Source organism: Gastrolobium bilobum, unplaced genomic scaffold, assembly GCF_033153095.1.
Source record: "Gastrolobium bilobum isolate Gb01-03AN ecotype WA unplaced genomic scaffold, APGP_CSIRO_Gbil_v1 utg3818, whole genome shotgun sequence".
NCBI lineage: Eukaryota > Viridiplantae > Streptophyta > Magnoliopsida > Fabales > Fabaceae > Gastrolobium > Gastrolobium bilobum.
This window is the reverse complement of record NW_026898236.1, coordinates 50,480-122,568: the sequence shown is the minus strand read 5'-3', so window position 1 is coordinate 122,568 and position 72,089 is coordinate 50,480. Positions and strand designations below refer to the sequence as shown.

The window sequence follows — 72,089 nt, the reverse complement described above, 5'->3', positions numbered from 1 at the left end:
TGTATATATCTTAAAATTAGTGCAATATATTGTCTAAGAGTGTGTGCTAAAGTGTATAAATGAAACTAGAAAATATAGAAATATATTTTAAATATAATTAAGTTGGTTTCTCATTGTTTATTATTAATCTAAAAATATAATACTATTACTTTAATTTTATGTTTCTTAACATATATAGTCTCATGTTGAATATGTAAAAAAAATAAAATATTTCAATATAAATTATAGTCAAACAAGCGGCGAAGCAGGACAAAATTTTTTGTCGTGCCAAATAATTTTTGAAAAAAATCAACCAGTGTGAAAGGAAGCTATTATTTGTATGATTATAATTTTTCACATAATTATATTATATATTTTTTAATATGAAAATATCCAGATCCACGGTACATAGCCAATTATAGCTTGACACGTTTTCTATAGCTACTTATTTATCCACTTCCCTTCAAAGACTATCCTATCCCCAAATTAATAGATATTTTTATCCTCCATAACAGTTAAGTAACATCACATTGGGCAAGCATAACGTCGATTTTGGTGTTGATTACTACAACTTCAAGTCTTACGCTAATTAAACACGCCATACCATAGAGATTATGGAGACTTATCAATCAAGGATTTACTTATGGCTAATTAGGAAAATGCAAACGAATACAAAAAAATTTAAAAAAAAAATTTGATTGTTAAAAACTACTTCATGAACTAAGCTGGTTTATGAATAGAAATGGTTAAAAAAAACCATGAATCGAATTGATTTTTTTTCTTCTTTTGTTATTTTTTTATTTATCTTTTATTCTCTCTATTTTTCTTCTTTAATTATTTTGTTCCTTCTTTTATATTTTTTTTTTATTTCTTTAGTTTTTTATTTTTTTCTCTTATTTTTTTCTCTCTCTTATTTTTACTTTATTTTTTTTATTGCTTTTTTTAATTTGCAGTATCATAAATTAATTTTATTTTTCCTCAATATTTTTATACTTTTTATTTGAATTCAGAACTGATTCAAAAATTAATTTTAAGAATATGCAAAAGAACCAAAAAATAATAATACACTTAAAAAAAACTTTTAAAACTAGCTCTTGAACTTATACATTTTTTTTCTCTTCTTTTCATTTTTTTTTTTCCTTTTTTCCTCTCCACTCCTCTTCTCTTATTTATTTACTGTCTTCTAGTTTAGAATAGGTTCGACCTGAATTTGTTCTGAACCGATCGAATCTTTTTCAAATGAATCGAATCTTTTTCAAACCAAACTAAACCGGTTTGTAGTAAAAAAATGGTTCTTTAAACTGAATTAATTTAAATCAATTTAGTTTAATTCTTAAAAAAAGTTCAATTCAATAAATTATACGGATGATAAAGGTGAGTGCATCATGTGCTTAAGTGGTATGTTGGAAAAAACACTAAATTTCAAAGGAATGAATTATACGAAAAATGCTACTTAATTTATTCTAATGAGGAAGTATGAAGGTGAGTTGTAGAAAAAGAAAAAGAAAAGACAATGACTGCAACTATACAAAATAATATTGAATTGCAAGTATACAAAATAATGACCTGCAAAACGCCATTTTGCAAGTAAATCTCGCATTAATTGTATGGACACTGGCACTGCCAACCTAGAATGACCGTATTATATGTCTTGCAAGATTAAAAAAAAAAACTAATAGTAAAAAATAAATAATAACAATCTATATGTGGACCTCATACATGGGTCTTTGACTCTTTGTCTTGGCATTTGGGCATTTAATTGGATATAAAAATATTTTTTGTTAAATTAAAAATGAAAAAAAAAAAACAATTCAAACCAGTTTGCAACTTATTTTAACCGGTCCCCATCAACTGGTTTTTTTTTTTTTTTTGAATTGACCAGTCACGTGATTGGTTCATCAAAATCAAAATCAAAATCAAAATCCTCTACTTTTTTTACCTTAGTAATCTCTTTCTTACAAAATTTGACTGGAATAATTTCTTAATCAAATGTATTACTAAAATAATGCATGACGACGCGGTACTGAAGTGAACGCGTTAAGACGCGGTACCGGTAGTATCGATTTATGCGTAAATCAACCCACTCATTCACATTTAAATCAGTGTCAGACAAAACCAAAAAAAGTTAAAAATTGAATACACTAAGACGCGATTCTGCTCTAAGCACGTTTGACCACGGACGTGACATTAGCAGTACCGCGTCTATCTTAAATCCTTTTACTCTCTAAATTGAATTCTTATAAAATCCCACCCATGTTGCTATCCAGTCCCAACTCCCAAAGCTGATCCGTGTGAGAGGGAGCTTATTTTTCAATTTTTTTTTTTTTTTCATTTTGTCCGGAATCCTTGTGTGTGAGATTGTTTCCAACCTTTTTTCCATTGTATCTGAGGATAAAACTCCATACTCACCTGTGCTTTCTTTTTCATGGTGTTTTTGACCTCATCTTGCAACTAACTATTATTTAAAATTTTTGTTATATAATTTGATCAAATTATAGGTTAACCCAAAAATTATCATGTTACATATTTAACTTCTTATAGGATTTATTAAAACCTTAGATTATTAGCCTTAAATTTTATTAATCATATTTTACAAAAAAAATAATGTGCTATATTTATTTTGTTAAAATTTTGGATTAGTGGATTTAAATTTTAGTAATGCTATATTTATATTATTAGTGTAGGGTTTAGGGAGTAAAATTTTATTATAAATCTTAGTTTAGTGACCAATGTTAATTCGCACAGTATTTTTACGTATTTGGTTACTTTTTTGGATTTTTAAAATGTTGCAGTAAATAAAATTGATGTTGAGAAAAGTAAATCTTTTTTAACTATTTACTAAGAATAACGGGTTTTAAAAATTTTAAATTCATACTTATATTCATATTATTGTTAAATTCATACTCTTTACTTAAATTCACTCTCAGACAACTTGCTAAATATTGGGAGAATTTTGAGTTGACAGCAGCATGGATGAAGTTTTATAAGAATTCACTTTGACTGGATTTAAGACAGACACGGTACTGTCAATGTCACGTCTGTGTGAGTTGACTATTTGCCAAACGCTGTTGGAGCAGGGCCGCGTCTCAGTGTATTCAATTATGGGTGATTTACGCATAAATCGATACTACAGATATCACGTCTTAACGCTGTCACGTCGTCATGCATTATTTTGATAATACATTTGATTAAGAAATTATTCCGGTCAAATTTTATAAGGAAGAGATTACTAGAGTCAAAAGTCCCAAAATCCTAGAGTCTGTTCGATTGTGTTGTGGTTTTTTAAAATTATTTTATAGAATAGTTAATAAAATATATATATTTTTTAAAATAAAATAAAAAGTTATAAATCAATACAAAAACAAAAACAAAAACAACTCGATATATTTTTTAAGTTCGGTTTTAAAAACTAAACTATTTTTACAAAACAACTCTTATCAAATATAGTTGCAAGAAAATGACAATAAGATATGACACTTCTCTATTTTTTTAAGTTTGGTTTGTATATATATGTGATATATAAAGGTGGGTACCATTAATAATTATATTATAAATATTTTAAAGGTTTGTACTATAAAGATATTATTAATATAGTTATTACTTATTAGGTGTTATCAATTCAGTATTAACTCTACTTGAGTATTTAGCTGCATATATTTATTGTGATTATATTAACTTTTATTGGTTCATAGAGAGTTAATAAATTTTCTCTTTTTTTCTGAAACCTGCAACTTTGAGTTGCTCTATCTATGTCTCAGATCACCAATTAGCATTGAATTCTTGATGTTTCTACTTTAAAATATGGATTAGACTACAAGTGTACGTTATACCGCGACCAATTTCCTTTGTTTATTTCCTTCGGGTGATAAAATGTTTAAATACTAGCATTTTGTTGTTAAAATTTTTACAAACGAACTTAAAAAAAAAAATACCAACATTCAAAGGAAACAATATTGGTAAGAAATTGTTCCAGTTCAGCGAGTGATTTCAAGTTCAAGTTCCTGAAAATATTATTGTGTTAAAATTTGGTAAAATATTGAGTTCAAGACTCTGAAAATACAGTTGTGTTAAATTTCGGTAAGGATAACTGGACTAATCGAGTAATCGATGGATGCATAATATAAAAAAAAAATTAATCAAAGTTTCTTAATCTATGTCATGTGTATTTACGTGACCTGTTAACGTGATTGACATCAATTTCTTTGCTCCAACTAACTGACCAAACACTTTTTTTTCCAAATATGTTGAAGCACATACAAATAATTATAATATTCATAAAAAAAAGCAATTTTTTTCCATAGAGGAGTTGATGTTAATAAAATGCATGATATTTCAACGAATTACTAAGCTCTTTGATGTAAAAATTTAAAGAGATATTGATTTATACACATATTTTTAAAGGTTACTAATTATTCCCAAATTTAACATACTTTTTATTGAAGTTGTTCTTAGAAGACAAGTGATGAAGGAAACTGTGTGGCAAGCATAGTAAGAAAAACAAAAAGCTGTCAAAATGAGGAGGTTGAAAGCAAGCAAGAGAAAAAAAATTGTAAATATTATAATCGCATTCAGTTGTAGAATAATAAGATGGAAAAAATGTGTATCATTTTAAAGGATTTAAAGTTGTGTCATTTTTTGTACTAAAAAAAATTGTGTCATTTTAAGTGAGAGAATAAGATAGATAAAGGAGTAGAGAGAGTGGATAAAAAATATAAAGGTGTGGATCTCACCTCTTTGTGAGAGTGAAATGACACAAGTTGTGTCATTTAAAAGGACAAACACTTTTTCCTACTAAAATATTTAGCCTCGTATTTACGAGAATATTTGTAGTAGTCCTGACACACCTACTCCTTCCGTTGAGGAGCTGCCACTTGTAAAAAAATTTTTTTATCTCTCCTCCACATAAGCAAGTCAGAAAATATTTAATTTTCATTAAATTAAACAACTGAATCATATATGGGTCTGGAGCATATTAAATATTTCCTGTGTTTACCTAATAATCAAAACAAACCACGTGCTTTGTCACACGCTAGGTAGAAATTTCTTGTACCAAAATGTTCGAGCATCATGTACCAAAAAAAAATAAAAATGTTCGAGCATCTAAACGGAATATTCTTTAAGAGTAACGTGTGGCACCTAGAGACAATATAAATTATGTCGACTTTTTGACTCTTATAACCCTTTATTAATAATTAATTACCAAATTGACCTTCATTATAAACTATTTCAAAAATTTAACCTCCTCAAAAAATATAACACCAATCTGCTCATGTTTGACCGTTGACCACCAAGCCTACCCGGGTACACCCCTCCCTACCCGGGTATTTTTTGAAAATTTATGCCTACCCGGGTAGGTAGGGGTGTACCCGGGTATAGTTCTTGACATCTGAGAAATTGCTTGAATTATTTACCGGGTAGGAAGGGGTGTACCCGGGTAAATCTCGACCAGAAACCCCAAAATCGTTCAAATATTATCTCAACTATTTCAAATATTTAAGGCATCTCAATGTGTTGTTATGCACCACAATAATTGATACCCATTGATTGCGCCCCAATAAATACGCTTCATCATTGCTTGATTTCTGGAAATTATTCTGAAGTTATTTATTTTTGAATTAATATTTATTTTCTTCCTAATCTGTTACAATTTTGTTTCTCTTTTTTAATGCAGATTTCTTTCCTAATTAGTGTGTAGCTGATTTATAGGAATTGTACCCTTCATCTTTGCAAAAAGGCTGATATGATGTAAAGCCTTTATTCTTTATATATTGTACTAATCCCTTTGATGAAAAGCAAGAAAGAAATCTGAATTATTCAGAAAAATTATTGTTCCCTTTTTACCAAACTTCATGTGCGCATATCCTTCAACAAAACGAGGTTGAGCGCAAAAATCATCTTATTGAAATCACTCAGATTCTCTTACTCCATTGCAATATTCCTTCCGGTTTTGGGACGATGCCATTTTCACGACTTGCTACCTATTTAATTGGATGTCTTTCTCTCCGGTTTTGGGGTTTCTGGTTGAGATTTACCCGGGTACACCCCTCCCTATCCGGGTAAATAATTCAATCAATTTTTCAGATGTCAAAAACTATACCCGGGTACACCCCTCCCTACCCAGATGGGCATAAATTTTCAAAAAAATACCCGGGGTAAGGAAGGGTGTACCCAGGTAGGTTTGGTGGTCAAATAAGGGCATATTGGTGTTATATTTTTTTAGGAGGTTAAATTTTCGAAATAATTTATAATGAAGGTCAATTTAATAATTAATTATTAATAAAGGATTATAAGTGTCAAAAACCAAATTATGTGAGCTACTTCTCATAATAATTCAAATGGACTATCATTTCCAAATCGGATGCATGAATTCGGATGCGATTTACAAACACCTCAAACCCGCGTTTATAAATAAAGACACGTGATTTTGTAAAATAAATTATGTTGGGTTATATTAAACCGTTAAATACAAATAAATGAATTAGAACTGATGTAGTGCTTCTTATTTTAATACTAGTATAAAAATAACATGTTCGGGTCGAGATCATTTTACATATATATATAAGTTATATTCTCGCGATTAATTTTATTTATGTCCAAAGATAATTTTTTTTTGACTCTATGGTACTCCCAAGTCCTTGCTGATTGTCTTCTTCAGATTATAATATATAGCTACAACGGGGACTAATGTACATCATTTTGGTATCTTCTTCAAAATTAAGGGGGAGTTTGGTTGAGGAGAAATTTTATGAATAATAGAAAAATGTTATACATAGGAAAATAGTTGGAAGGTGAGATAGATAGGAAAATGTAAAAAAAGTTGTTTGGTTGAAAAAAAATTTACCGCGGAAATTAAGTAACTTTTATGAAATCTATGTTTGGTTGTAGGTAAAATATAGATGAGAAAACAAGTTAGTTTTACGAAAAAAACCCTGTATTTAAATTTTTTTGACGGTGGCAAACAGGGTTGCAAACCAAGAAAACTTTTTTTTTTTTTTTGTTCTTTGCTTAATCCTTGCACTGAACAGATAAAAGAATGCACAATCTTCGCATGCAAAATAGTGCTCTCAAGAATACAATGCCATTTTAGTTTTGTTTTGTGTTTTCAATATCTTTTCTGATCACTGTGCAATTGTTCATATAGCATATTGTTCCCCCGTCACTTATATTACAGAACAATCAAAACACATCATGTTCTATTACGTCATGGGTCATTGATCTTTTCACTTCACACAAAGCATCTGGAATAAATACCAACTTCACACCCTCCTTCCATGCTCAGTTATCACTGTTTTTGGACCCAACAGTACGAATTGGAGGGTACGCTCGTCATTAGCGCTCTTGCCCAATGTCACCATTTAGCTAGCTAACATGCAATACCATATATCAAGATGGATTATTTGGCCTGCTTTCTCATTCAGAAAGACATCCAAACTGTTTCGGTGGCAATCTGATTTAGGTAGCAATATATTCAGAATGTTTAAACCAAACAAAGGCACCCAATTATCTCACTTCTCACTTACCCATCTATCTCAACATTTCCCCCCAACCAAACACACCCAAGAGTATTAGTAGGGATGCCAAAACATGTCATGACACACAGATCAACCTGCTAGACGACACAAAAATTTGTGCGGTGTTCGTGTTGGAAAAACATGACAGGTAAAATATTCGTTTCATGTCGTGTCAATGGTAATTCAAACCATTTATTGTTTTAAATCTTTTTTTTTAGCAATTATCATTTTATCCATAGTTTGAATGTCATTTATATTGTGTTATTTGACACGAATACAAATTTTATGTTATGTTTGTGTCGTGTCATGTCGACTCATTTTCATACTCTAAGTCCATCAGAACCATAATATTTTCTGGTCATTAATGAATCACTACTAGAGCTCATCTTTAGAATATGTGAGTAAAATAGGTGGATACAACATTGAGTAGAGAGGTGTGTGTATGGAATTGAGAAAGATATAATACGAAGGAAAGCTGTGATACATGGAATGAGGAATGTGAAAGCCAAATGGTATTTTTATCAATGTTAATAAAATTGGACCGGTTTGGCTGGTAGACCCGGGAATCGATAAATCGTTTATATAACCAATTCTGGTAAAGCAACGGACCGGCCATGCATCAACATCAGTGCGACCAGGCCGATTTTCGTGAAAATCAGTGATTCGACCCGATCTCAAAAAAAAATTTCAAAAAAAAAATATGATGGACATATTTGAATATTTTTTGCTTATTAAATTACATAGGTTACGTACCTACAACACTAATATTATCTCAATTGTGTACTATGCAGAAAAGTTTGATTTGATTTATAGTTAGAGATATCATTTACTGAACATGATTGATCCTTTATTGGATAATAATGTGCGATTTATTATTTTTATATTAAAATATTTGAAATTTTTATCATTTTTTTTAAATATTTGAGTTTATTTATATTTTTTAATATAAATTATAGAATTGCATAAATTATCAGGTCATGCAGTTCAACCAATAAATCACTAGTTGAACCAGTACATTGACCGGGTCAATGGCCGAGCCGATTTTAATAACATTAATTTTTATTGACAAGGACTCGCTAATGGTCATGACAGGTCCAAGCAAAGAGAGCCACATGTCAAACATGCAAGGGACACACTATGAAGGCTAACGGGACTAGGAGTGGCAAAAAAGAGCCAACTCATCAGGTTGGCTCGTAATTCGCAAAAAATGAGCCGGGTTGAATTAACAAAAATGAGCTGTAAGCTTGAGTCAGCCCGATCTGATCGTGCTAAAAATAAAAAGAGCCAACCGGAGCCAGCTCGCCGGTTACTCTTGTTTTTTTAATAAAAAAATAAAATATAACAAATACCCACGCAGTACTCACAGACTCACCCACCCACACCATCACTTATCTAATCCTAAGAAAACAACTAAGTCGCATTTCACTCACTCACCCACCTACACCGTCACTTTAAGGTATAGGTATAGGTTGCAAGGCCAAACATATGTTGCCATTTTGTTAAATTGTTCATTGAAGAAGACCTTTGAAAGTGAGATACACACACGGAGAAAAATATGAGGCCTCCAACGTCTGGGCATGTAAATTTTTTATTTTATGTCTAAATATCATTTGGTTGAGTTCTCATTTGTAGAAGTCAAACTGATATTTTTTACAATGATCAAGGTACATGAATATCTTGTTTATGGGTCACAGACTCACAATCCTTTTAATTTTTGTTAAAATCTTTACCATGAGTGTTCCAAGGACAATAATTTTCATTTTTCATTAGCTACTCTCTTTACCATTATCATTGGTGAATCTTATACAGAGTTTTTTTTTTTTTTTTATAACATATACAGAGTTTTGTTAAAGAACAAATGAGACTAGCTCTACAGCAACTTATTTTTTTGATCCAACCTGCGAGTCAACTCTTAATCAATATTTTAAGCTAATTTGCGAACAATTTTTTAAGCCAACTAGCTAGTTTTTTTTAACTAATCCTAACCTCACTTGTTTTTTTTTGAGATTGAATGTGGGTTGGTCCGTTTTGCAATTGTCAGTGACAGACACGTTCAACGCACGACATGCGCGTTAACACGTGGCAAACATGATATTTCAATGCTCACAGGGGTCCTAAAATGTAGCATCTAGATACATAAGTTCTGAAGCGTGGCATAACTTTTTGCAAAAAAAAATATAGCAGTACGAATTTTGTCCCATGTATATGATGGGAAAGTTTATCATGGTATTCTGAGATGGACCCATGCAGTAAAAAAAAAAAAAAAAAAAAAGAATTGGAGATATATATAGATTAATTTCCTCATTTTCTTTTCGCTTCATTTTTGAATTTTTTTAAATAATTTGATCAATTAATTGTTTCTCTTCCTCCTCTTTAATTTTTATTTTCTGTAAAAATTATTGTTACTTTGGGTTTAGTGTTACCCCAATTATAAGAGATGAAGTTAGTTTCTTCAATTCCAAAACAATGTTATTTTTGAATTTGTATGAAAAATTGCAAGGCATTTATGGAAATTTCAAGTTATAATAGAGAAACAAATTAAAATTCTCAAAAAGCCTTGAATTTTTTTTTCATATCCCAAAGTGATGTTATTTTTGTTGGAAATAGTACGGGGAGCCCAAAACCCTTTGCAAGGGATACATCCATGGGCCAAGCGATAAATCACAATAAGTGGGCCGACACCACATCTCAACCCAAAATCTTAAGACTGTAGGTTTATGGGTCTTTTACACTTATATGGTCCTCAATTGGTCTAAATCTAGCCTATGAGGGACTTACTTCACCACTACTCACTCACACTTGATTATTTTCAACATCCTCCCTCAAGTGTGAGGCCCAATATCATTCTTATCCTAAGGGGGAAATTCTGCGGAAGTTTTTTTGTTTTTCTTCTCTTCAAATATTAGGGTCACACTAGCCTTCTGCCGAGGCCACCAAATACTTATAGCCCAGCCAAATCGTTGGCTCTGATACCACTGTTGGGAATGGTACGGGGAGCTCAAAACCTTTTGCAAGGGATACATCCATGGGCCAAGCGATAAACCACAATAAGTGGGCCGACACCACATCTCAACCCAAAACCTTAAGGCTGTAGATTTATGGGTCTTTTACACTTATATGATCCTCAGTTGGTCTAAATCTAGCCTATGTGGAACTTACTTCACCACTACTCACTGACACTTGATTATTTCCAACAATTTTGAGGGAGAAATATTTTTCCTAATATAATATATAATATATGGTGCAGGATATTCTTACGTCGGTGTAAGAATAAAAAATCTTACACAATCTGAATCATTAATTTACTTGTATTTAACGACTCAAATATCTAATAAATCAGAACTATTAGCTATAAATAAAATCAACATTCAAGATTGAGAGTGTAAGTTATACCGGTATAAAATAATCTTAACCCATAATATAAAAGTCTTTATATTACATAGCAAGTTGAATGTTTTTCTTATGGCCAAAAATAACTCATCTCCAACAATACAACACCTAGATTAAGAGAATTTTATTATTCTGGTTTATTTTAAAGATACAGTAGTCTTTTACTTTACAGTCCCCTCTCCCTCTCCTCAATTGTATGGTTTTATAAAGTTTTTGTTTTCTTCTATGCAAAAAAAAAAGTTTTTGTTTTCATGATTCAAATTAAAGAAGTAAATTATTTCAAAGGTGCACGAAATTAAGTAGAAAGAGAACAACAATAAAACAAACACTTTGACCAGCAATTTGCAGAAAACAAACTGCATGGCCAAGCAGCTACTTTCATTCCATTTTTATTTAGGATATTACATCATACATGAAAACAAAAGCCTAAGTGACTCTGTCTCACATCATAGTTCATTCTTAGTGAGCTTCAGATTCAGCTTCAGAGGAGTAACATGGTTCATAGCAGAAGTCGGTTTTATCAAGGCAACGACACTGTGGAGGAATCGAAAATGTACACCTGCAAAATTTACAAGCTGCGTGACAGGTTTCACCAATATCTGCACATTGGCATATAGGAGGGATTGATTTTGTGCAAAAGCATTTATTACAGCATGCTTTGGTTGTTGATTTTATATAGTAACTGCCATCACCATTAGGGAGCACTTCATTGAGGAAGGAGGCTGGATCAAAGCGAGCATCAACAGTTGCAGTGAAGCCCAACAAGAAAACAAACAAAGCTACCTTCACCAATACCTTATTGTTCAACTCCATCTTTCTCAGTCTCTCTCTATGTAATATCTCTTTTTTTCCGAGTTGTGTGTGCAGAGAGCAAGCAATAACAAGGTCTATTTATACATAGATTTGGATGAGTACCGCAAGAGATAAGGTATTTCTTTCTTTCTATTTTATTTTTTCATTTATATATTTAGTTTTTCAAAGACATGTGCCATCAAAGAGTAAAATATACTTTTGGGGAGTACCGATTGGTTTGTCTTGTACATAATCCAATTAACTGTTAAGTTTGAGAGTATAATTTATAATTTATAAATGGGGTAAATATTTTTGGAGCATAAGGTTATCTACAGCTGCCCTTTTGTAACTAAGTGTGATCGGTCACATTTTAAAATTGCTTTTTCTCTGCGCCACTTCAGCAGCCAATAGTGTCTGTGAACAGAGAAAAAAAGAACAGCTTTATTGTTATAACTAAGTGTGACCGGTCACACTTAGTTGAAAAAAGATAGTTGTAGATAATCTTATCTAAAGTGGTTGTAGAAATATTTTTTCCTTTATATATATATATATATATATATATATATATATATATAAAAGTTTAGAAAAAATATTTATGATTTTAACTTGGTTCATATATACTATTTTTTATTTTATTTTCCTTTACTTTTAATTATATAGAGAATGAGAATATAAAAAATCAATAAATGATCATCTTATTTAAAATGAAACAATTATATCATTTATAATCACAAACGTTTTATACATATAATTTTTAAATGCATACGTGTCGTCATACAGTAAAATATACTTTGGAGGAGTACCGATCTGTCTGTCATAAAGCTTGGTGGGACCAGGCCCATAGAATTTGTACACGCTCTTGAGGGGTATAAACAGATTAGGTTGGCTTAGAAGGACCTACGGCCTAATTTATATTATGTCAGATTTAGCCTATTATAAATAATAAAATAAAACAGAGTTTGTTTTTAAAAAAACTTATTAAGAAAACATGCTATAGATTTTTTCTGAATATGTTGAGTTTATATGTCTACTGGTCGCTATGTGATATTATTTATTTAAAATATAATAAATAAAATTATTATTTTATTAATTTTGAATAATAAAATAATATTATTTTAATTATTTTTTTAATTGTTGAATGTTTAATAGGCTTAAACAGGTTATTGGCCAAGATTTTTATTTTTAAAATATAAGACAGGTCGATTACCAAAAAAAAATATAAGACATGTTACACTTATAATTTGGAAAATATATAAGTTAATAGGCCAAGTCATACCCAGTATTTTTTATACAGGTCTGACTATTTATCTCAAAGTCTAATTTAGCCTAGCCTATTTACACTCCTAGTACTGTTCCCTCGGGGGACAAAAAGGGAAAATGAAAAAATTAAGGATAAGATGGCAAAAAAAAAAAATTAATTGTGAGTGAGACTATAGAAAAATCATATGAGCCGAGACCATAATTTTTTTTTAGCTTGGTGGAGAATCTTGCTTCTTTAATTGTGAATCGTACAATACAATTTTTTTTAAGAAGTCTATTTTAATTTTACATCTTTTTATAAATATTTTTAGAAAAAATTATTGCTATTCGTTAAGCTTGGGTAGGTACATGTATATATAATATTTGTGTTATCGCGTTTTTCTAGATTTTAACTGAATTTAAAATTCATGCTATGCCCTGATTAATCGTTTATGCGCGTGCGTGCCTTTGTATATCTTAAAATTCGTGCAATATATTGTCTACAAGAGCAAAAATATTTTATATTATAAAAGATAAAAAAATAGCATTCATTAATTTTCTAAAAAAAGAAAAAAATATCTTTTAATGTGAGTGTAACATAATTGATGAATCTCATGCAACATAAAATATAATTTTCCATAAATGAAACTATAAAATTTAGAAATATATTTTAAAAATAATAAAGTTGATTTCTCATTAATTATTATTAAACTAAAAATATAATACTATTACTTTAATTTTATGTTTTTTAATATATATGTATACTCTCTTGTCGAATAAGTAAAAAAAAAAAAAAAAACTTTTCAATTTAAATAATAGTCAAACTCTTACTATATTACAGGCTCCTGTTTTTATTTCATATTAACACATTAACAAAGAAATGATCATTTCAACTTATCTCAGTCGCAATACAAGCCGAAACTTTTTTTACCAAATATATATTTGGAAAGGGATGAAATTTTTTAATTGTAATTAAATTTCAACACGAGATTAGTCTTATAACATAACAGACTCAAAAGATTAAAACATATAGAGATACGAAAGCCGATTAAGATTGGTATAAAAAAGATAATTATTAAAGTTATAAATGAAGAGTTGTAGGAAGAAAAATTGTCAAAATAAAAAATAAATCTTGGTTCAACTGCATGAAACATGACCGATTCACACCTTTTAATCTGACAGGACCAATTTTTTGATTTTTTTTATTAGTTTTAAAAAATTAGATTTTTGAGGGTCAACTGGATTCGTAAGACTCTAGGATATCGATTTGCGGACTCGGGTTCTAACTTCTAACAACTTAGTTGCAATAAAATGACAATAAGATAAGACACTTCTCTATTTTTTAAGTTTGGCTTGTGTGTATATGTGATATATAATAATATAAAGGTAGGTACCATTAATAATTATAAATATTTTAAAGGTGTATACTATAGAGATATTATTAATATTGTTATTAGGTGTTATTTTTAGGAGATAAGTTATTCTTCCTACTCTTAATTTGTCTATCTCTCTCAACATCGTTAGATTATAATTTCATCTAACGGTAGAGATTTATGAGATATAAACCAGGTTTTTATTTCTTTCTTTCTTCTCATTGCCCGACCCTTTCTCTCTACTCCCACCTCCCGGTCAACGACCATCATCTTCGTCAACCCTACTACCAATTTTGGAATTTTATAAATGACAGAGTCCAAAATTTAAAATTTAAAAGGTGTTTCTCTTTCGTCAATGATCATCTTTTCCTTGACCCATCGTAATTGATACTATTCCAAAATATGTCATTATTTGCTAATTAATTATATATGTCGAATTCACATTATTATTTAATTGTGAATCTTCGGCTAATTTGTTGATTTCATTCTCATACGATCTTGTCGAGTCGCTTGTGTTCGTACTTAGTTAGTTATTGAAGTGCCATTGAAGAGAGAGAAAGCAAGGGACTTGGTATTCGAATAACTGTCAGACTATTGGCGTCTTGGGCATCAACCACGTTCAATAGAACTATTTTACCAAAGTCATAACAAATAGATGTGAATAAAAAACCAATTCAAACTCACAAGGGATTTCGATTGTATAGGATAGGCAAATTAAGAGTAGGCAAAATAACATATCCCTATTGTTAGAGAATAGTATAAACCGCTAATGTAATATCATTTAACACCTTAAGTTTTTGCGTTGAATTGATTATTTACATAATATCAGAGCCTCAGTGTCACAGGTTCGATACTCACCACTTAATGTATCATCCACCCTTCAAGCACAATGTACTCTTATGTGAAGGGTCGTGTTAGAGAGAGGACATATTAGAGAATAATATAAAATATTAATATAACTTTTTCAATAAATTAAGCTTTTGAGTTGAATTTATTCTTCATAGTTATCATATTTGGACAATACTTTTATCCTGTGATTGGAAAAAAAATTGCCACCTAATTAAGACAAAAAATATGTGAATTTCACCATTTTTTTATAAAAAAAAAATTGCACCTTTTTCGATATATATATCTATAGCAGGAGAATACAGCAACACAAAAAAATATATTCCCCGTCATATTTATTTTCTAAATTTTAACCGAAATTAAAATTCATGTTACATATTGACTAATAATGTGTGCGCGCCATTAAAATATTTTAAAGGTGTATACCTACCTGAAGTATAACCGCTCTTACATACAAACAGATAAATACTTAGATAAATAGCAAGTTATAATCTATAATAATCCTCTTCTAACGAATATATATATATATATATATATATATATATATATGATAAAATTATTTCTACAGCCGCTTTACGTACAACAACGACAGGTGTATGATTATGATTCTTCACATTTAATGCTTTCATCCTTTGTATGGTTATGATTCTCCGCATTTAATGCTTTCAAGTATATATATAATAAGTATTTGATTGCTGCACGTACAACAACTGTAAAAATGTACACCCCTATATATATATAATCGTTGATATTTTTTTGATCTTACGACTCTCAGATAAGGTGTCATATTTTAAATTTGACACAAGTGTCAAAGGATCTTATATATATATATATATAAGGTTTTATAAGAGTTATGTTGTAGGAAAAATGATTGTCTAATGTTATAGAGATTCGTTTTGCGTGCCTTAATTTTTTTTTTTTTGCTTTAAAAAGTGTGGGCCCCAAAAAATGTTGTGTGTGTAGAAAAGTTTTTGGTGTCATGTGACATGATAGATGCAAATCCCATATATATATATATATATATATATATATATATATATATCATGTTATAGGAAAATAATTCTACTTTCCTACATACACACAAAAACACATGAGTCCCACTTTTTTTTTCTCACTACTCTTTTCTCTCTCCTTTTTATGTTTGTAAGTGTAGAAAATGGATACTATTTTCTTACAACATCAGAAAAAACAAACTCATACATATAGAAATATAATACCACTTTTCTACATACGCATAAAAGCATATGAGTTTCGCTTTTTTTTTCTCACTACTCTTTTCTCTCTCCTTTTTTTGTTTGTGTGTGTAGAAAAAGGATACTATCCTCTTATAACATAAGAAAAACAAACCCTTATATATATATATATATATATATATATATATATATATATATATATAGGATCAGGATCATTTTACACAAGTGTAAGTTACACTCTCAATCTTATCCATTGATTTCATTTATATCTAACGACTCAAATTTTTTAATAATGTGAGCCATCGAATACAAGTGGATCAATGGTCAAGATCGAGTGTAAGATGCATCAATCATAGGGTATACTGATTCTGACTGGGCTGGAGACAAAACTTCAAGACAGTCAACCTCAGGATATTTTACATTTGTAGGGGGCAACCTAGTCACTTGGAGAAGTAAGAAGCAAAAGGTAGTAGCAAGGTCAAGTGCTGAAGCGGAATTTAGAGGAATGGCTCATGCGATTTGTGAACTTCTATGGATCAAAAATGTTCTCCAAGACATTGGGGTTAAACATGATGAACCGATGCATCTCTATTGTGACAACAAGGCAGCCATTGAAATAGCTCACAATCCGGTACAACATGATAGAACTAAACACATGGAGTTAGATCGACACTTTATCAAAGAAAAGATAGATCAGAAAATAATACAACTTCCATTTGTTAAGTCAAAGGACCAAGTTGCAGATGTATTGACAAAAGCCATATCCAGCAAAGCCTTTGAAGAAGCAACAAACAAGTTGGGCATGATAGATATTCATGCACCAACTTGAGGGGGAGTGTTGAAGAGAAGATTCAAATTCTGAATTTAAATGTTTGTTGAAAACAATATCATCAAATCAGGAATTATAGAAGTTTGTTAAGTTTGTTATTTTCTAATTTGTTATTTACTAATTTGTTAGGATCCTCTGTATAGCTTTAGAAGTATTTCCTACTGTGTATAAATACTCCTCACGTTGAGGACAATTAATTAATGAGAATTATCATTTCTTGACACTTAATCTATTCCTAAAGCACTCACTTTATCTTGGCATACATACACATCCCTGATCTATATACCATTCGACTATTAATTAGAGATACTGTACTTTCCATTAGGAGTCATTTCTTTCTGCCTTTGCCCAGTAAATATAATTATTAACTTTTCCGTTTTATGCATAAGTGAGTTACGGTAATCAAAGTGGCACATTTTTTTTTTAATTTTTTATTCAAATATCACATAAATAGTACTTTTTATCAGGTTATCATATTTTAAAAGAAAAAAATTGACAGTGATAGCAAACTTAGTACATTATGCGACATGTTTTTGTAAGAAAAACTAATTAAACTAAGTTTGCCGTCACTAGTAACAAACTTGGTATACTAATGAAAACATGCCATGTAGCCTAACTAAATTTGCTACCAATCATAACAAATTTCGAAGGATGATAGTCTTATAAAAAATATTATTTCATGTGATATTTAGATAAAAAATTGTAAAAAATATGACACTTTGCTTCCCGTTCCCACGAGTGAACAGAAGTAATAATGCGTGTAGTTTCCGCGTGTACGTTTGATATACAATAGTAATATGGTTGTTATCAAAGTGATGTGTCCAACAAAGCAACAAGAGATTTTACAGGTGCTTGGAGGGGGTTCGTGCATGATGATTAATGATAATGAGAGAGAAAGGTATAAAAAATATTTATAATTGTTTAATGACATCGACCTTTATATTATATAGTATATATATGTACCTCAAAGATATATTCTACAATATAACAACATTTTTTTAAAAATAAATAATTATAAAAAACCAATAAATATGAAACAAAACACAATCATTTCACCTAAAATAATATAAAATTATGTCCACAGATATTTTTCCCAAATTGTATATTGCCAAACGGATAGTACTTCTCAAAAGTATATTTTACTGTATGATGACACATGTTTTTAAAAACTAAATATATAAATGAAAAAAAAAAATAGAAAGAAAGACCTTGTGTACTTGTACTCCTTCAAATCTGTGTATAAATAGACCTATGTTATTGCTTGCTCTCTACACACACAACTCGGAAAAAAAGAGATATTACATAGAGAGAGAGAGACTGAGAGAGATGGAGTTGAACAATAAGGTATTGGTGAAGGTAGCTTTGTTTCTTTTCTTGTTGGGCTTCACTGCAACTGTTGATGCTCGCTTTGATCCAGCCTCCTTCCTCAATGAAGTGCTCCCCAACAACGGTGATGGAAGTTACTATGTAAAATCAACAACCAAAGCATGCTGTGATAAATGCATTTGCACAAAATCAATCCCTCCTATATGCCACTGTGCAGATATTGGTGAAACCTGTCACTCAGCTTGTAAATTATGTATTTGTGCATTGTCTTATCCTCCACAGTGTCGTTGCGTTGATCAAACCAACTTCTGCTATGACCCATGTAACTCATCTGATGCTGAAGCTGAAGCTCACTAAGAATGAGCAAGTTCGTATAATATAACTATGATGTGAGACAAAGTCACTTAGGCTTTGTTTTCATTGTATGCATGGTAATATATATCCTAAATAAATTTGGAATGAAAGTAGCTGCTTGGCCATGCAGTTTGTTTTCTGCAAATTGCTGGTCAGAGTGTTTATTTTATTGTTGTTCTCTTTCAACTTTAATTTCATGCACCCTTGAAATAATTTAGTTCTTTAATTTGAATCAAAACAAGAACTTTATAAAATCATACATAACTAAAACTTGAAATGGCCCTAGGTTAGGCTATGATATCCTTCATTCTTGATAGGCAAATCCTACATTGCAAGTTCCAACATATATCCCACTAACACAACTGCATACATATAAATGGTTTTGAAAGAAATTGATGATTAAGAGGTGCTACATATTTTCTTTACTTTCTTGGTCACACAACGGAGAATAGATTAAGGCCATAAAAAATTGTCTGATTTTGAAGCTTCCAATTTTAGTTATTTATTTATATTTTTTGGATATTAGTTTCATTTTATTTTGAAATTCATTAATACAAGGAAATCAAGGGGGAAGGTGTGAAAGATAAGAATGGTGATGGAAAGAGGGAAAATGGTTGAGGTCTTCAATAACTTGGCAGCAGTGGCACAGGTGCTGACTAGGTGCATGCATGATGCACTGCAGGTTTTGATTTTAGCTTTTAACGTGACGTGATTTCATTTAATATTTTTTTTTTGTACACGTTGCAATAAATTAAAAATCATGAAACTACGTGGCCCAATTATTGTTACTAGGGGTGTAAATTGGTTGAGTTAAGCTATACTTTGACTTAAATAAATTAGATTTGTATAAAATACTTTAGGCCTAGCTTAACCTTGCGTAGATTCAAATTATGAGTCTGCTGGTCTGACCTATATAAAAAAATAAAAATTTTAACCTAGACTTGTTAGTCTATTTAAGCATATTAATTAAACATAGGTAAAAAATTCCCCGGGTCAATGGAGATAAGTTATCTCCAATGAGTCCAAAACGACATCATTTTGGGAGAAAATCAAGATGTTTTTGTAATTCTAATATATTTCATGGTTATATTAGCTTTTATTATTATAATTTTTTAATTTTGTAACCCCAAAACGACGTTATTTTGAGCTCACCGGAGATAACTTTATATCTAGTGACTGAAGAAATTTTTTTTCCATTAAACATTCAATAATTAAAAAATTAATTAAAATAATATTACTTTATTATTTAAAATCATTAAAATATTAATTTTATTTATTTTCTTTAAAATAAATAATATTATATAAGCCAGCCTGTAGCCTTATAGGCCCGACATGTAAAGAAAGCCTATGACCTATATTCTAAATAGACTTTTTTAAAAGTATGAGTATGTTTTATTTGACTATATATAATAGGCCGAATCTGGCCAAGTATAGGTTAAGTCATAAGTCCCTGTAGGCCAGCCTAACCCATTTACATCCACCTACATATACATAAAAATGTGTGGGGCCATATTTTCTCTTTATCTATTTTTTTCTTATATAGGCGCCACATATTTGGAGATATTTTTACATGTACGGAGAAAATAAAATTTATCTTCTACAATATAAGAAATATTAAATCATAAGATTTGTTTATCCATCAGTTTTCACAAATTTATAACCTTTATAGAATTGGGTTTTATTTTGATATATTTTTCTCTTATATTCTTTGTTTCTTGGTACCCAACAGAGATCTAGGCCAACAAAATTGTCTGATTTTGAAGTCTCTAAATGAGTTTTCTGATTCAGGTTATGGTATTTAACTTGTACCATTCCCCCCTATTTTCTTTATTAGTTGCAACGTTTATTTCTCGTCCTTCATAAATTTTAGTGGGTTAGTTCATCTAATGTGCTACTTGGTTGAACTTGATCCACACGCACATTTAGCTTACTAAAACGGCTAAAGATAAACTTCAATGTTTTATAACAGCTAAGGGCTTTTGGGGGAAAAAAACAGAGAGACTTCAGGAGTTGATAGGATGCTATCTATAGGGATTTTGTTTGCTTCACGAATTGCAGCTGAAGGCATTAATTACACTATTCATGTCATTTATCTGAGAGCAAGAAGATATGTAGATAGGTTACAATAGTCAAGGAACATATCTTTGATGATGTACACATGTCTATGTTTCCATTTATTTCCATTTGTTTTTTGGGAAAATGTTTGTCATTTAAATAACATAGCTAGTGTTATTTCACTCTCACAAAAAGATGAGACCTGCACCTTTATTTTATTTTTATCCACTCTCTCTCTCTTCATGATTTATCTTTTTCTCTCACATAAAATGACATAACTTTACATCTTTTAAAATGACACACATTTTTTCCTTTGTTTTACTACTGACTTCTTGCAAGTTTCATGCCTTTAGCATGCTGAACTTTTGACACTTAGTTTTCATTTAAAATGTTGATTGGACAAAAGATTTACAAGATCTTTCTCAATAGTCATATGAGTGCTTTTGCATTAGATTTTGCCTGTTGTAAATTTGAAAATTACTCTACTATAAAAAAAGAATTTGAAAATTAGATATAGAGAAAATGCTGCCTGAAATTGCATTCTTGTCTGGCAAAGTTGTGAACTTAATAAAATACTGCCAGAATAAGTGTTTCCTTATTGGATTAGTACCTGAGACTATTCTGACAAATCAGTATCCTTAACAATTGGAAAGGTTCTGTGTAGAACCTCTTTGCTAGTAGTATTCAGATTGTCAATTGCCTCGGATTAGTTGGACAGCTTAGAGGGTTGTGAACTTAGCAGTCATTGCTAGTGCTTTTCTAGAATGGACATTATTATGGGTTATTTAACATTATTGTGTCATGCGAGGCAATCGTAATCGTTCATGGACAAATCAATGATTATTTTTTTTGTTCTTTTCTATCTCAATATTTTTTTTGCTCATCACTCATTACCAATTTACCATTAATTTTGTTATAAAAGTTAAAATTCTTCTACATAACCTGATCATATTAAATCATAAATCAAAGATTCATTCCCTAGCAAGAGAGTCTGAATGGTTGCTTTGTTGAGTTCGAGGAAAGACTACTTTAGCTTTGTTTCTGGGTTTGACCTTGACACATTTTTTTGTACCATTTCTTTTGTTGAGGTTTCTACTCAAACTTAATTTCAACCAACCCAATGATGAATGCCTATTGCTTTGGAAATTTTTTTCAGGATTTGCTTTAAGTCAAGTAGCTTAATTATGGAGTTCTTCCGTTCTAAGCTACCGAAAAGTCGATGTATCTTGTTAGTATATGTAGTATCAATTAATTCTAATAAGTTATTTCCAACTATACCGTCTCATATCAGCACAGTCTTTGATATCCCTCTCTTTCGAATATTAGATTCGAAATATTTATATATCCCAAACTATAAGATTTGGCATGAGCCGCTCATTGTTCATGTCCTAGCTTTCACCCTACCAATCACTTCTGCCGTTGCCAGTTTTTTAGATGTTAAAAAGGGGAAGCGGGAGGAGAGTTCTGAAGAATGTAATAAGCAGGGCAAATGACTTCCTTATTGCCACTCCCAAGATTATTATTCAGTAACAATAGTGAGATAAGTGTTTGTTCGGTGAAACTTCCTTTCTAAAAAAGGTTTTTTTATCTATGGTAGATTTTGGGCCTGACTGTGCACCTAATATAAGGGCCCATTATGCTGGTCCACAACAAATTGGGACTCAGGTATTATTCAATAACTTCCACGAGAATATGGAAAGACGGAAAGAGTGTAAAACACATTTATAGTTTTGACTAAATACAAAGAAACACTTTTAACTATATATATATATATATATATATATATATATATATATATAAAGAGTTTGTTTTTTGTGCAGTTACTAAACACATTAATGGTATTTATGTAATTTTAATTTATTTCAGAATTATTATAGTCTTTATAATTTTATAATTTTCTAATCTTTCAATCCCAAAACGACGTCGCAGATAATTTATCTGCATTAACTGGAAAAATATTTTTCTCATATATAAATGACTAAATATATAAATATAACTCGACCCATATTTTTGTAGAAAAAAGTTAATATCTGTGTGCTTATATAATCTTTTAATTTTTTTGTTTCTGAAACGTAACATTTTTTAGAATATTTTTATCACAAACTATTATTTTTTAATAATTTTAAGAAAAAATTATAACTACTTTTTAAAGTTTTTTTTATGAAATTTATATAATTTCACATAAGTTTTTAAACATATTTTAAATTAAAATGTACATTTTAATATAATAAAAATAGAAACTAACAGGGTAAATGAATTCTCAGAATTCCAAGAAAACAGCAACTAGGAACTCTTTTGCACTGGCTATTACATATAAGGGCTTGTTTGGTGTGACGTATAAGACATGATAGTATAAGCTTATACTATACGTTATGACATTTTTCGTTATTTGGTGTGACCATCGTATAGTATAAGCTTATACAACATAATCCCTTAATACATCAAAACGATGTATAACTTAATCCGGCCTAAGAGTGAGTGATTAGGCCTGATAAGAGATTGATGTATTAACATCGGTGACCAATGTAATTCTCAAAAATTAATATATTATTTTAATATTAATCTATTAAAATAAAAATTAATTTTTCAATATATTAATTTTTAAATTTTTAAATATTTTTATTTTTATAAAAATTAATTTATATTTTGGACACACTAATCAATAAGTTTTTATAAAAATCAATATCATATGACATTTTTTGAAAAATTATATAGATCCTTTATTAAAGGATATTTTTATTAAAAATATTTATTTTATCGTATATAGTATTATACAGTGCATTACTAAATACTAAATGATATTATCTTATACAATATATTATTTTATACAATACTGTGCCAAACGCTGGATAGTATTAAAATTCAATCAAGTCTTATACAATCAGGCCTTATACTATCAGATCTTATACTATCAGGTCTTATCCTATACTATGCACCAAACATGCCCTAAGTTTTTGCATTCTTCTCATGTTCAGAATCTCCCCACCCTAATCTTTACTGAATAACATTTTTGAAATTGGCAACTAGAATATTTAAGCAAGCACCAGAAAAGCCTTGAGAGCTTTCAAGGGTTCAAGTGTCTCGATCCGTGCAACATTACCCCTTTGTATTTAGAGTAGCATCAGATAATCTTTTTTGAGCTTTAAGGCCCAAGTTTAAAAGAAAAGACTAAAATACAAGGAGGCATATTGGTCATGTGCATAAAATTCCTTATATGATCAAACCATGCACATGGGAGATGTAACACTCTGTGTGCACCCGGTGTATTAAACATATAATGATAATAAGTGCAGCTAAATCAATGCGAAAGCTAAATTTTTCCAATTATGAACATTACCAAATCGACCAAATGAATTTACTTAATTCTTTTTCAAAAGTCGTCTGTATGTAAATTGCAACAATTAACTACACTAAATAACCTCATGATATAAATATGTATCAAGTCACGAAACTATAACACGTAGACCAGACTTGTCCTGATACAATAATACAACTCAAGTCTAAATACGCATAGCTTATACCAATGTGGCATGGACAACCTCCATGCTCACCAAATAAAAAAACATAATCATCATATCTCCAGTACAATAGCCATATAATAACAGGGCATAATCATATCCTAACATAACAGTCAAGCAGGCAACATATCATCAGCTCAACTCTGGTCGCCTGCCGCCAGAGGTCTCAACCTTAGGAACACCTGTATATGAAAATGTGCCCCACACGGGGTGAGATTTCTAACAAGAAATCTCAGTAAGACAAGGGATCCTCAAGGACTCTTTCGCCCCAAGCTCTCTTACAAGTATATAATAAGTTCAAAAAGCTAAGTACAATGCATGATCATGTTGAAGCAATATAATGATGACAATATATCCAAATGCTCCAAAAGTCATGTACCACAGTTCATATCTCATGTGATGTATGTAAGTGCGGTTCAACTGGCCAAGAAACAAGATAGGATTTACACACGTCTGCGACCTATCTAAACATAAGGGTCGCAGCCTTATGCCTTACACACCAGAGTCGCAGCCTGATCGTGTAAATAATGAACATCACATCCATACATTACTTCAACAGGCATATAACAATGCATATATCATTTTCATAAAATCATACTATGCACATAAACCACCCTCCCAAGGAGATCGATGAAACAAGCAACAGATCAATCCAAGGACCAAAAGCTTACCTGTAGTGCCAAAATCTCTATCCAAAGGCTCGGTATACACACGCACCTCAACCGTCACACAATTCGACAATTGCAATCTGTTTTGTAGGCACACATAATTTAATATTTAGAAATCCCAAACTTTCATATCCATTAATCAATGTTTTCTCTTTCGTTTACATACTCTTTAAATCATAATTATCGCGTATTACCCTTACTATTATTGGTATTAATATTTTCCCCAACAGTAGCACTGACTTCCTAGGGTACCATGCCCAAAGGGTAACTTTTCCGCACATTAAAACTGGTTTATGGTCTTTTTGACAGGGGGTAATCGATTACACTACACGGTAACCGATTACTAAAAACAGGGTAATCGATTACCCAACATGGTAACCGAATACCAAAAACAGGGTAACCGATTACTCCACACGGTAACCAATTACCATGCACAGGGTAATCGATTACCACGCGGACAAAACACGAAATTTGCAGAATTTTCTGCATAATCCGCGACTTCAATGGTTTCCCCATGGTCCAAGGTCTGATTTTTATCAAAACAGAAGTCCAACAAACATGCTTAAAACATCATCTAACATATTTTACATGCATAATAACATTTTCACATTTTACTTCACAAAATAGCTCATTTTCAAGAATTTACGAAGGAGATGACTTGAGGTTACCTATGGACCTTTGAACTCAAAAAATGGGGAAGCTTTGAGGACCAAGGAGGTGCTCCAAGCCACTGACTTGGTGGTGCACGAAAATCCCCCCACCCAAGTAGGGTCTTTCCTCACAAAGGTTGATTCTTTGAAGCTTTCAAGAAGGTCTCCAAGTTTCACACCCTATGACCATCAAAAGTCAGCCCTTACTCACTTAACGCAGAAACTAAAACCCTCAAGATCAAGTCTTTACCTCACAAGACTCAAGTTTCACAAAGTTCAATGTAGATTCAATGGTATGGAAGTGGAGAAATAGGAAGAAAGGTGGATTTTTGCTCAAGTTCCATGCACAAGGCTCAAGCTCTCAAGGAGGAAGAAGGTGGCAGCAGCCAAAAGCTACGTGGGATGTGTAAAATTTTGACCTAGGTCAGTGTGCCACTCTATTTATATTGGAGTGCTCATTAATCAACAATATTAGTTCTAATAGCTACGCTAATCGTTTTTTTACCAAATTTCATATTCTGAAACTAGCCATTTTTCTAGAAATTATCATATTTTTCTTATAATTTTTCGCAATATTTTACCGGTAAGCGTTTTATACATAGCCGGTATTAGTTTGGACATCACCTCTCATTATTATTACACCAAACTTGATATCTTAGATCTAGATATTTTTCTAGAGATATTTATATTTTTATTATAATTTTTCGGAATACTTTGCCGATACACATTTATATCGTGAAGCAGAACCGATATCTCTACTTTTCATCAGAACAAAGATTTAGGCATTATTTGTCCTTCTTAATAATTATTCTAATATTTCTATATTCATCCAAGGTCAATTATGTAATTATTTCTTAATTTCATAATTAAATTATTTAAATTCCTAATTTAACGGTTCGGGTTCTTACAGAGACATTAGGAAGTTTGTGTTGATAAGTTTCAATATATATATATATATATAGGATCCTTTGACACCAATGTCAAATTTAAAGTTTGACATCTCATCTGAGAGCCGTTAGATTAAAAAAGATCAATGGTGTCACATGCTTACAAAGCAAAGTCGTTGATCTTTTTTGATCTGATGGCTCTCAGATGAGGTGTCAAATTTCAAATTTGACGCTGGTCTCAAAGGATCCTACCTCATATATATATGAGGTAGGATCCTTTGAGACCAGCGTCAAATTTGAAATTTGACACCTCATCTGATAGCCGTTAAATCAAAAAAGATCAATTGTATCACATGCTTACAAATCAGAGTCGTTGATTTTTTTTTTTATCTAACGGCTCTCAGACGAGATGTCAAATTTCAAATTTGACACTGGTGAACCATTAGATAAAAAAAGATCAATGTTGTCACATGCTTACAAATCAGAGTCGTTGATCTTTTTTGATCTAATGGCTCTCAGATAAGGCAGGATATTCTTACACCGGTGTAAGAGTTAGAAGTTTTACACTCAATCTTTACCATTGATCCACTTGTATCTAATGGCTCACATTACTAAAAAATTAGAGCGTTTAGATATAAATGGGATCAACGGATAAGATTGAAAGTGTAACTTACACTAGTGTAAAATGATCTTGACCCTATATATATATATGAAATGTTATATTTACAAACTTTTTGTTTACAAACTCTTACAAACTACACTAAGAATGAACAGTCATTCTTCAATAAAGACTGTATGACCGGTCATACTTAATGTAATTTGTAAAAATTTTTTATAAACGGCTCATTTCCCTATATATATATATATATATGAGAAAGATTATATTTACAAATTTTTCATTTTCAAATTCTTACAAACTACACTATGTATTTCGCACCGTACATTTTTAAGTCAGTGTACTTTCCGAAATATATAGTGTATTTTGTAAGAGTTTGTAAACATAAAATTTGTAAATTTAACCCTGTTATATATGGTAGGATCATTTGACACTGGTGTCAAATTTTTAAATTTGACATCAAATCCTAACCGTTGATTTCCGCTAATCAATAGTTATCATTTATTGGGAATAATAATTAATTAATGAGTTTGATTGGTGAAAATTATAACCGTTGCTTAGCGAAAATTATAACCGTTGATTGGCGTAAATCAACGGTTAGAATATGATGTCGAATTTCAAAGTTGAACATCGGTGTCAAAAGATCCTGCCCCATATATATATATATATATATATATATATATATATATATATATATATATGGATTTATTTTGTCTACAGTCAATGTAGATAAGTCATCTACATTGAACCCAAAACGACGTCATTTTGAAACAGAAATCAAAATATTTTTATAATTATAATTTATTTGAGTGTTATAATAATCTCTCATTATAATTTTTTCTTTCAACCCAAAACAACGTCATTTTGTACTATCTCACGTAATTTGTACTGCATTTCACAGTAAAGAAAGACAGGAAAAATTCAACCTATTAAGTTGGCCCCACATGTGAATTTCCTGTGTATGTTTGCTAGTATCATTACTCAAACATAATGACAAGGATTTTTGACTCGACTAGTTTATTTTGCCGGAATAATTTTTTGGTCAAACTTATTACCTATGTAATGCATAACAACACAGTGTTCTAGGAATCATTTTAGGACGTGAGACCTAATAAATCGCATCCTTTGTATTTGTCACTGATTGATCAGTACACCGAGACGCGGTAGAGTCAGAGCCGCGTCCGACGCGGTACCAAAAATGTGATCTGACACAATTTAAAACGAAAAATATAATATGCCTTTTAAGCAGTGACAACAACAACAAAAAAACTAGTTGCAATCACAAATATCATTCTCCAGTGAAAGTTGCCGAAAATAATCCATATAAATTCACATAAATAAATATTGTTAAACAAGCAATGCAATTCTTATTTTTCAGCCACTTGGAGTTATACTATGGTACTAATAAATTGTTACGCGTAAGATCAAATGTCTTAGAAGCTGTGATAAATAACTTTTTTTTAAAATGTTATTATGCTATAATTTCATTTATTTTTAATTTTTTTATATATTTTAAAAATATTGAATTTTTTTTTTTGTTTATAAAACAATTATCAAATTATCTTAAAATATTTATTTATAATTTTAATCAAAAAATAATTTTTAAAAAATATAAATAAACTGCCTTCCGATTCGGATTTGTTGATGATTCTTTATAATCATTTAGGCATTGTGTAACATTTCTTTTTCTTTTTGCTAATTAACCGTTATGACAGGGTAGGCAACACCAACTTACTTTCGTTTTAAATTGTGTCAGATCACATTTTTGGTATCGTGTCGGACGCGGATCTGACTCTACCGCGTCTCAGTGTACTGATCAATCAGTGACAATTATGTAGGTAATAAGTTTGACCAAGAAATTATTCGGTAAAACTTTATGAAAATGAAACTAGTAGGGTCAAAAAGCCTAATGACAATGTTCTTGGTGACATGGTCAGTTGGTCACTGTTTATACCGTCTCTAATCATTTAATTGAACCAATCTATATATTAGATTACAGACATATACACGTTCAAACGGCTAAAGGAGATCCTTGATCCAGTGTGATGTCCTTACACAAGATGAACTTAAATTTATGGATGCTTCTTGTTGCTGTTGAATTTCCCCATTTGATTTTCTTGAGATTCATTCTTTGATCCAAAAATATACTCCTTAACTGTACTCTCTGCTGAAAGCATTCCCTTCTTAATCTACCATTAAGCAATTGTACCATCAGATGATAGAAAAAAAAAAAACAACTATTTCCCATAGCATTCAATTAAATCATCTTCCACAAAAGAAAAAATAAACAAAAAATAATCTGAACCAAAATTATAAAAGGAAAACAAATAACTGATGTAACCTTGAGTATATAGTTGAATTCTCGGAATTCTGATGAATCAAGAAACAGCTATAAGGGAGTCATTTGCACCAGTTATTGCATTAATAATCTTGAGAGTAGCAATAGACATTCATCATTGTGTTGGTTGAAATTAAGTTTGAGTAGAAGCATCAACAAAAGGAATGCTAAAAGAATGTGTCAAGGGCAATTTCAAGCAGCATTTTCTCTATATCTAATTTTCAAATTTACAACAGACAAAAACTAATGCAAAAAAACTCATATGACAATTGAGAAAGATCTTGTAAATCTTTTGTCCAATCAACATTTTAAATGAAAACCAAGCGTCAAAAGTTCAGCATGCTAAAGGCATGAAACTCGCAAGAAGTCATTAAAACAAAGGGAAATAAATAGAAACACAGACATGGACATCATCAAAGTGATGTTCCTTGACCATTGTCATCCAACTACATATCTTCTTGCTCTCAGATAAATGACATGAATAGTGCAATTGTACCATTATTTTTTACAATGGTACACTGTGATTTGCATATTTAATCAATTTGCAGATACAATGAAAACCAAGTAGCACATTAGATGAACTAACCCACTAAAATTTATAAAGGACAAGAATTCTAAACTGGAATCATATACTTTGCAACTAATAAACAAAACAGAGTGGAAAAAAATAACTCAACTTGGGATGGTAAAAATTAAATTTCATAACCAGTAACAGAAAACTCATTCAGAAACTGCAAAATCAGATAATTTTATAGCCTTAATCTCTGTTGGGTACCAAGAAACAAAGAATAAGAGAAAAAAAAATAAGACCCAATTCTACAAAGGCTCTAAATTTGTGAATACTGATGGATAAACAAACATAAGAGAGAGACTTACAGAGTCAAGAACATTAGGTTCAGGTCCATAATCAGCAGTTAAGAGAAAATAAGAAGCTGTTACAGTTGCCACCATGGTTACTCTTCTCACTACCTTTTCCGCTTGTGGATTCATCGTACGGTTTTAGCTCCCTATGTTCATGTAAGAGTATTTGTGACAGTGCAGGAGACAGGGTAGTAGAAGGTTATGGAAGAATCAGGGATTTTCTGTAATTTCGATTTGTTTGAAGCGTTATAAGAGCATAACTAATTAACTATCATAATTCATAAATAATTGCCATTTTAGATAGGGTTCTATTTTTCTCATGTTGTAGGAGATAAGTATTTCTACTATAGATACATAATATGGTGGAGCCCACCATCCATTAAAAAATAAAATAAAAATAATATCATACCTTTTTATGTGAGAAAAACATGAGATAATTATCTCATATAAAATGAGACAATAATTTCCCTTTTATATATGGATTATGAATGAATTATATATTCTTCGTTGCATTTTCATTAATTTATACTAGTCCTATAAATGTTTAGAAAACAGTGGACTGTGTGGATGGAAATTTACTTATCTACGTAATTATATAAAATTGTTTGCAATGTAAAACAAGATAAATGTTATATTTATAAATTTTTTATTTACAAACTATACTATGTATTAGTGTACTTTTGAGAATATATTAAGTAATTTATAAATTATTTTTATAAATGGATCGTATTCCGTAAAATAATATACATATTTTTGTCCTCGTTCAAAATCTATTGTGTTAATGCGCCATTAAAGCCTCATATGTTTCTTGAAGTTATTATTATATTTTTAAGCTCTTATTTTTTTTAGTTCTTCTATATTTATCCGTTGCGGCGAATTCCCTCATCTTCCGGCTTTTTTGTTTGTTTTTAGCTTACAAAGGAATGAATCACCGGTCATTTATCAACATATTTTTAGAGTAAAATGTTGGATATTTTTATTTTGATTGTGACAACATAATGGGATACTTTCTACCCCAGAACTTTTATGGGAAAACATTTTCCTTTTTTAAAGGAGGAAATTTTTCTCATGTTAATGACCCATAGCATAAGTGGGTCCCACAAAATAGTGGAAAGAGAAAAAAATTCAAGGTGGGATCCACTTATGTTTTGAGTCACTAACATGAGAAAAATTTTCTTCTTTAAAAGGAGAAAATATTTTCCCAACTTTTATATACATAAAAAGGTAAAAGGTAATAATTTTCTCATTTAATAAGAGAGACATTTTTTCCTATACTAATAAAAAATGTGGAGTCTATAAGTTAAAAAAAATTAAAAATTTACAAGCACACTTTTTTATGTCCTTGTGATATGAGATGGTTATTTTTTATAATTAAAGAAAATAATTTTCCATAAAAATACTAAATAAAATATTTTAATCAAAATTAAAAAATTTTCTTCTCCTTTTTCCACCAAAAGTTATCCTTAAGATTAAATATGACTCATATTTTATGATGATAAAATACTGAATCAAATTAAATGGTACGAATTATTTATTGATTATGATAGTGACATAAGCTTCTAACAAAAACAGATAGGCTTCAAGTGCCCGTGTGAGAATTGACTTTCACTCTTACAAAATTTTGGAACAGTAACTAAAATATCACTTTTTATTAAGTTTTGTACTTAAATATCATGTGATCAGTGTTATTTTTCAATATATCAAGCGGACAAGTTCACTACAATGTCCAGCGAACATAATTTGTTGATGTGTCATCTTTGTGATGGCCACCTAGTTCGCTACTGGAAGTAAGTGTCAATCTGCTCTGAGTATTGTCAATTTGTCAGGACAAATGGCAGCATGAAGAAGTTCGACGGTACACAGTGAACTACGTGCAATTGTCAGAAAAAAAATATCCATTAACATGGACAAATTCGCTAGACTATATAGCAAACTATGTCCAAAATGATTTCAAACGTCGTCTCAAATTTAAAATATTTATATAAAAAATATTAACCTAGAGAGAGAATAGGAGCTGTTTGCGGGATTTTTCTATTATACTCCAGGACGAGAGCAGTATTCCATGGTCCTTTATTAAAAAAAGAATTTTTTTTTCCATTTATATCCTTTTCTTTTTTTAAATTCCATCTTAATCCATTTTTTTTTCACTTTTGGAATGGGAGCAGAAGCTCCGGTAGCACATTAAACAAGCTCGTGACTCTACTCTTTAGTGTGCTCATAATAGTTTTCTGACAATTGAGTTTGAAAGCATTACTGCATCACTTCACAAAAATGCAGGCTAATTTTTGTGCTCATAGTGCACGCTCCCTTATTATTCTAATAATATTACTTTTATTATAAAACTAATTTTACAAGTTATTCTAATAAATTTTAAAAATATTAATATCTTTTTTAACTTCATTTTGTTCATATTTTTCATAAATAAAATGAGAGATTAATGATTACAAAAAAATGAGAGATTAATAAGATAAAAAATATAAATACAATTATGTTTTTAAATTAAAAATATTTGATAAATTTTAATCTTTGTAAAAAAAATTAAAATTGAAAGAGTATTATAAAAATGCAACAAAAATTATATATTGTAATAGTTACAAAAAGACTATAAGAGTCATAATACAATAATTTTTCAATATATTCACGTATGCTTTTGAATTTCAACAGAGATATCCTATTATTTATTATGGCAAGGATGTGATGCTTCCAAACCCAATTGTCATAAAACCATTATGAGTACAGGGACTCGATCTTTTTGGACATAGTTCGCTATATACTCAAGCGAACTTCTCTAGGTGGTGCCATGTGGCACATAGTTTGTTTGGACTCTCAATGAATTTGGTATATTTCATGCACGTGGCACATTTAGTTCGTTGTTTGTGACAATGAACTTCTCCAATGTGTCAGCATTAATTGTAACATAATTCGTTACTGAGAGTAACAAATTTGTTATCTACTATAATCGTACCACATCAGCAAATCAAGTTCGTTGGACACTGTAACAAACTTGCCCGCGTGACATATTCAAAAATAAAACTTTTTTCGTGACATTTGAGTAAAATTTTTGATGAACAATGACATTTTGATCCATCTTCTCAAAATTTGTCCCTTTATATATTGCATTATTATGCAGAGAGCTAGAAGAGATGTGTTGAATGAAAACCAACAAAATAATAATAATAATAAGAATTAGAAGACATGAGAATAATGTTAATTCATATCTAGTTGTGGAAATGAAAATACAATCCCAATGATCGACATATAATAATTTAAACTAAATATAAGTTTAAACAAGTTCATCAATATATCTCAAAATACAAATTCTGGGATATTTGAAATTTTATTTACAAGTTTAAATTAAATGCTAATTTTACAATATATATTCGAATTAAAGAGAGGAAACAAAGTTGGTTTAAGATACACTAACTAATTTTTTTTTTTGGTAAAAATACACTAACTAAATTGTTAAATAGTTATGAGTAATATATAAATTTTTTAGGTAAAATTTATATAATATTAATTATATTATATATTTTTAAATTTGTTATTATTATATTTCTGTATCTTATAATTCGATACGATTCACGATACACAATACAAAAAATCAATCAAACGATACACATTTTAATTAAAACTCATATCTTTTAATTTAAACTAAAAAGATCCCCCAAATAATTTGTGTATTTCTTTCCCCCAGTTAAAATTACATAATTGCAAGTTTGCAACTCACAAACACTATTCCTCTTTGTTTGCGTAGAATAAAAAGAGTTTTATTAATGTTTTGTTACATAACTTAAGTTTTGTTTCCACTACAGGAGAGAGAGTGAAATGATGAATCTAGAAAGAAAAATATGTGGGACCCCCTCTTTAATATGTGTGTAGGAAAGTAAAGTTGTGTTATGTTACATCATAAACCTAAAACCCAAATAAAAAATCTTTGTTCCAAGGTAGCTTTCCCATTTGAGGAACAAGGAGGAGAAGGGGAAGCAGAAGCAGAAGTGCGTCATATTTTCATCAATGGAAGAACCAAAAGCACCTGAGGCTGCACCAAAACTCTCTGACCCACCATCAACCGTTCCTCAAACTCAAACCCCTCTTCCTCCCACAACCAAGAAGAGACCACGGGACTCTGATGCCCACTCCAATTACTTCAAGATTCGTGCTGTTACTCGAGACCTTCGCCCCCATTTTATTCAGGTATAATAATACCCCCTCCCCATTTCTCACAATGATGTTAATCATGTCAAAATCTCTGCTTTTCGTTGAATACAAGTATGAATGTGGTTTTCGTTTCTGGGTTCGGTTTGTTAATTAATTCTCGCATGATTTGTTTTTTATTCGATGAAATTATCGTTCTTGAATTTGAAACTTGTTGGGAATTTGAGCTCTTTTTTATTTTATTTTTCAGGTTTATGGATAAATTGGTGTATTAAGGTTTTAGTTTGCTTTTGTTTTGTTAATTTTGGTGTTCTTTTATCCTTAGTAGAGTATTATTCTTATCAAGTTTCAAATTTGTTATGCTACTATTGTTAGGGTCTCTATTATAGCTTTAGGGTATTTTCATAGCTCATTCATGAGGTGCTGGGCTTCTGGGTAATGTGTGATGAATACTGTTATGATCCAGTTGTAAGGTATGGGACTTGGAGTCCCACATCGAAAACATAAGGTTCTGGTGTGGGGTTTATATGAACTTTGGGCTTTCCTACCTTATAACCTAGCTTTTGGGATGAGATTTTCCCAAGGTTTGTATCAATTGGTATCAGAGCTTCCACCATGTCTCCCGGTTGCAATCTGATGATGCTGGCATTGTAGTGTTCATTCAGGGCTAGTAAAAAAGCGTGAGCGTCGGTGCTGCGGAGTGTGCTGGGATATTACAATCTAGTTGTAAGGTATGAGATTTGGAGTCCCATATCGAAAACGTAATGGTCTGGTGTGGGGTTTATATGGTCTTTGGACTCTTCTACTAGCTTTTGGGGTGAAGCTCTCACAAGGTTCGTATCAAATTTCAAATCCAAATTATAGGATATCATTCAACAAGTCTTTTTGGAAGGTACGAGTTACCCTAAGAAATAAAGAAGCTTTTTGAGTAACATTATCCTAATTGAAAATAGTTACTTCAAGGAGTCCTAACAAGATCTGGAACTATTAAGGTAGTTAGGTTGTTCTAATCTCAGTATCTCATATCTAAAATTTGGTTGGAGTAATCTCTTTCCTTCTTCGGCAGTCATCAGTGACAGTGAATGAACTTACTTATTTGTCTGGGATGGAGGTTGGATACCGAATTGTAAATTTCTTACTAACCTGATAAGCAATCTGATTATTTGAGTTTAGTATATTAAAGGGAAATCATGAAATGATTGAAAGGGTGAAATTTTAGGGGTGGGGGGTTTTCTGGAAGCAGAGGTAATCTAATGAAATGACGAGATATGTGTGGTCATCTTGATTTTTTTTTGTGCTCAGAGGACACCCCCTTGAAATTAAACGGTATATTTTACAGGTTGGTTGACACAAACCAAGATCTCAATAAACTCCTTAAACAGTCCTTCAAGTTTTACCGTAACTTTATTTATTTGAGACAATCCTAAGTTAGTGCATCTCTTTCCCCTCTTTTTTTCTTTTTATGAAAAAAATTCATTAAAAAATATAGTAAGTACAGAGATGAAGGTTCTTGAAACCTAGTAAAGAAAATAAATCTTTAAAGGAAAAAAAATAAAGAAGTTAAGAACATCAGTTCAACAGAGCAAACTAGTCCCTTTGAATAATGGATAGAAAGTCCCTTAGATATCAATTAGCCGATACTCATAGAGGCTTAGAAAATAGGTCTGTCCGACAAAAGAAATGAAGGAAGAAACATCCAACTACAAATTCTGGCTTTTCACTCCATCCAATTGTAGCAAACCCAAGCCTAAAGAGTACAATTCCATAGTGCCTGATTCTGCTTTTTACTGCTAACACCTTGAAAGTAGGTAGAAAAGAAGTGCTTCAAATATGGCGGGCAAGATTTGTTAGCCTCTTATGTCATTCCTTGTGGTCATCCTAGCAGCTTTTTTGTTATCTTTCTATCCAAATCCTTGTCACCTTCGGTTGTCTTTCTGTCAATCCCATGTTCAGGTGCTAAAACAACATGTTCGAAAATTGGACATTTTAATGGAAGGCATTTGATTATCATAATTCATTTTTTCATTTCTTGATAACTCATCACATGCCTTTTTTGTAAGAATTATTTGGCTATATAAATCTCATTTGCTTTGTTTGTTGGTTCTCTTGGGAAATTTGGATGATCCAAAGTGTCTGATGGACTTTGGACAGTAAAGTTCAGAGTTGATAATCGCTGATGAAAAATTCAATAATTTAGATGTTTATAAAATAGTAAAATACAGTAACTTAGATAACTCAAATATAAATATATATATATATATATATATATATATATATATATACATACATATATATATATATATATGAGAATCCATCCCTTTTATACTCATCAATGGTTACCACCTGTACTTTATCTCTAAAGTATATACCTTGTGCTTTAGACTTTTAGAGGATCCAGATCCTTCTTGGGAACATTGCATGTAGAAATTTGTTATGCTGTGTGGTTTCTCTACAAAAATAATTATTTTCAACATAGGAAAATGAAAAAAATATAAAATTAAATTGTACATTTGACCTGCTGATTCAGTCCAAATTTTGGAACTTCCCTCTTGTTTTTTTTTTTTTGTGTGCGTGCACTTGGATGAAGAAGGCAAAATCACCTCTAATAGTTGCATGCATCTCTTATGTGTATGCATCATTGATTATGATAACCTCTTATGTTGTTTATATAGCATTTTGTATTGCTTATATATTGTACTAGACTATAATGTACACAGTTACTAGTTTCTTTTCTTTGATCCAAGTCAAGCGTTATGAATTTTAAATAACCATTTTAGTCATTCTCTATGAAACTGACAAGAATATGTATTGAATTATTGAGCCATGTTCCTACTAGTTCAGGTGGTTTGAATAATTTTCAATACATCCCTTTCCCTTCCTTTGGTTGCGTAGAATGCCTTCTTTTGCTTGAAATACTATATAAGGTGTCTGACTACTGCTGTTTGATCTTGAAGGTTCTTCAAACTCCTGACTACAAAAATTGCAAGGCATCCCACGAAATTCAAGAACGTAAGCTCATCTAGACAAAATTATGTTTATTACATGGTTTATCAAATAATCAAATCATAATGCAAATGGCAAAACGGCTAATCAATTGAATTTATGTCTATTTGTATTTGGGTTTGTCCACAATATAAATAATTTTGTTTTATCTGCTTGGAGTTGGATGTGTATATGCTGACTGGCATATAGCTGAACCTTGGTTCCTGATGATGACACCATGTCTAAGATTTCTTGTAGTTTTAGATTACATGTTGAAAGATGCTACAGGTGTGGTTGCTTGAAATAGGCTTCTGACTTCATCTTGTGATTGCAGAGCTGAAGATTGTGATAAAGTTATATGATAATGTGAAAGCGGATGTGGTTTCACTAGGAAAGTCGAAGAACATGCAAGATGGCCAGAACTTGGATAAAAAAACAGGGCAAGAGCAGCAGTCTCAACATGTGAAATCATCAGTAGAGAAAGCATTTGCACGGTCATCTGAAATTAAGCATACCCCACCAGTTCATGGGCTTCAGAAGCTGCATGCTGAAGATGGTCAGGCACAAGGGACATACATAGTTGGTGGATCAGCTTTCGGCTGGAATTTTATCACCTTTTTAGGGAAGGAACCTGTCTATTATGGTAGGACAAAGGAACAATTTCGATCAGCAAAAGTGGCTGAGTAATTTTATTATGCCATTTCTCAATCAAGGATGTTCAATATGCTCAACCTGTTCCCCCTGGAACACCTACTCATTGGTGGTGGGTACTATAAAACCTCAACAAGTATAGTGCATGAGTAGCTTTCAAAAACGATTTTTTTTTTTTTTTTTTTTTGGTGTGGGGGGGCATTAACATCCTTTTAAATCTACCAAGAAGCTTTCATGTGTTGTAATATTTTTGTTACCAGTTAGATTTTTATCTTTGAAAGCAATTCGCACTTTTCATTAAAAAATTACTGAAAAAGGAAAATTGTGTGTCTTATGTGAGTTATGTTGCTCTTTTTTTTTTTTTTTTAGTGCATGGTTATGTTGCTCTTTTACCATACATGCTTTGTGGGCTTTATTATTCCATAGAATGTGATGAGTGTTGGGCTGGAATATGTGGAATTGAAGTCCTACTATGATATTGTCAATTTAATGTTATTTACATTTCCCCCATCATATTTGCGTCACACTTTTTCTATAGTAAAAATACATTATAACATGTTATCAAAAAAATAAAAATAAATACATTATAACATATTTCACCTCTTTTATTTTTTCAATCAGGAAATGTGTAAAATTAATATAAAAATATTGACACTTAAATTTTAAAGTTGTAGTCAATTTGCCAGTACTTTGAAGTTGTAAACATTTGTCAGAGGCTGGTTTTCACAATAAATTATCACGAGGAAAAAAGAGAGGGCATCTTATTATCTCTATTCCAGTGTATTATAATTATTAATTTCAAAGTATATCTTGGTAGCTCATCCAGTTATGTGAAAACGATATGAAGATGATTTTAATTCCATCTAATTTAATGTGCTTAAATCATAGTTAGAGAGTATATTCTTTTTAGGCACTTGTGTGGTCAAATTGAAAATCTCAGACTCGTGAAAAAAGTTGAAAATATTAATGTAGATGGATCATGAAAAGCTGTATCTACATAATTTCATCATTGAAAGCATTCACGTAAAATATACACGTAGCTATCACAAGGCCTATAAACATATTTTTAACACCAAGAAATTTCCACCCATTTTTTTAGTGTAGGTTATCTATATTGTTTCATTTCATTTTATTTTTTAAGATTTCTCCACCGTTCATTGCTTAAGAGATTAATCCGATCGAGTTAAGCATGGTCATAAGGGTGGACAAATTATTCGTACCATATTTTTAATATAGCTGCATATTCAAAAGTCAGGACTCAAACTTGAGAACAGCCCTTTAATAATTGATGCTCTTTTTTTGTTTTATTTTAGGGAAAAATATTTCTTTAGTTACGAGAGATATTTTATCTTCAGTGAGCTCAAAACGACGTCGTTTTGAGTTATAAGATTAAAAAATTATAATGATAAAAACTAATATAACTTTGCAATATATTAGAATTACAAAAATACTTAGATTTTCGTCCTAAAATAACATTGTTCTGGACTAATAACTTATCTCCGTTTATTTTAAAATTGTATGTTTCTCATCCAATTGTGTGAAACATTGACACGTGCAAAAACATTCTTCACAACAATTAACCGTTTCTAACTAACTAACCTGTCATCATCATTATCATCATATCTTCTTCTCCTCCATCACTCTTTTCCACTCTAAAAAAAGTCAAAAACAGTGTTGAAGAAGGAACATGCCTATCCTTTCATCCACATTCTTCTTTCTTTCACTCTCAACTCAAACCAAACCCTTCTCTTCCAACTTCACCCAAAAACTTCACCCTTCTTCTTCTTCAAAGAACACTCTCATATGGATCCTCCGAGCCATTCCAGAATGGGCTGACATAGTGAAAGAACATGGGGTGCAACAGAACCGAACCTTATACGACCACCATAGATGGGTTGAACACCGAAGCTCTCTACGCCACGTTCGCCACTTCTTCTCCAGCCTCTCATCGCGCGTGGTTCTTTCTCTGGTGCCTCCCGTGGTGGCATTCACCGCTTTCGCCGCCTTCATTGCAGCGTACAACACGGCGGTGTTGGAGCACTGGTTGCCGGAGTTTTTTTCGTTGCTGAGGGCGTCATCGCTGAGCTACCAGCTGACGGCGCCGGCGCTGGCGCTGCTGCTGGTGTTCCGAACGGAGGCGGCGTACTCGAGGTTCGTGGAAGGGAAGAAGGGTTGGACGAGTGTGATTAGTGGGGTTCATGATTTTTCTAGGGTTGTGATGGGTTGTGTTGAGAATAATAATAATAATGATGATGCTGATTTTCATATCAAGATGGCACTCTTGCATTACATCATGGCATTTCCTGTTGTGCTTAAGGTTAGAAAAATCATAATATACTTATTTATTTATTTTTTTATATTATCCATTACTTCATCAATTATTCAATTAATTCGATTCGAACCGTAGGACATAAGGGTAGCAAAATTGTCGCTAGTTAAGCTAAAACAACCGGTTACTAATTGATTCACGTGTTTGGTGGTAATATATTTTCCTTTGATTTTCATTTCATTATAGATAATGAATGAATGCCAACTCATTTTGCTATTTGTTTATTATAAATCTTCAAGAATAATGTGAATTGTGAAAGGCTATTTGTGTGGGTTTCTTCAAATTGTTTACGGTTAGATTTAGGTTGTTGGAAGTGCTATACACTTAATTATAATAACACTTAAGTTTGCTCTTTTTTTATATATGGAAAAAATTGAGAATATAGTATATTCTTTCTTGTTTTATTTTTAACATTACCATATAATGTAACAATTTTAGTTATTCATTAATAAATCAATTTTTAGCAATTAAAATGGTGATTTCCTCTTTTCTGTTCTATGAACTTTGTCGTTAAATTTTTTTCTATTGATCAATTTTCTCAAATGACATGTTGATGTTAAAATGAGACATTACATGATTCATTCTAAAAAACACTTCAATGATATTGGGAATTGTGAATGCCTTTTATATAGTTTTCTTCAAATTGGTATAGTGCAACTCATTGAACATTGATCACCATTTTTGAACTATTCAATGCAGTGTCATGTGTTGTATGGTTCGGATGTTAGGAGAGACCTCCAACATTTGCTAGAAGTAGATGATATAGAGCTTGTGGTTAATTCCAAACACCCGCCACGCTGCATTATTGAGTTTATCTCACAAAGCCTTCGACAGCTAAATTTGGAGGATTCAAGAAGAAATGTTTTGGTAATCTCTGGCCTACTTGTTATTTGCATTTTAGTAATTCTTAATTGTTGTTTTTTCTTTCCTCATCAATATAGTCTATAAGAAAGTGTTCCGGGTTCGTCGTATGGGCTTGGATAAGCCCAAATGGAGCTCACGTCAGAGTTACGGTTTAGGGATAAGGAACATCGATCAAGTTTAGAATCCGGACAAGGAGCCCGGAACGTGTGTATGACCTAGGCTTTAGTGGCATCAAGGGGCCCTACCATGATCTCAATGATGGATTACCGATAAGTACCCACTACTATTCTAACCATTTATTATAGCATATATAAGAGGGAAAAACCTCATAAGAGAAACACAAGATATCAGATATTACCCATTAATGTTCGTCTAGAAAAGTATCTTTGATTGTTCTTTTTTCTCATTAGTTCCACTTCAATTTGTAAAATACACATTTATGTGAGCCCTTGGTGATTAGGAGATAAAGCTATAAATATGTAGCTCTTTTCTTTGTCAATGTCAGCGAAATATATCTTTTCTATTAAATTTATTAACAAAATTAGAAAGTTCTAAGGTTTATGCAATTCTGAGTTTCATCTTCACATTTATGCACTGTATGGCAATTTCTTATTTGCATAACACTTCCCTCATTGTAGTACAGGAGTCAAAGATATCTTGTTTCCATGAAGGAATTGGCATTTGTGAACAACTTCTGAGTATTCCAATACCACTATCATATACTCATTTGACCTCAAGGTTTCTTGTACTCTGGCATCTGACACTCCCTATCATACTTTGGGATGATTGTCATTGGATTGTGGTTCCTGCTACCTTTATTAGTGCTGCCTCCTTGTTCTGCATTGAAGAAGTATGTTCCTCTCTTACCATGACTATTTAATATATCAAATCATGTCTTGATGTAACTTTTTATACCTATAAGGCTATATACTTAAGAGAAACAGAACCTTTAAGCTATTTCACAATTATCAGTTTTTTCTTTCCCACTTGTAATCTGGTTAGAAAGCTAATTCCAAAATGTGAAAAATTTGCTTAATGTAGGTTGGAGTTCTAATAGAGGAGCCATTTCCAATGCTTGCACTTGATGATCTCTGCAAAAAGGCTCACAAAGACATTCAAGAAGCAATTGCAACTGAAAATTTAATTCGAGCTCAACTTGTTGCAAAGAGAAATAGCTACTCTAAGGAGCACTCACAAAATGGCTGGCCTAACTGTTAGATGAAAGGGAAACACTTTTCTATGAATGTCTTCTCCAACTTGTGCTAATGAGGTGGCTTTGTATATGGTCAGTCAAGCTGATTGCAAGGAAAGCAAGCTGTTATGTAATTACACATCATAATCCTAAAATACTTGCAAAAGTTTGAGAATTTCTTTATGAAATTGTCAGAAATTCACCAAAACAAATTGGGATGTAGGAATATATTCTTCTTTTGATGTAATCTGTATATATCATAATCATGTAAATGTAAAGTCATTCATAGAGGATTATAGGCACTTTTTTTTGTTGTTTTTGATATTTGTAAATTTAAAAGCTTAAACTGTTAGGTGAAGGTCATTTTCTCAACATGAATTTATTAGGCTTAAAGGATAGACAATGCACAAATCTTATTTATCAATGCTAGGAAATTCCACAATATTTGTGTAAGGAATCAAATCAACCAAAAAAACTTAAATTGTTAGATAAAAGTCGCATTAATAATTTTATATTATTTCTTGTAATACTTATTCGGTTTCAAGTAAACAACATAGGTTGTTCTATTAAGCATCTGCTTTATGCACAACACACACACGTGTATGTGTATGTGTATATATATATATATATATATATATATATATATATATATAGGGTAGGATATTCTTACACTGGTGTAAGAGTTATAAGTCTTACACTCAATCTTGACCATTGATCCACTTGTATTCAATGACTCACATTGCTAAAAAATTTGAACCCTTAGATATAAGTGGGATTAACGGACAAGATTAAGAATGTAACTTACACTTGTGTAAAATGATCCTGACCCTATATATATATCGCAAAATGATTTCTGCAGCTGCTGTACCTACAGCAAGCAAGGATACACGTCCGAATCCTAGGATACGGCAACGGATCCTGAGTTTTTTTTTTTTTTTTTTTAAAAAGCCGTGGAGCCCACTTTTCTGTGTCAGCTGTAGATAACACTATCTACGGCTGCTGCAGAAATGTTAAGCCCTATATATATATATATATATATATAAGTAAAATCATTTCCACAGCAGCTTTAGTTTTTACGTATAGCAATGACAAATGTATGATTATGATTTTTCATATTTAATGCTTTCACGTATATATATGACAAGTATTTGACTGTTGTCCGAACAACACTCGTAGAAATGTAAACCAGATATATGTATTCGATTTATGAACTTAATATGCTGAGGTTGGTTCCATTTGATTAATGAACTTTGGAGTTTTGTCTTCGTTTCTCGTTATACCCTGTCTTCCAATAATTGTTTCTTTAAAAGCAGTTCAGCAATATTTGTTTTAAGGAGATACAAATTCAGCAGGGTCACTTATACATTAAATTTAAGATGTTCATCTGTTTGCATACTAAATTTAAATTCAGCTGGACGAAAACTTTAAAAGGGAAAAATTCAAAACAGAAATATGGTTTTCCTTATAATCATTTATCCTAATGTTTGGATACCGCATTAGGAATGGGAAGAATCAAAATAATAAACTGAAAGAGAAAAAAAGTGAAAACTTGTCTGAGCCCGGGTTCGAACCGGGGACCTCTAGTGTGTGAGACTAGCGTGATAACCAACTACACCACCCAGACAATTTATCTTTTAGTTGAAAATAAAATAATAACCAAACAAAATCCGAAATCCAAACATAAAATAAGATTCATAATTTTATTTTTTTTCACTCTCATTTTTTTAACAGTACAACACTCCCAGTTTTTAATTGATGTCAAACTATGTTTTGGATATCACCATTGTTAACAAGACCACCTTGGTTTCTTCTATATTCTTCGATACCGATGTAATTAGTTGTAAAAGCTTGGCAATATGCCGAATAAATTATATTTATATGTAGATTATTCTTTCTTTCTTTTTTAAAATGAAGTATAAAGGAGGAACGGTTCCATTTCATGACAAGGGCATGTGACTTGTCTTCTATTGATTTATAATAATACTTACAAACCACTTATGAAAAGATATTCGTTAGAGAAGAATCAAACTTAAATGGTATAAGCAAAATGTTAAAATTCCTACCTACTAAACTAATCCCTATTAGCTTTGTCGATATCTTTTTCCATTCTTTTGTTTACTAGGATATCTTCACACCTTTATGTGTGAGACTAATTTTTTTCTAATAAAAATAATATATTTAAACGATTTTTATAAATGACATCTCTATGATGAGTTAAAGTTTAAGAGTTGAGAAGACAGTCCGCACTGTACCCAACTCCTTGTGAATTCATATATCTTTTTACATGGTAACCCAAAATATAGATTCTCCAAAAAAAAATAAAAAAATCTTGTACTAATATCCTTAAACAATTATGCCCAAAATATGTTCTTTAGTACCATGTAATATATGTCTTCCTCGACATAATAGAACTTTGCAATATGGTAGATTTTTTTCCTGGGTGGTCTTGGGAGATATGCTTTTATTCCTTCATGGGCGTCCACATTCCCATAATAGTCATTTCGGGGATTAATACATAGTTATGTACATCTGCCACGACGAATACGCAGCACGAATGTTAGTCAAATTCTGATTAGTATGTGGTTATGTAAATCTGCCACGACGAATATGCAGCATGAATATGCTTCTGCAACAAAACAAGGGGGGCGCGGAAAAAGCTACAATATATTAAGTGAAAATACATGATATTAGACTTGTTCAACGATTTGTTTAGCTAGCCTAGTATTTTCATATATTTAATTGAAAGTCCCATTTGGAGTTTGGAGTCCCCAACATCACCCCACGAAAATCTGTAAGCTTCAAATCCTAAAAGATTTGAGTACATTACTCATTGAAACTATTGCTCAGAGTCACCTGTACTTTTTAAATAAGATTAGCACTTGACCGATCAACCAAATTTATAAAATTCCATTCACTAGCGAAGAAAACTCACCTTATGCAAGAATTTAGTTAAAAGGGTACGCTTGATACGAGTTCAAAATATTTTTGACAATGTGCTACTAACGATCCAAATAAAGTATAAATGCATAAGTTTACCAAAAAGAAAAAAAAAGAAGTATAAATGCATAATCAAGTTTCAATCCATCACCCTCCTTTCCATTCCTTTTATTTTCACTTGTACCACATCCTAATCACACGTTTAAGAATTTGATCAGTCAAATATAACGGCATTTTACTAGATTTGTATAAATTGCACAGTTCACCAAACTTTTTATATGACCAGCATAACAGGAAAATCTTTAAAAAAAAAAAAAAAAAAAACTGACCACGCACCACAAAACAAGATAGAATGAAAAAGAAAACCATATGTCCTGTGCATTTTCAGCTGTTCACAACTTAGATTTGATGGCAGAATCTGCGGAATTAACCTTCCTCATTAGACCTTCTTGAACCAATGATACAAGAAGCTGCAAGTCAACAAATGGGAAAACTTTAAGACAAAGTTAAACCAGGGAAAACGGGGGGATCTTAGGCTGACAAAAGTGTACACGCACATAAGCATGAAAAAAGAAGGAAACAGTAAGGAAAGAAAAGGAAAACCCTTTCAGAATTGCACTGCACCAAGGAGTAATGTACTAGATGAAGTGATGTGGATAGGTAATCCCTTACCTCTCCCTTCTCATTGAACATTTCGCCTGAGACAGAGCCACGTGCATTACAGGCACTAGGAGTAAAGATCTGTAAAACAAATTGGACGTATTGACAACATTTCAAAACAAAAATAAAAATAAACAAATTACGAAAAAATTTGTGTTGAAAATATTTTCAATTAGGAAAAATTAACCACTCAACTAGTTAATGATATTCAAAGACTGATTAATGAGTAACCATTTATTGACTTAATAAACTACTTGAATAGTTAATTGTTTCTAAACAGACTATTATTACCAAGAATTTTGTTGTTAGAACTTTCACAAACTAATGAAACACTTTATGACACTCACCACGAATAGCACCCAGTCATCAGCTCTTAAAGGCCTGTGAAACCACATGCTGAAATAAAAATGGAAAAAGCATTAAACAAAAAGCAAAAAAGAAAATTCATAATCATATTTGAAAATTGGTTAGGTAAGCCTCACATGTTATCATGCTAATATACAAATTACCTCTCACAAAAGCAAGAGGACTCAGATACTTACGAGTGGTCCAGACTCACAGCACGTGTCTTTAAGCCCTTGCCACGGTGGGGATTCAAACTTACTTGAAGAAATATTAAATCTGAAGCATATGCTACCACACACCTGCAATACAAACCAAATACAATGGGTTGTTAGATATAAAACAATTCATAAGTCTTCACTAATCTTTTGGAATAGTTGGTCCTTCACATGGTATCATAGCTTTTATGATTAAGTGGTCACTAGTTTAATCCCTACCAAACCCGTTTTTCTAAATAAAAGTGAATTTCAGCAAAGTAAAATTAGCTCGTGCATTGTCCACACTTAAAGCTTGAAAGGCTCGTGTGAGACGGTATATTAGATATAAATCATTCATAAGCCTTCACCTAACAACTTAAGTTTTTAGAATAGTTGGTCCTTGACATAGTTTCAACACAGATGGATCGATACAACCAGATCGAATTTTTAGCAATTTCTACTTTTAAAAAACTCTCCAAGCTGGTCCTTTCTCATGAAAGTTTTCCAAAGACGACACACAAATTTTAACATAACTGTTTCAGGCACAAGGTTCCAAGGAATGCAAACATTAGCATGTCAGTAAAAGCCAATATTGCTAAACCACTCAGAAACGGACATATCCAATAGTAAATAGAAGATTTGTACCTATGCAAGGCCTGATCATCAGAAAGTTTTCCCTTTGCTCTAAACCAGTATCTCAAACTGCATTCAATTTATGAAGAAGTTTAGATAATATGTAGCAATAAAAATCCCAGACATTATGGCTCTGTAAAAATGATTTACAGAGAGAGGAAGGCAAGGGATTGAAGTATATGGAATGGTTCACCAATCCTTTCCCTTCCCTCCAACCAAATATTTCTCACTGAACATAAGACCAGTATAAATGTAAGCAAAAATTTGCAGAGTATATCAAGCTAACCTAGGAGGAGATTTGGTCTGATTTGTAGAAGGCCTAGGTTCACAGAACCGTATCTCTATGGGCCAGGGAATGAATTCAGTTGTAGCAACCTTGTTCCGGTAAGTTCTGAAGCAAGAAAAATTGTCATTATGGTTCTGAAAATCATCATATTATCTGGAGCTGAACTGAATAAAAACAAACAAATATACAACTACAGTGCATCAAGCAAGACATACTTGATGGTAAATTTTACCTTGGAAGACAAGGGTCAGTAAGACGTTGCTGCCGTAACTCTTCCATTGACAGAAGCTATTAAAGAGAACAAAATGTAATAGTGCAAAATCCATAACAGCAAATTGACTATTTTTATGAATATAAGCTCATTGCTTGCCTTATCTGGAGCAGGGACAGATGGGATACACACTTCCTGGTGGTCAAACCCTAATTCTTCTTTCTGTAGAATTAAGGTAATAGCAAAGTCAAATGTGCTCTGGAAGTTACAGCTGAATTCCTCAACTAGAGTTAGAGCATATATGCTAAAAGAACTTATATTAGTCAAAATGATAACAGCCTACACATCAACCATGTTATACTATAAAAAGGGGATCTTATCATAGATTCATATTCTTCAGATTGTATTAAGCTAGATGGCATCTCATTTACTAACTGTTGATATTGCATCAATCTACCTACTGCTCGCAGAACTAAACACTGTCATGCCATAACCCAACTCAATATAGATACATTTCATTCCAAAATTATACAAGACATCCCTCTTTTACACATGGGTTTTAACATCAATTAGATATTATCCTTACTATAATTAATGATAGGGATTTTATATATCCTGTATGGTCCTCCAAATGGTTTTTTTCATCTTATTCCTAGCAGTACTAGTCTGAAATGTTAACCTAAAGAAAATTGCTTGTGCTTAATTCTACAGTTTTCTGTTATTATAGATTATATTCATTTAAGAATTACACGCAACTGTACATATGAAATAGAGAGAGCGCGTGAAATGGCCAGATTCAAAGCTAAATAAACTAAAAAATGACTGAATATTTATCTTATTCCAAGTCAAGAAGAATGAGCATTACTTGAAATGAAGCCAGCAAAGTGAATATGATATTTCCCTTCTGAATTGCATCTACTTTCCTCGTAGCAAAGCTCTTACCATCACGCATACGGTTAACTTGATACACTATTGGTACTGAAAAAGGAAAGTTTACACAAGGTATTATTATTTTTTTCCTATTATTAGCTAACAAAAAAAAGAGTTAGCAGTACATATAACATTGTATGTGAATGATGATAATGAAGTGTGCATATGCAATTTTTTTATTTTTTTTTGGTAAAATACATATGCAATTTTTTATTATTATGAAAATATTGCATGATTTACTAAACACAGTTTGTAATCTTTGTTAGAGAAATATAATATAAAACCATTAATGTGATTTTCACCTAATAACTTAAAGATGTTGGGTTGAACTGGTTGCATTACATGATATCATAGCCTCCATGACTAAGTGGTCACGAGTTTGATTCTCGCCGTCTTCATTCTATTAATAAATTATAAAATATTGTGGAGTTTCTTACATAGGTTGGTGGGTCTGCATATTGTCCATCGTTTAAGCCTAATGAGTTCTTGTGTGCAGCGGCATGTTTTGAGAAATATTATATAAAACCATTAATGTGGCTTTCACCTGACAACTTAAGCTTTTGGGATGAATAGGATCTTTATTAGAAGAAACTATAAGTCAACATGAAACTGTTAGCAGACCCCCAACAGTTAGATAGTTAACTGACATTTAGTTACTTAGAACAGTCAGTTAGTTAGAAAGAGAGAGAAATAACAGGATATAAATAATAGGAGGGATGGTTTTGGGAAAAGACGTTCAGATGGAGAGCCACGACTCGTATTTCCTGGGGCTGGGGGAGTTAATTCTCTGTATTTCTTCTTTTCCATCTTTCCTCTTGATTATGCAATCACCTCGATTCAGAACTAGGGATAAGGGTGATACTCAATAAAAGTTCATCTCTTTCTATCTGTTTTCTACTATTTCCTGGTCCAGTTCCTATTAGAAACCTAACTAAAGGATTATTCAGAGACTTTAAATTATTGAGAACAAAACGTTAAAGTTACTTGACTACATTGAGTTTAGCTAGCAACCAATAAAGAACTTGCAATTACTTACTGCCATTTGAGATTGCTAGATGGATTATGATCTATAATCAATTACCTGTTTTTTATGCATAACTTAACTCAGAATTTGGTTCACTATGATTATCTACTGATTTATCTTGTCTCTCAGTTCAAGACAATTAAGCAAAAGATAAACAGTTGGAGCAATCCTAACAAAACAAACATGCACACTGGTAAAGAGAAACTGGTGATGAAAAGCCAGGAGTAAGATTTGTTAAGAAGAAGAAAATTATTAAACTGCTAACTAAAAATAAAAGAATTGAAGTCATTTGCAAATGCAAATCATAAATAAAATAGGAGAAAACTTGTTTATAGAAAACAATGTAACAAGTGGACCAAGGAAAAAATGAATCTTTCAAGTAACTGTAATGAAAAGGTATAAAAAGAAACAGAAAAGGGAGTTACAGCAGAGCATTGTCAACAAAGTACAGTGATTAAACACGCTTACTGTTAAAATCCCCCACAAGAAGAAAATAGGCATGCAAGCTATGAACAACTTTGAGATAATCAACAGATTTTGAAGCTGCAGCCAGTGCCTGAATGTTAAACATTATCTCGTAAGCAGTCTAGGCCTAGAAGGTGCTACTGACATGAGTACATGCTGTAATATGAAACAGATAAAGCAGTTTTATCATACCTGTCCAATTAACTGTCCCCCAAACACCTTCCCAAATTTCGGAGCATCTGGAGGGGTGATTCCTCGGAAGATATCTACCTTCCAAAGAGAAAACAGAAAGAAAAGAAAGAAATTTAAGGCTGAATTGTAGGGATATATAGCCTGCCATTACTTAATATCAAAGATAAACTAGGACAACCACATCTAACTAGTTTCTTTTTCCTTCTCTAGTAGTATGAATATGGTAAAGAACCATTTCACCCCAAAAACTTAAGCTGGGGGTGTGGCTACATTAATGGTTTTATATTTCTCCAACACGCACCCTTACACGAGAGCCCATTGGACTTGAAGGGTGGATGATGCATCAGACTCAATCTACCTATGCTAAGAAACTCCACAATATCTAGTTATTTTTATTAATAAAATGGGAGCAGTGAGGATCAAACTCATGACCACTTAGTCACGTCAGCTTTGATACCATGTAAAGAACCATTTCAACACAAAAGCGTTTTACAAATATATTATATTCTATAATATCAAAGATACAAGAGCACCTCTATGGGTTCCAAATGCAATATATGCTCCATAGGTGAGCATGTCTCGTGAGATTTTTCTGCACTCCAGATAGACTTTGGCTGCAGCAGTGCCGAGTGCTCATGCGGCAGCACTAAGCATGATAGCTGCACAGCAAACAAAAAAACAGCTATAGGATAAAAAAACCATTTTATTTAAAAGCATATGGTGTTGACATTGGAAAGCAGTAGGACTAGAAACTAAAAGGGCACCTTAGTCAAAGCTACAACATCAGCATGGTGAACTTCATTTGATAAACCTGCAAATTGCAAGTTTGCATCTTCTGTAATTATATTTATTAAACAATTTAAGGTGATATCTCTCATATCTTTAATGTATTAAGAGAACTCCAGACAAAAATCTTATTTGCAAAAATATCAAAAAAGACCTCTGCTTTTTAGAGCTAAAAAAATGTTCTGTATGATTACCGAATTTTTAACCAATTGCCATATTTCTAATGTAGAATGTTGATGAAATTATAGGGTTTAGGTAATAGGTAGAGGCGAAGGAGCAGAGAGAAAGGAGGCTTTTAATATTATTCTCTTGTTTATATGTTAAAATACAAAGCATCTACTAGAATTCTAATTCTAATTAAATAAATAAGGAAACAAAGCAGGAAATATAATGAAATCAAGAAGCCGCTCATTAAAGATCATCTAAGATATTCTAATATATTCTAAAGATATAATAAAAATATTATGAGATATTTTCTAGATATTCTAACACTACCTCTCAAGCTAAAGGTTACAAAGTTTTATGCTTGTTATAAATGAATAATATTAAAAAAGAAAATAACACAAATATAAAGTGGGTTCCACAAAACATGGCTGGAAAATAACTCAGTGATGCTGGAAAGATAACCAAGCAATATGGCTAGAATGATCATCAGCCTGAAGAGCAGGCTGGAATATTGCATGACCAAGGAAGAAGAGACTTCGCTGGAACAGTCATTATCGGAAATTTCCTCATAAGCAATACAAAAACTTCTTCTCCAAGCTTATCAAGAAAAAAATTTATGCATAATAATGTGTAATACCTTATATCTACAAGAAAACTTAGGATATCCAATAGTTACCATCGGAATTATCATCGATGCAAAGAGAAGTAACCACTAGTATGATCGTCAGTGAACTGCTGAAATGATTGTTAGCAAGAAGAATGTCACTAATCGATAAAAATTCACTGCCAGAATAATTGTCAGAAGGAAGACATGTATCTTTATCATTCTCAGTCCCCTCCTTAGTGCCATGCGGCACTGAAAACCACCAATAATACCAAATGGGAAGAAAACAATGATGACGAATTAAGCAAACGACAAAAGAACACAAAGATGTTGGAAAAACAAACAAACACTCAAAAAAAGAGCTGAATGGCATAAACCAGAGATAAACACCACAAAGATTGCCAAGACATAGTCCAAACACATCATACTTGATGGAGAAAAGGAGAGCATGTTGTCAGGCGGGTCCAGGGGTAAGCTCGTGGCGGGGGGCCACCACCAATGAGCTAAGGCTACACCAACCGTAGCAAATGGATCCGACACCATGTCTCAACCCAAAACCTTAAGGCATTGGGTTCATGGGTCCCTTCCACTTATATACTCTTCACTTAGCCCATTACCAACCAATGTGGGACTCATCACACTTGAATATACCAACAATCTCCCCCTCAAGTGTGAAACCCACCATTGGTATGCTCCCCCTCAACCGAGTACCCGAAGCGCAAAGTACTCGACCCGCCTCCTAGCCAATCACCAGGCTAGCTCGAGCCCAACCCGGCTCTGATAACAATGTCAGGCGGATCCAGGGGTAAGCCCGTGGCGGGGGGCCACCACCAATGAGCTAAGGCTACACCAACTGTAGCAAGTGGATCCGACACCATGTCTCAACCCAAAACCTTAAGGCATTGGGTTCATGGGTCCCTTCCACTTATATACTCTTCACTTAGCTCATTACCAACCAATGTGGGACTCATCACACTTGAATATCCCAACACATGTTAAATCTGATCATTAAACAATACCACAGCCAAAGGGAGCCAAAAAGCCATGGAAAGGTGGCAAATAGGAGCAATGGGGCTCGATCTTAACAAAGACAACTAGGGAAGACAATTAGTAGCAGGGATGTCGGAAAGAAGTCTAGTTGAACTCCCACGCACACTTATAAAGGCATAATGTGCAGAATACAATGACAGGCGCATGGTGGCGGCGAGACTCCGTGATAAGCTGAGTTGGGGGCGGTGAATGCTGCGGCCAGGTTGGTTGGACAATAGACAGATAGCAGAAGTGTAGGTCTGAGATGGGAGCCACGGGAGGAGAGACGCGGGGGCAGAGAAAGTGACGTTGGTAAAAGAAAATATACGATTCTGATGGTCAGAATTTGTGATGACCGACACAAGGAAAAGAATCATGCAACTAATGACATTGTCACAATAGAGTTCCAAATTGTTAGGAACTCAGTAGCGGAACAATGATAGGATAGGTCACACCACTCTGATACCATGTCATGGATCAATTATTCAAAAAGCTTAAGCTGGTACGTGAAGGAAAATAAATGGTTTAATTTTTATAAAAAGCCCCCTCAAAGAAGAGCCTATAGGGCTTGAAGTGTAAAACAATACACAGGTCCACCTAACCTTATGGTTAAATTCTTTTCTTTTTTTTTTAATTTATAAGCATAATGATAGCAGGGACCAAACTCTTGATAACTTGATAATAGCAACTTTGATACCATGTTGAAATTATAAGATTAAGGTAAGGAAGGAGGAAAAGAAAGAAAGAATAATAGAAAGGAAACTTTTAATAATATTCTTTTGTGTATAAGAATGTGTCAACATACAAAACCACTAAATCCTATTTAGACTAGTTCTAGGCTATTAATTCTAATTAATAAGGAAACAGATTATGAAATATAATGAAATCTGGAAACCACTTCTAAGAGATCATCCAAGATACTCAAAAAAATTCCAAGATACAATAAAATATTCTCCAGATATTGCAACAAATATAATTAAGAATAACGAAACCACAATGACACAAACACCTGACAAGCCTATACCTAATGGGATTAAAGGAAAACACTTAACCAATAAAGAGCAGTTTTGAAGCATAGCTGCATGAGAATGGATTTATTACCAAAACCAAAGTAGTCATATCTTTTCAAATGAAACTCTGGATGATTTTCATCATCGGCGCTAACAGATCCAACAACCTCAGCCTGCAAGCCAGGAAATTGAATTTTCAGCTCAAAACTGAAATTTCGAAGAATAATGATACATAAACAAAATCTTTACATCCCTACTTTCCATCATTAGATTTGCCTCTACATCACACTACAAGCAATCCAATGACCTTATATACAGCTTTTCAATTCTGAAATATAACATAAAAAAAAATAAAAATACCTCTCCTTCCCAAATGAAGTAAAGACCATCCCCAGGTTCGCCCTCACGAACAACATACTCTCCTGGCTCTACACAAGAATCCATCGTTTCAGAAATGAAAACATTAATGCGTGTACAATTTCATCAATCAACTTTTCCCTAAATTAAACATCTCTTCCAATTGGTTGCTGAAATTCTGTATACGTGAAATATTCTAAAATACTCCAAAGATAATAACATTAAAATAAAATAAAAAATCTACTACTAATACTATATGAAAAAATTTCCAACGAAAAACGAGGTCAAATTCTTCAGAAAATTCAAATCTTATTACCATAGTGTTTGACAATCACAAGTTGAGATATCTTCTGCACAGACGAACTAGGAAGCCTCTGTAGCAGAGGAACGCACCCGAGGAACTCAAACACTGCAAGAAGATCAATCAAACGGAGAGAACCAAACCTAAAGATCCGAACAGAAATTCAAACGCATAAAACTGAAAATGAATAAAATTAAAATTTCTTAGTTTTATCGCTGAGGCTTACCTTCTTCCTTCGCCATTACATTAACTGAATTCGAGAGTGTGATTTGCATTTTACTAACTGATAATTTAATATTAATAAAGCACGAGGAGGAACGGGTTCTATAGTGTACTTTGCGGTCCAAAGTAAAATCGTTGATCCATTGAGATGAATGGATGTAATTAAAATCACAATTTTTTTTAATATACGGATCATTAATTACCTCAAAATGGGTGTTGGCGCTGAGTTTGTGGGGTTGGATGTGTGTTCGATTCTCGCTGAATGTATTCTTGGGGAGGGGGCTGAACCTTTAGTCATCACTATTCCCCCGTACTCCGGATTAGTCGCTCAAAGAGTCGAAGCTCGTGGGGATACCGAAAGAAGCCAACTCGTCTCAAAGAGATAATTAGGGTTGGGTAACTAAAAAAAATCAATCTTAGCGAGTAATGAAATTAAACCCGAATCAAAATTTAATAACAGTTAAAGCTTATCGTTTCTGTTCTAGCGTAGTGACAAAAATGTTTAATGGTGGCCGATATATTTCTATTGAATCTGTATGTGCTGTCTCAACAGATCATTGTGCACTTTAAGAAGTAATCTTTTTGTACAAATACTTTACAAATTCCTCATGTGAAAAATATTTAAATCAAATGATTAAAGAGAAAAACAAACTTTGAAAATATTGAATAATTCTGTTTCCGCGAAATGACTGTTCACGAATTGAAAGTGTACAGTGAGAGTCACCGTTAGTATCTAAGTTTAGGAGAAAAGAGATAGTGTTAAGCTTTCGGGGTTTTGTGTGTATTTTGGCAGATTAACAATTAATAAATTAATGTATTCAAAGCATCTCTTTAACGACTGACGAGGTGATATTTATATTTGAGATAGATACTCTAATAATGGATGAGAGAGTATATTCATTTTGTCTAGTGGGTCTTACTGTACGCGCGAGGCAAACACATCGACCATATGGAATGTGTGAGGTGTGATGGTGCAGGGATGGGATTATCTATAATAAGGCTTAAAAGTCTCGCTATAAAAATACATGGGAGTGACCCTTAAATAAAGTTTGATCATTGGCCCATTGGACTAGACCGATGTGGCCAGTCCAGACCAAAACTTAAACTTATGCAGTTCTATTTAAAATATTTCCACAATTTTCTATTTTGAATGCTAAAATTAAATCTTAAGAGTTGATTCATAAATCATGAGATGGCACATAGCCTAGAAAAGAAACTTGTTTCTTAAGCCGCTGTTAATCACAAGTAATAGTTTTATTTATTTATTTATTATTATTATTATTATATCGGTGTAAGTTATACTCACAATCATCACCAATGATCCTATTTATATATAGTAATCTTGATTTATTATATATGTAAGCCATTAGATGCAAACAAATCATTAATCAAGATTTGATATAAGACTTCTTATTCTTACACCGATATAAGAATAACCTCGCCTTATTATTATTATTATTATTTGACTCGTGCAACTAGGGTACTTCATGTCTATGTTACCCAAAGTCTTATATATATTTAAATTCAATTTTTTTTATTCAAACTGCAACCAGGGTCTCATAGGAAGTTTGAAGTAATTTTTAAATCAAAATATCAGAAGAGTGTATTTGAAGTGATAATTATACTTGTTATTTGAGCACACAATTTGGTGGTGTTTCTAAAGTTCAAAAACAACAAAATTAAAATGACTTATAATACAAAATATGTAAAAGATAAAAGGTTTACAACACAAAATAGAGAAGCACAAGTGAACTTAAGCAAATTTGGTAACTACAAACTTTCAGCTATATTTGTGTGCCGATCTGGAACTCGTCCGTTGAAGATTACTTCGACAATACAAGCTCCTTAACAACCTGCTTCATGGTAGGGCGAGAACGTGGGCTTTCATTCAAGCAACCAATTGCTATCCTTGCAATTGATAATAAATCATTCACAATAGGATATATAGGATGAGGGAGACGTTGGTCCAACTTATCCAGCAATGACATATTATCTAGTGTTGAGGCCACAACAATCCATGAAGAAGACATGACATCACTGGGCTGCTTTCCAAAGAGTATTTCCAATGCTAATACTCCAAAGCTATACATATCACATTTCTCATTTACTTCCATTGTGTACGCAAGTTCTGTACCAAATTAAAAAGAGTTATCATGTACAAAATAGGAACAAAAAAGTAAACATGATATGTGCAGATAATAATTAACTAGTTATGTTGACAAATGACTAGCAAAGACAAACTACAAAATCATTATATCCTTTATAAGTTTAAAGAAAGGGAATGAACCTGGAGCAACATATCCAAATGTGCCAGCAAATGAAGTCCAATTGGTTGAATTAGGATTGAGAAGTTTAGCTGTTCCAAAGTCAGAGACATGAGCCACATATTCCAAATCCAAAAGAATATTCTTGCTTGATATATCTCGATGAACAATTGGAGGCCGGCAATCACAGTGCATATAGCATAAAGCATTAGCTACGCCTTTAACCACATTCACCCTCCTATTCCAATCAAACTTAGTTGCTTGTTCATTATTTTTCAAAATCATCTCCACACTACCTTTCTCCAAGAACTCATAAACCAGAAATGAGTATCGCGAATGAGAACAAAACCCATATAACTTGACAATGTTACGATGTCGAATTTCTGTCAAAGCTTGGATCTCACTTGTGAAAGCTTTTAGATTAGAGATTTCTTCATTTGGTGCTGAATGGAGTTTCTTCACAGCAACAACTTGACCCGTCGGCAATTCTGCTTTGTAAACACATCCATGCCCTCCAACCCCAATGAGATGTTTGTTGTCAAACTCTTCTGTGGCTTCAATAATGTTCTCATACACCTTTTTTCCATCAAAACTCCATATTGTAAAATAATTTTGAGTTTGAGATTCTGCAGCCTGGTTTTCTTTTGTGTGTGAAGATCGGCAGAGATGATACGAGACTCTGATAACAAAGAGTACCAGTAGAATGCCCAAAGTAAAGGGTAGAACCACCAATATGACTTTGTTAGTCTTATGATGATGAGATATGCAATTTGATGAAGGGCAAGGCTCCAAACCAGAGACATTACCACACAAGCATTTATTATTTCTCAAAGCTTCAATTGTAGCGTAATGAAAGGCTGGAATGTTTGGAAGTGGACCCTCTAATTGGTTGTACGATATACCAATATATGTCAAGCTTAACATACCATCAAAGCTAGAGGGAATGGTACCTGAAAGACTATTATGTGAGAGATTCAATATTTCTAAGTATTTCAACTGTCCAAGCATTGCTGGTATTGTTCCACCCAAAAAATTCCCACTAAGATCGAGACTACGAAGAACTTTGAATATGCCAAACTCAACAGGAATATTTCCCATAAAATTATTTTGGCTTAAATTTAAGTTCAACAACATAGGCAGCCTCCCAAGTTGTCCTGTGATGAAGCCACTGAAATTATTCCCTCCAAGATCCAAGGTCTCAAGTTTGGGCAATGATGTTATTTGCACGGGAACATTTTCTGAAAGATGATTGTTGCTTATCAAGAGTTTGATCAATGAAGTCAATTTACCTAACTCATTTGGAAGTTTTCCTATGAGATGGTTTGAAGATAAGTCAAGTACATGTAAGTTGATTGCCTCGCCTAGTTCTTGTGGTATGACACCTGATAATTTATTGTTGGAGATCTTAAGGCTTGTGAGACTATAGCACTTTCCCCAGTTTGGTGAAAGGTGACCATAAAAGTTATTTTCACTCAATTCCATGTAGTCCAAATTTGGATATACACCAAATTCATCTGTTATATTTCCAGTCAGTTGGTTTTGTTGAAGCCGAACTCTTATTAGGCTGGAGCAATTCTTCAAACTCTTTGGAACGGGGCCAGCAAAATTGTTATTAGAAGCACTAAACTTTGACAACTTTCCACTAATGCAAATGTTCTGAGGCAAATGGCCAATGAAATGATTATTAAATAACTGCAACATTTCCAAATTTGTAAGCCTGTTCATTTCTATTGGAATGTTCCCGCTGAGTTCATTTGAGTGCAAATATAATGATTTGACCTTTGACAAATTTCCAATAGTGGGAGGTATTGGTCCTGAGAGTTTATTTTTAGAAAATTGAACTGTCTCCAAATTACCCAAATTACCAATTGAGGGTGGTATTGACCCAGTGAGTTCATTTTTGTTCAAAAATAATAAATTGACCTTTGTCAAATTTCCAATAGTGGGAGGTATTGGGCCAAAGAGTTTATTGTGTTCAAGGTAAACAAACTCCAAATCAACCAAGTTACCAATCGAAGCTGGGATTGGCCCTGTGAGATGATTGTCACTGAGATCAAGATAGGAGAGTTTGGACAACACAACAATCTGGGGAGGAATACTTCCATTCAAGGAGTTGAGACTCATATCTATAGTGAGGATGTTTGGAAGTAAAGAGAAATTGAGACTTTGAAGCGTACCTCTTAATCCAATATTTGTAAGATTAATGTTGGACACAGACATGGACACGTCACACTCAATTCCAAGCCAATTATTACAAGGACTATTGCTGGTCCATGAAGATAGTAGAGCCTGGCTTTGGTTGTGAAGGTTGGCTTTCCATTTCAACAAAGCATTTGCTTCGATGCTTTGTAATGTGACCGAAGCAGAAGCAACATCAGAAGAAAAGGCCATTAACAATGCACAAAAGCACATTACAAGAAGCCTCCAAAATGGTATGAGCATCATGGACTGAAGCGTTGGAAAAATAAACATAATGGCAGGTATAGGGTGAAATATTCAATCACTATTTGTCTAAAGCAATCAGAGAGTGATACGCAATTCATGGGATGTTGCAGATACTTATATGCAAAAAAGTGAGTCCCACACGAACCAAAGTCAAGAAACGAGTCCTCAAGTCAAGGCTTCCATCACTGCTTCTCTGTTGTTCTTTTATTTCTTTGTTCTTTCTTTTTACTCATTCTTCATTATTGGTACAACCACCAACCGTAAAATTTATGTACGTGGTGGGATTCTCTATTTTTGTTCTTTCTTTCCAAATACAAACATATTTTATACGTTTTTTTTTTTTATTGTTTATTCATAATTTATACTAGTTTTAATTTTACTGTTTTTCGAATAAGACACGAAAATATTTTAAAAAATACTCTTATATGATAATATCATCCATCACAAAATCAGAAAATAATTTTATTCTCAGATCATCTTTTAAAAATAAACCAAGTAAAGAAATTATTTTAAATACTGTATCTTTTAGCACACAATTTAATAAAAAAAAATTAAGCAACATTATTCAATGAAATATACGCTCCAAATACTTTCATTTTCATTAAAATAATCTGATATTAAATATTTGCACCATGGGGCAAGTCTTTTTAGGTGGGATTTTTGAAGTAAGACTTGGTCTGGACGTGTTCATATTTTGTTGCAGCTAGCGTCTCATCCAGTGACAGTTTAATCACGGCATGGGTACTTCACACAAATAATATATAGATACACGACATAAAATATATATACTACTTTGTCCATCAAATAGAGTCAAGATAGATAGCAAAGCTAATCAGCTAAAGTCATCCACTCATAACGAAAATCAAGATTTGAGCGTTGCGTACCCAACACGACGGGCTAATTCCAAACTTATGCAAAAAAAGTCACTCACACATAAACCAAAGTCAACAAACTTACTCCTCCTCAGGTGTTGTTAGATGTATTTCGATATATGTTACGCTGCGTATGCAAAGGTTCAAAACAAGGGTGCAATTTATATATATGTATGTGGGCTCTTGTTGAAGAATGATCTTATCCTAACAGCTCTGCAAATCTTTTTCTTTTTCTTTTTCCATAAAATATTAGGATTGGTGGTACTCATATTATTTCATGTTTACATTCTCTTATAGTTATATTTTTTATTTTTCTTAATCTCCTTAAGTAATTCAAAGTCAAACCTATTTTTGTATATTTTCTACATTATTTTCTATTAATATTCATATTAATTATAAATTATAAATTATATTTTTTAGTATACGTCATTTAATAATTTTAAATGATAATATCATTCTTTATAAAATTAAAAATAAATTTTATACTTAAATCATCTTTTAGTAAATACATGTTAAGTAACATTATTAGTTCAATATACATTTCAAATATTTTCATTCTCATAAAATAAATTTTTATTATAATTAATTATTGAGTAAATTAATTTTTCCTTTTATTTCGAAGGAACATTTTGCATCTTTAAGTATTTAATTTAAGTTATATTTCGCTTAGTATTGAAATCATGTGATCCTTTAATCATTATTTATACTATGATATGAAAAACTTGAATTTCACTCTTATTTACACTCACATAAATTATCATAAGATCATATTTTTTTAATACGTAAAATATAATATCATAATTAAACATGAGACAATTTCAATTTACACATGTTTAAGAATAGTAATTGTTATACTCTATTCTGCAAGTAGATATTTCAAAGTTAAACCAACCATCTCTCATGGGGCCCATTGCATAGTAAGGACCATGATAGTTAAGATTTTGATTTAAATCTGCGTTTTAATGATTTTATGATTTTTTTTAATCAAAACGATTTCATCAAAATTCCAAACGTTTTAATGCTTTCACACTATAAAACAACGTAATTTTATATGACTGCACCAGTCCTTAGGTGCAGTCATCCGCTAAACCCTATATATATTATTAATGAACCGTTGTTGCTAATGTTATATTATTATTATTATTAGGGAAAAGTGTATGTCATCTTAAAGGATGTAAAATTGTGTCATTTTAAGTGAGAGAAAGAGATATGTCATAGGAGAGAGAGGACAAAAAAAAAGATATGGATCTCACCTCTTTAATTATAAGAGTAAAATGACACAAGTTGTGTAATTTAAAGGACAAATATTTTTCACTTAATATTTACATTGACTCACTTCCAAGTCTTTGTAGTGTAGGCGTTTTGATGTCGTATAGCAGTTTACTCTAGGCATTGGTATTAGGGTTTTATTTTTCTCATGTTGCATGAGACAAATTGTCTCATGCAACACACAAAAAAGTGAATGGGACCCATTTTTTTTCTTTTTCTCTCTCTTTTAGTGGGTCTCATCTACTTTTTTGTGTGTTGCATGAATGTCTCATGCAACATGAGAAAAATAAAACCCTTGGTATTGATGAGGATGAAAAAAAATGATAGATATATGAAAGCTAATTGTGAAAATATAATCTACCAAGAAATAAGTGTGTGGATATAAAATATGGTTCACCAAATAGAGTCAAGATGTCACAGCTAACTTGCTAAAGTCATACTACTGGAAAAATCGCGAATAGCAAGGGAAATTTGTGAGGGAAATATTTCCTTGCAAACTGTGACGGAATTTGCAGGGGAAAAACAATTGCGAGGGAAAATAGGCAAGATTTTCGTTACTACATTGCCGTCGCAAAATCCCTTGCAGTTCGGTTGCAATTTGCAAGGGAAATTGAATCCCTCGCAAGAATCATAAGTCTGTGACGGAACAACGAGGGAAAAAATTGGCGATGGAAGTTCCCTCGCAAAATTTAGGATCTGAAAATTGCAACTGAAATTTCACAATTTCCCTCACAGATTCTCTCGCAAATTGCGAGGAAATATATTCCCTCTCAAATTTCCTCGCAAATTGCGAGGGAATATATTCCCTCACAAAATTCAAAAATAATATATAAATCAAATTTAAAAGGGACAAGGGCATAAATTGGTTGCCGCATCATGCGTATGTGAAAAAATCATTAAATATGTCGCCGCATCCTTTATGGCAGACATTGAGTGCGTGTAGTGACAGTAGTGCCTATGTCAGCTAGTCATAGGAAAGATAAGACTTTGTTGATATTTAAGGTGTGTGTAAAAATTGTTCAATAATGAGAAGCAGAGAAAAATGTCTGAAAGATTCCTGTTCCAACCACCCTCGTCGTCATCACTGTACAAATTAAATGAAAAGTGACAAATGCTTCCGATGCCACCAAAAAGGGCATTGGTCTTTGTAGTTGGGCTTTAACCACTTAGTTAAAAGTCAAGTCCAGCCCAATAAAGAAAGCTAGGGTTCCCAATTCAAGATGTTCAGCAGCCTTTTGAACGTGCGTTAATAGCATAAATCCTAAACCCTTAACCCTAAATTTGACCAATTCTAGGACTATGGTCCCCACTTTAGCCCCTTGTAAAAAAATTAGTCTTGAGGAACTTTGAATGTGTGTAAATAGCATTTTGATGATAAGAGAGTATGGAAATTAGTCACGAGTAAAGAAAAGAGGGAGATAACCATTTTAGAAAATACACTAATTTAATATAAGAAAGAGCAATCTTTGATTATTCTTTGATATCTCCTTCATCTACCATCTGATCGTACTGAGATTTTTTTGACATATTCTTGACTCATTATTATTCATATCTAACGGTGGCTTTTATATTTATTTTTACTTTTGTATGGTTATGATTCCTCATATTTAATGTGAAGATTACTTCGACAATACAAGCTCCTTAACAACCTGCTCCATGGTAGGGCGAGAGCGTGGGCTTTCATTCAAGCAACCAATTGCTATCCTTGCAATTGATAATACATCCTTCACAATAGGATATACAGGATGAGGGAGACGTTGGTCCAACTTATCCATCAATGACATATTATCTAGTGTTGAGGCCACAACAATCCATGAAGAAGACATGACATCACTAGGGTGCTTTCCAAAGAGTATTTCCAATGCTAATACTCCAAAACTATGCACATCACATTTCTCATTTACTTTCATTGTGTACGCAAGTTCTGTACCGAATTAAAAAGATATCAAGTACAAAATATGAACCAAAAAGTAAACATGAAATGTTTAGATAATAATTAACTAGTTATGTTGACAAATGACTAGCAAAGACAAACTACAAAATCATTATATCCTTAATAAGTTTAAAGAAAGGGAATGAACCTGGAGCAACATATCCAAAGGTGCCTGCAAATGAAGTCTAGTTGGATGAATTAGGATTGAGGAGCTTAGCTGTTCCGAAGTCAGAGACATGAGCCACATATTCCAAATCCAAAAGAATATTCTTGCTTGATATATCTCGATGAACAATTGGAGGCCGGCAATCACAGTGCATATAGGATAAAGCATTAGCTATGCCTTTAACAACATTCACTCTCCTATTCCAATCAAACTTAGTTGCTTGTTCATCATTTTTCAAAATCATCTCCACACTACCTTTCTCCAAGAACTCATAAACCAGAAATGAGTATCGCGAATGAGAACAAAACCCATATAACTTCACAATGTTATGATGTCGAATTTCTGTCAAAGCTTGGATCTCACTTGTGAAAGCTTTTAGACTGGAGATTTCTTCATTTGGTACTGAATGAAGTTTCTTCACAGCAACAACTTGACTCGTAGGCAATTCTACTTTGTAAACACATCCATGCCCTCCAACCCCAATGAGATGTTTGTTGTCAAACTCTTCTGTGGCTTCAATAATGTTCTCATACACCATTTTTCCATCAAAACTCCATATTGCAAAATAATTTTGAGCTTGAGATTCTGCAGCCTGGTTTTCTTTTGTGTGTGAAGATCGACAGAGATGATACGAGACTCTGATAACAAAGAGTACCAGTAGAATGCCCAAAGTAAAGGGTAGAACCACCAATATGACTTTGTTAGTCTTATGATGATGAGATCTGCAATTTGATGAAGGGCAAGGCTCCAAGCCAGAGACATTACCACACAAGCATTTATTATTTCTCAAAGCTTCAATTGTAGCATGCTGAAAGGCTGTAATGTTTGGAAGTGGACCCTCTAATTGGTTGTATGATATATCAACATATGTCAAGCTTAACATACCATCAAAGCTAGAGGGAATGCTACCTGAAAGACTATTATGTGAGAGATTCAACATTTCTAAGTATTCAGCTGTCCAAGCATTGGTGGTATTGTTCCGCCCAAAAAATTCCCACTAAGATCGAGACTGCGAAGAACTTTGAATATGCCAAACTCAACGGGAATATTTCCTTTAAAATTATTTTGGCTTAAATTTAAGTTCAACAACATAGGCAGCCTCCCAAGTTGTTCTGTGATGAGGCCACTGAAATTATTCCCTCCAAGATCCAAGGTCTCAAGTTTGGGCAATAATGTTATTTGCACGGGAACATTTTCTGAAAGATGATTGTTGCTTATCAAGAGTTTGGTCAATGAAGTCAATTTACCTAACTCATTTGGAATTTTTCCTGTGAGATGGTTTGAAGATAAGTCAAGTACATGTAAGTTGATTGCCTCACCTAGTTCTTTTGGTATGACACCTGATAATTTATTGTTGGAGATCCTGAGGCTTGTGAGACCATAGCACTTTCCCCAATTTGGTGAAAGGTGACCATAAAAGTTATTTTCACTCAATTCCATGTAGTCCAAATTTGGATATACACCAAATTCATCTGTTATATTTCCAGTAAGTTGGTTTTGTTGAAGTCGAACTCTTATTAGGCTGGAGCAATTCTTCAAACTCTTTGGAACGAGGCCAATAAAATGGTTATTGAAAGCAGTAAAGTTTGACAACTTTCCACTAATACAAATGTTTTGAGGCAAATGGCCAATGAAATGATTATTAAATAACTGCAAATCTTCAAAATTTGTAAGCCTGTTCATTTCTATTGGAATGTTCCCGCTGAGTTCATTTTCGCTTAAAGATAAACGAATGACCTTTGTCAAATTTCCAAAAGTGGAAGGAATTGATCCAGAGAGTTTATTTTCAGAAAGCCCAACTGATTCCAAGTTAGCCAAGTTACCAATTGAGGGTGGTATCGGCCCAGTAAGTTCATTTGAGAATAAATGTAACAAAATGACCTTTGCCAAATTTCCAATAGTGGGAGGTATTGGTCCTGAGAGTTTATTTTTAGAAAAGTCAACTCTCTCCAAATTAGCCAAATTACCAATTGAGGGTGGCATTGGTCCAGTAAGTTCATTTGTGTATAAATATAATAAACTAACCTTTGTCAAATTTCCAATAGTGGAAGGAATTGGTCCAAAAAATTTGTTTTCAGAAAGGTAAACTGATTCCAAGTTAGCCAAGTTACCAATTGAGGGTGGTATCGGCCCAATGAATTCATTTATGGACAAAGATAATAAACTGACCTTTGTCAAATTTCCAATAGTGGAAGGAATTGGTCCAGAAAGTTTGTTTTCAGAAAGGTAAACTGATTCCAAGTTAGCCAAGTTACCAATTGAGGGTGGTATCGGCCCAATGAGTTCATTTGTGGATAAAGATAATAAACTGACCTTTGTCAAATTTCCAATAGTGGAAGGAATTGGTCCAGAAAGTTTGTTTTCAGAAAAGTCAACTAATTCTAAGTTGGCTAAGTTACCAATTGAGGGTGGTATCGGCCCAATGAGTTCATTTGTGGATAAATATAAATCATTGACCTTTGCCAAATTTCCAATAGTGGAAGGAATTGATTCAGAGAGTTTATTTTCAGAAAGCTCAACTGATTCCAAGTTAGCCAAGTTACCAATTGAGGGTGGTATCGGCCTAGTAAGTTCATTTGAGAATAGATGTAACACAGTGACCTTTGTCAAATTTCCAATAGTGGAAGGTATTGGTCCTGAGAGTTTATTTTCAGAAAAGTCAACTATCTTCAAATTAGCTAAATTACCAATTGAGGGTGGTATCGGCCCAGTAAGTTCATTTGTGTATAAAGATATATTAATGACCTTTGTCAAATTTCCAATAGTGGAAGGAATTGGACCAAAGAGTTTATTGTTTTGAAGGTAAACAAACTCCAAATCAACCAAGTTACCAATCAAAGGTGGGATTGACCCTGTGAGACGATTGTGACTGAGATCAAGATAGGAGAGTTTGGACAACACAACAATTTGGGGAGGAATACTTCCATTCAAGGAGTTGAGACTCATATCTATAGTGAGGATGTTTGCAAGTAAAGAGAAGTTGAGATTTTGAAGCATACCTCTTAATCCAATATTTGTAAGATTAACGTTGGAGACGGACATGGACACGTCACACTCAATTCCAAGCCAATTATTGCAAGGAGTATTGCCAGTCCATGAAGATAGCAAAGCCTGGCTTTGGTTGTGAAGGTTGGCTTTCCATTTCAACAAAGCATTTGCTTCGATGCTTTGTAATGTGACCGAAGCAGAAGCAACATCAGAAGAAAAGGCCATTAACAATGCACAAAAGCACACTACAAGAAGCCTCCAAAATGGCATGAGCATCATGGACTGAAGCGTTGGAAAAATGAACATAATGGCGGGTATAGGGTGAAATATTCAATCACTGTTTGTCTAAAGCAATCAGAGAGAGTGATACGCAATTCATGGGATGTTGCAGATACTTATATGCAAAAAAGTGAGTCCCACACGAACCAAAGTCAAGAAACGAGTCCTCAAGGCTTCCATCACTGCTTCTCTGTTTTTCTTTTATTTCTTTGTTCTTTCTTTTTACTCTTTCTTCATTATTGGCACAACCACCACCAACCGTGCAATTTATGTACGTGGTGGGATTCTCTATTTTTTTTTCCTTTCCAAATACAAACATATTTTATACGTTTTTTTTTATTGTTTATTCATAATTTATACTAGTTTTAATTTTACTGTTTTTAGAATAAGACACGAAAATATTTAAAAAAAATACTCTTATATGATAATATCATCCATCACAAAATCACAAAATAATTTTATTCTCAGATCATCTTTTAAAAATAAATTAAGTAAAGAAATTATTTTAAATACTGTATCTTTTAGCACGTAATTTAATAAACAAAATTAAGCAACATTATTCAATGAAATATACGCTCCAAATACTTTCATTTTCATTAAAATAATCTGATATTAAATATTTGCACCATAGGTATTTAATTACTCATATATTTTTTTAGTATTGCAACGAGGTGACTTTTTAATCATTATATATATATCATGTGATTTGAAAAAAACGCAACTTAGAGTTTCGTGTTTTTCTTAGAACAACATAAATTAACATAATATTATATTCTATTCAATTTTATAAAAAAAAATATTTTACGGTATTTATGTATTCTTTTAAAATGAGGGCATGTCTTAGAGCCTGAAGTCACTCCCACAAGAAGCTGAAGTCTTGATAGCTGTACGTATTTACAGACATTTACGTTGCGTTTTAAAAAAATATAAGAATTTTTATGACAGAATATTTATCATGGAGTATTCTTTTGTTTTTTGTTTTTTAATGATAATAATAATAATTATTACTGTCTGTGACTCATGCTAGTCTTTTTAGGTGGGATTTTTGAAGTAAGACTTGGTCTGGACGTGTTCATATTTTCTTGCAGCTAGCGTCTCATCCAGTGACAGTTTAATCACGGCATGGGTACTTCACACAAATAATATATAGATACACGACATGAAGGGACAATCATCATATTGTCATCTTTTAGGCAAAAATTTATTGGATTGTGATGGCAGAATTTATTTTTTTTTTGGTCAAAATGCCACATCACAATCTCGCTGATCTGACAAGTGAAAATGAACTTGACACGTGACAACGTCTGAATGGTCAATCTTCTAGCTGAGCAGCCCAGCGCGAATGACAAAATGCTGACACGTGGCAAAAGTATAGGTATCCTGTACCTTTGCAGAGAATGCCTGTACTTTTACCACGTGTTACCATTCTGTCATTCGCGCTGGGTTGCTTAGCTAGAATTGTTGACCATTCAGATGCTGCCACGTGTCCAGTTCATTCCCGCTTGTCAGATCAGCAAGATTGTGACGTGACATTTTGATAAAAAATCTTCTTAGCATGGCAATCCGATAAATTTTTATTAAAAGGGTGTTAGTTTGGTCAATGTCCCCGACATAAAAACAAAGTGTGGGGATATAAAATAATAAATATACTACTTTGTCCATCAAATAGAGTCAAGATAGATATCAAGGGAGCGTTTGGTACAGGTGAGCTTTTTTTTTACCAGAAAAATGTAATTACCAGGGATATGCAGGGAAAGTGAGTTAGATATAAAAGTTAAAAAAATTGTTTGGTTAGGTAAAATATTTTCAGACAAATTGATTAAAGTTTTTGAAGTCTATGTTTGGTTGAGGATAGAATATTGATGGGTAAATGGTATAAAATTACAAAAGTAACCCCTTATTAATTTTTTTAATATCAATACAAATAAATTTAATATCATTACAAAAGTAACCCGTAATAGAAAGGTAGTTATGTCAAATCCTTTATTCTATATATTCCATTTGCCTAGTTATCATACAATATCACTTTCAAAGTGGCATTGTTGGTCTGTGTTTATTGTTACATTTTTACAAAGAATTGTAGAAGCATAGCCAAATGAGTTGGCTGGAAAATTTTTAGAAAACGTTGAACCAAACATTGTATTCATAAAATATCAATATGTAATGCCTGGGGTTTTGAAAAGAAATCCCAAACCAAACACCTCCTAAAGATAATCGGGGATGTTTGGTTGCTGGATTATGTTGAGATAGATAGGGAAGTAGGAAGTGAGAATATCCCAAGACCATGTTTAGTTGAGCCATGTTCTTCACTTACCCACCTAAATAACTACTCTAGCAAACCAAGTTGCCTAGCTTTTATGATGGATATAGCTGGCAAAATTTATCCTTTGATCATGTGGTATTTCTGAAAACCTATCAATCTGCTGACTTTGGCTTTTGTCCAAAAGACTTGGGTACCCCCTGAAAGGAAAATATCTTGCCATATCTTGTCAGTGGTCAAAGAGCAAGACTTGAACAGCTTCACACGGAAACATGGAAGTGGTCAAACAGCAAGACTTGACCAGCTTCACACGGAAACATGGAAGATTGTTTTTGTAATTTTTGTAAGCGTCAAAAAGACTTGAACATGCCACCGTCAAAAAGATTAAAAATCAGGGTTATTTTTGTAATTTAAGATTGTTTTTCCATCTATATCTTACCCTCAACCAAACATACGTTTTCTAAAAGTTACCTAATTTTTCCAATAATTTTTTTTTCCACTAAACAACTTTTTTTTACATTTTTCTATCTATCTCACTTTATCTCACTTTCTAACCATTTCCCTATCAATTACATTTTCTTAGTATTCAAAAAATTTCTCCTCGACCAAACGGTCCCTGAAGTCATCCACTCATAACGGAAATCAAGATTTGAGCGTTGCGTATACAGCACGGGCTAATTCCAAAATTATGCAAAAAAAGTTACTCACACATAAGCCAAAATCAACAAACTTTTACTCCTGAAGTCTTGTTAGATGTATTTCGATAGGGAAATTATAGTCTTATCTAACATGAGATTTATCTCTCATGTTACACTCACATAAAAAGATGTGCCTTTCTTTTTCTTTTTCTTTTTTAAAATTGGTGGATTCCACTTTACTTATCTCAAAACATGAGATAACTTCTCTCATACTACATGAGAGAAGTAAAGCCCATTTTTTTTAAAAAAAGTGTGCAATTTATAAATGTATGTGGGCTCTGCAAATCTTTTTTTCTTTTTCCATAAAATATTAGGATTGGTGGTACTCATATTATTTCATGTTTACATTCTTTTATAATTATATTTTTATTTTCTTAATCTCCTTAAGTAATTCAAAGTCAGACCTATTTTTGTATATTTTCTACATTATTTTCTATTAATATTCATATTAATTATAAATTATGTTTTTTAGTATACGTCATTTAATAATTTTATATGATAATATCATTCTTTATAAAATCAAAAATAAATTTTATACTTAAATCATCTTTTAACCAATCATTTAGTAAATACATGTTAAGTAACATTATTCAATATACATTTTCATTCTCATTCAAAATAAATTGATATTATAATTAATTATTGAATAAATTAATTTTTCCTGTTATTTCGAAGGACCATTTTGCATCTTTAAGTATTTAATTTAACTTATATTTCGTTTAGTATTGAAATCACGTGATCATTTAATCATTATTTATGATATGATATGAAAAACTTGAATTTCACTCTTATTTACACTGACATAAATTATCATAAGATCATATTTTATTAATACATAAAATATATATAGTATCATAATTAAACATGAGAGAATATCAATCTACACCTGTTTAAGAATAGTAACTCTTATACTCTGCTCTGCAAGTAGATATTTCAAAGTTGAACCAATAATCTCTAGTGAGGCCCATTGCATAGTAAAGATCACTGCAGCTAAAATTTTGATTTAAATTTGTGTTTTTATGATTTTATAATTTTTTTAATTAAAATAATTTCATCAAAATTTCAAACGCTTTTACGATTCTTTTTTACGTTAAGATTTTGCATTTTATGATTTTTTATCCTCTTTTCAATTTTAAATAAAATTTCAATTTTAACTACTATAAAGACTCAAAAATTTCAAAATACAAGAAATGAAGAAATTTGCCAGAATCACCCCTTGATGAAAGCCTGGACCCCACGTAAAGAAAAACAAAGCCAAAGAAACTTGCTTATGAAAACGCAGACCCAGGTAAATGAATCCAAAGCAAATCTCAAAAGAAATTACAGGCGGGACCCAGCAAATCAATTCAACAAAGCCAAAGTTCACTATTCAAAGTCACCTGTCAAACCAACTGTCTGTGGAGCCCGCCACTTCTCCAAGCAAGTTTGATAGTTCCAATTCTGCAACATTGATATCAAACCACCAGAATTGCAATCTTGAAATGTGCTTTGTTTTTCTCCTTTAGAAAGAAGAAGAAATTTTTTGCACCTGATACAATTTTTCGATGCGCTCCACCATATTTAAAAAAATAAAAAATAAGAAAACAAAATATGTAAAATGATGTCTCATTAAATAGTCTTCTCCAGCGATGGGAGAAACTATTCTCCCTCTTGAAATTAACTGTTGATTTTCATCTATCAAACGATCAAAATTGATTGAGCTATTTTTATTAATTAATTATTAATATAATAAATTAAAACCATCTGATTTACAAAAATCAATATTTAAGATTTAGTGTAAGAGTTACTATACTTACACCAGTGTAAAAACTATTTTATTAATACAATGGGTCTTTTGTAGAAATAAGTTAGATATTAATTATACTAAATCATGTGAATAATCTTTTAATCTAATGATTAAAGAGAAAAATAAAATGTGTTATAAACAATGTAACCATTGGATGTGCATAGCTACCAAAAGACTTAA

General features: G+C 32.2%; 8 protein-coding genes and 1 non-coding gene across 9 annotated transcripts; 3 read left to right on the top strand and 6 right to left on the bottom strand.

Annotated features, from left to right (window-relative positions):
* Positions 1-11,282: 11,282 nt before the first annotated feature.
* LOC133314125 (Bowman-Birk type proteinase inhibitor-like) lies at positions 11,283-11,725 on the bottom strand. Its single transcript, XM_061515569.1, has one exon. The coding sequence runs from the start codon at positions 11,691-11,693 to the stop codon at positions 11,340-11,342; it is 354 nt and encodes a 117-aa protein (XP_061371553.1). The 5' UTR covers positions 11,694-11,725; the 3' UTR covers positions 11,283-11,339.
* A 6,745-nt stretch (positions 11,726-18,470) lies between these two features.
* LOC133314126 (Bowman-Birk type proteinase inhibitor-like) lies at positions 18,471-18,835 on the top strand. Its single transcript, XM_061515570.1, has one exon. The coding sequence runs from the start codon at positions 18,479-18,481 to the stop codon at positions 18,833-18,835; it is 357 nt and encodes a 118-aa protein (XP_061371554.1). The 5' UTR covers positions 18,471-18,478.
* Positions 18,836-28,803: 9,968 nt separating this feature from the next.
* On the bottom strand, positions 28,804-30,658 carry LOC133314146 (uncharacterized). Its single transcript, XM_061515591.1, has 2 exons — positions 30,441-30,658; positions 28,804-29,415 (listed from the first exon to the last, which is right to left on the bottom strand). Exons 1-2 carry the CDS (start codon positions 30,552-30,554, stop codon positions 29,299-29,301), a joined length of 231 nt encoding a protein of 76 aa, XP_061371575.1. The 5' UTR covers positions 30,555-30,658; the 3' UTR covers positions 28,804-29,298.
* Positions 30,659-34,385: 3,727 nt separating this feature from the next.
* On the top strand, positions 34,386-38,522 carry LOC133314151 (uncharacterized). Its single transcript, XM_061515595.1, has 3 exons — positions 34,386-34,619; positions 37,535-37,589; positions 37,897-38,522. Exons 1-3 carry the CDS (start codon positions 34,440-34,442, stop codon positions 38,247-38,249), a joined length of 588 nt encoding a protein of 195 aa, XP_061371579.1. The 5' UTR covers positions 34,386-34,439; the 3' UTR covers positions 38,250-38,522.
* A 1,366-nt stretch (positions 38,523-39,888) lies between these two features.
* On the top strand, positions 39,889-42,976 carry LOC133314122 (voltage-dependent chloride channel 1, chloroplastic-like). Its single transcript, XM_061515567.1, has 4 exons — positions 39,889-40,530; positions 41,242-41,409; positions 42,050-42,256; positions 42,448-42,976. Exons 1-4 carry the CDS (start codon positions 39,901-39,903, stop codon positions 42,622-42,624), a joined length of 1,182 nt encoding a protein of 393 aa, XP_061371551.1. The 5' UTR covers positions 39,889-39,900; the 3' UTR covers positions 42,625-42,976.
* Positions 42,977-44,148: 1,172 nt separating this feature from the next.
* Positions 44,149-44,222, bottom strand: TRNAV-CAC (transfer RNA valine (anticodon CAC)). The gene has a single exon. It is a non-coding gene; the product is annotated as a tRNA-Val (tRNA).
* A 1,465-nt stretch (positions 44,223-45,687) lies between these two features.
* LOC133314149 (acyl-CoA hydrolase 2) lies at positions 45,688-55,082 on the bottom strand. Its single transcript, XM_061515593.1, has 17 exons — positions 54,954-55,082; positions 54,743-54,835; positions 54,430-54,497; positions 54,161-54,242; positions 51,240-51,286; positions 51,009-51,134; positions 50,476-50,553; positions 50,287-50,374; positions 48,730-48,842; positions 48,024-48,086; positions 47,886-47,941; positions 47,654-47,758; positions 47,380-47,436; positions 46,738-46,839; positions 46,543-46,591; positions 46,208-46,276; positions 45,688-46,005 (listed from the first exon to the last, which is right to left on the bottom strand). Exons 1-17 carry the CDS (start codon positions 55,000-55,002, stop codon positions 45,928-45,930), a joined length of 1,323 nt encoding a protein of 440 aa, XP_061371577.1. The 5' UTR covers positions 55,003-55,082; the 3' UTR covers positions 45,688-45,927.
* A 1,690-nt stretch (positions 55,083-56,772) lies between these two features.
* Positions 56,773-57,063, bottom strand: LOC133314130 (MDIS1-interacting receptor like kinase 2-like). Its single transcript, XM_061515576.1, has one exon. It carries the CDS (start codon positions 57,061-57,063, stop codon positions 56,773-56,775), a length of 291 nt encoding a protein of 96 aa, XP_061371560.1.
* Positions 57,064-57,209: 146 nt separating this feature from the next.
* LOC133314129 (probable leucine-rich repeat receptor-like protein kinase At1g35710) lies at positions 57,210-67,192 on the bottom strand. The gene is given in 7 exon segments (XM_061515575.1): positions 57,210-57,255; positions 57,257-57,767; positions 57,981-59,101; positions 63,432-63,723; positions 63,881-64,849; positions 64,852-65,615; positions 65,694-67,192. Coding segments are annotated over 7 exon segments (5,202 nt in total).
* Between the last annotated feature and the right edge of the window lie 4,897 nt (positions 67,193-72,089).

What these genes read in the sequence shown, in the direction of transcription:
- LOC133314125 (XM_061515569.1), bottom strand. Translation starts at nt 11,693, where the DNA reads ATGGAGTTGAACAATAAGGTATTGGTGAAGGTAGCTTTGTTTGTTTTC.
- LOC133314126 (XM_061515570.1), top strand. Translation starts at nt 18,479, where the DNA reads ATGGAGTTGAACAATAAGGTATTGGTGAAGGTAGCTTTGTTTCTTTTC.
- LOC133314146 (XM_061515591.1), bottom strand. Translation starts at nt 30,554, where the DNA reads ATGAATCCACAAGCGGAAAAGGTAGTGAGAAGAGTAACCATGGTGGCA. An exon ending in AACCTAATGTTCTTGACTCT is followed by an intron (nt 29,416 to 30,440) that starts GTAAGTCTCTCT and finishes GCTTAATGGTAG; the next exon opens with ATTAAGAAGGGAATGCTTTC.
- LOC133314151 (XM_061515595.1), top strand. Translation starts at nt 34,440, where the DNA reads ATGGAAGAACCAAAAGCACCTGAGGCTGCACCAAAACTCTCTGACCCA. An exon ending in TTCGCCCCCATTTTATTCAG is followed by an intron (nt 34,620 to 37,534) that starts GTATAATAATAC and finishes TTGATCTTGAAG; the next exon opens with GTTCTTCAAACTCCTGACTA. An exon ending in ATCCCACGAAATTCAAGAAC is followed by an intron (nt 37,590 to 37,896) that starts GTAAGCTCATCT and finishes TTGTGATTGCAG; the next exon opens with AGCTGAAGATTGTGATAAAG.
- LOC133314122 (XM_061515567.1), top strand. Translation starts at nt 39,901, where the DNA reads ATGCCTATCCTTTCATCCACATTCTTCTTTCTTTCACTCTCAACTCAA. An exon ending in CATTTCCTGTTGTGCTTAAG is followed by an intron (nt 40,531 to 41,241) that starts GTTAGAAAAATC and finishes TATTCAATGCAG; the next exon opens with TGTCATGTGTTGTATGGTTC. An exon ending in CCTTGTTCTGCATTGAAGAA is followed by an intron (nt 42,257 to 42,447) that starts GTATGTTCCTCT and finishes TGCTTAATGTAG; the next exon opens with GTTGGAGTTCTAATAGAGGA.
- LOC133314149 (XM_061515593.1), bottom strand. Translation starts at nt 55,002, where the DNA reads ATGCAAATCACACTCTCGAATTCAGTTAATGTAATGGCGAAGGAAGAA. An exon ending in ATGTTGTAGCTTTGACTAAG is followed by an intron (nt 51,135 to 51,239) that starts GTGCCCTTTTAG and finishes TTTGCTGTGCAG; the next exon opens with CTATCATGCTTAGTGCTGCC. An exon ending in TGTTCAATGAGAAGGGAGAG is followed by an intron (nt 46,006 to 46,207) that starts GTAAGGGATTAC and finishes GTTGACTTGCAG; the next exon opens with CTTCTTGTATCATTGGTTCA.
- LOC133314130 (XM_061515576.1), bottom strand. Translation starts at nt 57,063, where the DNA reads ATGGAAGTAAATGAGAAATGTGATATGTATAGCTTTGGAGTATTAGCA.